The sequence below is a fragment of the Amborella trichopoda genome, chromosome 3 (genome assembly GCF_054954075.1).
Source record: "Amborella trichopoda isolate Santa Cruz 75 chromosome 3, AtrichopodaSantaCruz75HAP2 v2.0, whole genome shotgun sequence".
NCBI lineage: Eukaryota > Viridiplantae > Streptophyta > Magnoliopsida > Amborellales > Amborellaceae > Amborella > Amborella trichopoda.
Genome location: NC_142338.1, coordinates 6,804,232 through 6,876,320, shown reverse-complemented (window position 1 = coordinate 6,876,320; position 72,089 = coordinate 6,804,232). Strand labels below are relative to the sequence as shown.

At 35.1% G+C, this 72,089-nt stretch overlaps 2 protein-coding genes across 10 annotated transcripts; both read left to right on the top strand.

Moving 5' to 3' along the window:
• The first annotated feature begins 5,299 nt into the window (after positions 1-5,299).
• On the top strand, positions 5,300-9,460 carry OXS2 (CCCH-type zinc finger protein with ARM repeat domain-containing protein). 7 transcript variants are annotated; one of them, XR_016052914.1, is made up of 4 exons: positions 5,300-5,457; positions 5,583-5,648; positions 6,518-8,865; positions 9,235-9,460. XR_016052914.1 is itself a non-coding variant. In XM_088863165.1 (4 exons), the coding sequence occupies exons 3-4, from the start codon at positions 6,547-6,549 to the stop codon at positions 9,303-9,305; spliced, it is 2,238 nt and encodes a 745-aa protein (XP_088719291.1). In that variant the 5' UTR covers positions 5,300-5,457; positions 5,583-5,648; positions 6,518-6,546; the 3' UTR covers positions 9,306-9,460. The 7 variants fall into 7 exon arrangements, 5 of the variants coding, with proteins under 5 accessions (XP_088719291.1, XP_088719292.1, XP_088719293.1 ...); XM_088863165.1 differs by having other exon boundaries at positions 6,518-8,713; XM_088863166.1 differs by having other exon boundaries at positions 5,583-6,431; positions 6,518-8,713.
• A 26,329-nt stretch (positions 9,461-35,789) lies between these two features.
• LOC18440004 (carotenoid 9,10(9',10')-cleavage dioxygenase) lies at positions 35,790-68,636 on the top strand. 3 transcript variants are annotated; one of them, XM_088863160.1, is made up of 14 exons: positions 35,790-36,227; positions 56,060-56,130; positions 58,867-58,881; positions 59,270-59,381; positions 61,767-61,866; positions 61,984-62,046; positions 63,604-63,714; positions 64,196-64,380; positions 65,419-65,554; positions 65,813-65,930; positions 66,063-66,164; positions 66,506-66,754; positions 68,218-68,329; positions 68,484-68,636. In XM_088863160.1, the coding sequence occupies exons 1-14, from the start codon at positions 35,997-35,999 to the stop codon at positions 68,511-68,513; spliced, it is 1,635 nt and encodes a 544-aa protein (XP_088719286.1). In that variant the 5' UTR covers positions 35,790-35,996; the 3' UTR covers positions 68,514-68,636. The 3 variants fall into 3 exon arrangements, with proteins under 3 accessions (XP_088719286.1, XP_088719288.1, XP_088719287.1); XM_088863161.1 differs by lacking the exon at positions 35,790-36,227 and adding an exon at positions 43,340-43,415; XM_088863162.1 differs by lacking the exons at positions 64,196-64,380; positions 65,419-65,554.
• Positions 68,637-72,089: the final 3,453 nt, after the last annotated feature.

Sequence of the window (72,089 nt, the reverse complement as noted above, 5' to 3'; positions counted from 1 at the left end):
AAATGAGAAAAAGAGATTAATATAAGATATGAAAATTTTCTCCAAAAAAATATTTGTTGGCACCACAGGGTAATGGAAAATTCTGGTTTTTTTTCAAAGGCCACAAACTCCAGCCAAAAATATCAAACAAATCATCATGGGGTTATTAAAGAAGGTTGAATCGCGATCAAATAGATCCAACCTTTAATAGATTTGGGCAAAGATTGAAGGACAAATGGCGAATTGATTAGAGGTTGCTCTGAAAAAAATGTTTTCTCACTAGAACAAAGGCTTTTCGAGTCAGATCTCTCAATCTCTAGCTTTTTATCCAAGAAATAACAGAATAAATAGCACATATTTCAATGGATTTGAATGAAAACCAAGAGAGAAATCCATTCTTAGGCAGATTGTTTCAGTAGAATTTGTAATAAAAGAAATAATGAAGAGCGAGAAAGATCAATAAGACAAATACGTGGTTCGGCAATGATGTCTACGTCAACAGAGAGCGAATCAATTTCTCATCCATATAAGATTACTCTGGTTTAACATATATTTTATAGAGTTATAATTTTGTCTTTTACGAAACAAATCTTAGTACAACTGCAACCCTCTGAAACTCGATATCTTGTAATCCACAAGATAAAAAACTTATGGGATTATATACAATGAGATCATTTACCTTTGAAACAAGGTGGTCACAATTACTAGCAACCATCTGATGTAAAATTTGATAGTTTGGGCATGTCACAAAGTTCGAGAAAAATTATTTCGAAGTTTGAGCTTGGTCAATGGAATAAATGCAACCATCCAATTTCACATCAAATGGTCAAGATTAATTGTGACCACCTTGTACTAAAGGTAAATAGTCTCATTCTGTACTTTTCAAAAACTTAATATCTTCTTGTTAGAACCATCAATAATTTCAAAATACAACTCTTTTTAACAAAAAAATAATGAATAAATCCCTAAATCATTAGTTTTGAACCAAATCAATCAACGATAAATTGATTTGGATGAAGAGAAGACAATAGGTTTGTAAGTAATAAGATTGATGAATATTTATCAATTATTTTTATCAAAATAAGTATACACCATAATGTGTACACCAGACTGTACCCCCATAACGTGAAGCCGAGTAACTCGGTCAAGTCCGAGTGGACTCGGCAGAGTCCCAAAATGCTGGATAGAAAAGCAGCTCAAACTTTAAAGTAGCAAGAGAAAATGAGAAAAGCAAAAGAGCATAGAATGGAGTCGATGAGGCAGCAAGGCAACTGGAAAAACTAAAAACTAGTATTACTTCATGGATGAAGGAAGGAAAAAGGGAGAAGGAAAAAATTACTTTTAAGACTTTCCCTATACTTTGATTCTGTGGACAAAAAAAGGAAAAGACAAGGATGAATGGAGGTTTGTTGGCGCGCTACACCTTTTGTAAAAGAAGGGCTACGGAAGCCGTTGTTTGCTCTGTCCTACAACTAAGCTACAATTTATCTTATCATCCCATCCCATCCTCAACCTTCCTTTCAATCACTTGAGTGCCCGTTATTTTGAATCGGAGCTCGGTGCATCGTTAGGGCCAGGCAATGAATCGGGTCATGATCCGGACCCAAATCCAGTCGGACCCGATCCAAAAATTAAAATATCTATGTATTTAATTACATTTTAAAACTATTTCTTATATTGAGATCTAAACGCTATTTGGGTCCGGGTCCATTTTTTTAACCCATAGGTGAGATAAACCTAGAATCACTGGAAGCTTGGCTCAGGCAAGGTTGAAAGGGCCTTGGCCTACGCTCAATCCTATGCCCTTGATTGTGTGGCCAAGCCCAATTAAGATGGGACCAAGCCTAGTAGAAATTTAAAATAAAAAACAAATATAGGAAAATAAGTAGGGTGAGAAATTAGGTGCGACTTCAATAGGCAATAAAATGAGATAAAATTGACTTGGGCAGGTTGGCCATGTGCAACACAAACCCAATGCAACACCTAATAGGATGTGTGAATTGGTTCCAATGAAAAGCTCAAAAAGAGCAAGGGGAATGCTTAGAAAAACAATGGTTGGGAGTAGTAAGAAAAATATATGGAGACCTATGACTTCACTGAGGATACGATCCTTGATGGAGTAGAATGACATATTAGAATTTGTATAGCCGACCCCAAATAGTTAGAAAAAAGCTTTGATGATGATAATGACATCGGCAGCCCGACCATAGCTTTTCATTTACATTTGGCCCGAACCAAACCAGGACAATCTAGACGGATTGGCTCTTGTTATCATGCCAATTGCTAAGCTAAACTAGCATCCTTCCTTTTCTCTCTCCTTTTGTACAATATCGTTTGCACATAGTGTGAAACAGGAAAATAGTTTTGTGAGTCAACGGACTCACTGACGCCGCTCAATCACACATAAACCTCCACAAGTAAAGATTCCTATCCAATGGATAGTAATTTTTTTTTTACAAAAGTGTTTTTAATTTTTATTTTTATTTGTACAGTCATGATCATCATATTTTGGATCATGGATATCTACAAATTTGCATCCAAGATTTATATCATAAATGTGTGCTAAAGGGAGCACGAACGAGAATAGTATGAGTAGGGAGACTAATAAAGACGAGGTCATTTGAAAAAGGTAAAAGTTTACACTGAGCCAGAGGCTCTAAACAATTAAATTTGAGTTTACATCAAAAATTTTATTAGAAGATGTTGTTTTGATGCCCAAATATCTTCAAATTCATCATCTCCATATTTGGGTGCATGGACATGAAAAATAAATAAATTTCAAGTTTTTGAAAGTAGTGTATTATGCAACACACTTTTGAACCATCAATTTTCAAGATTTTCATAGATCTCTCGACCTACACTAGTTTTTAAGCTTTAAACTTTATAAATAAAGATAAAAATATATTTGAAGGCTATCAAAAAGATTTCCAGCATTGAAACCACATTTCTCGATACTAATTGAAGGTAGGTTCTAATTTAACACCTTTTGAAAAATGAGGGTGAAAAGTGCAAATCATTGTTAGAAAAACCAGATGATCTAACCCTAACCACTCGTTTAGATCAAAACCGGTTCCGATTTTAGGTGATTTTACAGGTCAACTGATATTTAAAAAAAAAAATCAAAAAAATATATATAAATTTTCAAAGTTTTGAAACTTTGGCTCTCTTACAAAAAACGATTTCCCAAGGTGTATAGAAAAAATTTCCGAACTTTAATGAATGCAACAACTTTTAAGCCTTGAGAAAAATCGGGAGTAGACAAGGGTCACAAATGTAAATATAAAAGGTCGAAGATAAAAGGAAATGAAGAAATGATGAAGATGGGGTCCGGTTGAAACTGTAGAGAGAAGAGGGTTGTGCCAAAATAGTAGTGAGATGTGAGAGAAGCATGCTGTATTTATGGATCGTAGCTGACCTTTTCCCATCGAAAATTACATCATTTTGATAATGGGTTGGGTCGTGGTGGTAATACTATTTGAGTCTCAACTAAAGTCTAGGTTTTTATTTTCACTTAATCGTATTAAAAAACTATTAATAATTAAACAAAAAAAAATAGGGATTCGTCATCCCCCACTGAATTATCCAAATTTTTTTTTACACCCTTTCGATTATACTATTAACTGTTTTTATTATTCCAGAGGATGCGAAAAAAAAACAAAAGAGACGAAAAAAAAAAAAAATCAAGAGCGTGTCTACTTGATCCCTTGGGTGAAAGAACTGCTCAGGGCTCCTTTTTTAATGGAGTATATTACTTGATATTTTCAGATCCGTGCTAGATAAATCGATGCTTATTTCAAACAAAAATTAAATCTTGGACTTAGCTGGGACTAAAATAGTACCAGAAATGTATTCGTTTGGTGCAATATTTTAAAATTTGAAGATTTCATATTTGGATTGTTGATTTGAATGGGATTCAGGCTTCAGGACTGAACTGATTATGGGATTATGTCGGTCTTGGCCCAATTTTTTTTTGAAATTTCACACATATATATATATATATATATATATATTAATTTATTTAACATTTGTCAATTCTATATCCCCATCAGTAAACCTTTATTTTAATTTTGGGTGAGGTTTGTCTCGGGTATATACCTTATACTATACAAGTAAGATGTATTTCTAAAATTTGTTAGAAGTTGTAGTTTCAGGAAACCTTTAGTCGGCTCATGAATGTATGCTCAACCCATAAATTCAAAAAAATAGTGTAAATAAAAAAAATCACTTGAAAATTTTTGGAAATAAACAGTCTAGATAACCTGTTACAAAATACATTATATTTAAGACTAATTTTATTTTCTTTATATCCAAACATCATAAAGACGAGATACGCACTATATTTAAAACTAATTTTATTTTCTTTATATCCAAACATCATAAAGACGAGATGATGAATTAAAATGCTTCCAACTTCGAATTTACTCATTTTTACTAAAATTTTGAGGTGTACCTTACATCTATTATATTTACATAAATTTTTTAAAATTTTATTTTATTTTATTTTAATTATTATTATTATTATTATTATTTTAGTTTACCAATTCATACTGATTCAAACCTGATCCAAATATCCAATTTAAATATCTGACATAGATCTAGGAGTAAATGATCCACCTCACGCTCATTTTGAAACAATGGATTAGTGGGATGGTTTAGGAGGCCGGAGCCTGGATAAGGGGGTCTTAAATTCGTAATGGTTATTTAGATTGGCTTTTACTGCGCCAACATATACCCGCGGGAGCATGCTTTTATTCCTTTGCTTTTTGGAAGATGAGGAGTCAAAGAGGGGCGGCTAGGGTTCTTTTTTTTTATGTCCCACACCTCCTTCTTTTGTGGCATTTTTTACTATTTTACCCCTCGACTTGACTCCACATTTAAACCAATTTAACTCGCGCCCTCAAGTCCGAGATAGAGACCGTACGCTCTCCTCATTCCTGATTCGCGGACTCCAACCCACTTTTAAATCCATTTTATAGAAGATTGTCGCTTATGGCACCCATTATTCTGTTATTGCCACGCAAAAGCAATACTAAAAGGCTTCCTTTCGTTTTAGTACTCGAACACAAAGTTTGGGTGAAAATAGATGAAAACATGGGTGCGAATACTAATTGTTTTAGAAAATACTATTCCGTATATCTTAGCCGGTCACCGTAACGCCGACCTAACCGGTAAAACCGCTCTTTTGACTGGCCACTCCGGTCACCCCTTTTGAATTTCTCATTACCCCTTATTTCACTTCATTTCGGACTCATTTCGCCGCGTTTCATTTCATTTGCTGTCCAAAAGGATCCTTAATTTGCCCGAATTTAAGCGCATTTCCGAGCGTTTCATTTTAATTTGAGGTATTCTCTCTGCGTGTGCGTGGGTGGGTGGGTGAGTCTCTGTCTCACTAACAGGCGAAGAAACGCTGCGACCATTTTTTTTTTTTTTAGGGTTTTTTCTTCTTGGCCATGGATGTGGAGATCTCGTATTTTTCTGGTGATTATTATTTCTCCTTTTCATCGAAGTTCGTGTTTTTAGTGATTTATCTTATTCATTGTTCCGCCTGTTTTTTTTGGGATTTTTTTTTTTCTGTTGATTTCTAATGGTTTAAGCTTCTGCAGATCTGTTCTAGTCATGGTGTTGCATTGAGATCTTCGTTCAACACTGACTTGTTACTCTATAACAAGGTGAAAAATGTTTCAGAGAAACATTGTTCTTCTCATTATTTCTTGTTATTTTGTTCAGAAATTTTACAGATTTTTGTTTTCCTTTACGTTCATGTAGACTTTTTGTTGTTAATGGTGAGACTTTCTTTCTTTTTCTTTTCTCTTTAGGTCAAAGATTGATCTATTAGAGCTTTAATCGTGCACTTAATGTTAAATCGCATGAATTGATTCATTTTTCACAGCTGGTTTGTCCTTGTCCTGATCATATTTCATGGATCAGAGATGGAACTCTTTTATTTTTTGGTTCCATGTCTTAGGACAATTTCCTAACATTTAGTTTTTATTTTTCTATACTATTTACTGTGAGAAATGAGGATTTCAGTGTATGAATTTGATAGTTTTTATTTTGTGAGTTTAGTTTCAGTTTCTTCCTCCTAATTGTAAACGATTGTTATTATTTGGCTATTTTTATCTTCTTGATACTTCTTATTATCCTTTACTTCGGCACCTGTCCATGAATTTCAGACACTTTTTTTTTTTTTTTTCAGTCCTTTGTTCGATTTTTTAGGAGATGTTTTTATGGCTTATTCTATTTTTAGAGTGTCTTCCTTATCCATGCTCAAATATTCAAAATCTTAGCTTTTTCATATTATTTCATCGATATTCCCTGTTTCAATTTTGCCGATATTCCCTAGGCCTTAAATTCTCGAACCTCTTATTTCCTTTACATAAGGCTCACTATCCTTTTTTTATTCCGGCAACACTGCATTTTCCGGGGGGGAGTTCTATTCATTTTCCGGCCAAGTAAATCCTTTGGTGCAAAAAGTCTTTCTTTTACTGGTGGAGACCTTCTTTTCCGGCAATTTACTCTGGTCTCTCTTCTGTTTCAGATTGCAGTTTTGGCTTAGGCTCTTAAAGCATGTGCAGTGGTCCAGAGCACCAAAAACCTAATTCAAATAACTCCTCTTCCATGGAAAAAATCAACAATGACGTGTGTAATGGGAATCCTTCTCTGACTGAAGAAGACTCCTTCTCCCCTCTCCTCGAGCTAGCTGCCAATAATGACATTGAAGGCTTCAAGAAAGCCATGCAGAATGATCCAACTCTGATTGATGGTGTAGGAGTCTGGTATTGTCGCCAAAACGGCTCTAATCAAATGGTTCTAGAGCAACGAACTCCTTTAATGGTGGCTTCCATGTACGGGAGCCTCGAAGTCTTGGCTCATATTCTCTCTGTTTTCTCTGAAACTTGCGGAAATCTACATTCTGGCGAGAATCAGGCCACCAGAAAACAATATTCTGGTGTAAACAGGGCCTGTGGACCTGATAAGAGCACTCCCCTTCACTGTGCGGCATTTGGTGGGTCGGTAAATGCAACCGAAGTGGTTAGACTTTTGTTGCAGGCCGGAGCTGACCTTGATGCACTCGATTCTCATGGCCGCAGGCCTCATGATGTTATTGTTACTTCACCAAAGTTGTCTCATATCCGTCTAGCTTTAGAGGAGCTCTTATCTTCAGGGGAAAAGCCTTCCGGAAAACTCGATGGGAAACCTGATGGTGAAATCAATGTCTCCGTCTCTGTTTCTTCATCTCCTCCTCTCTCTTCTTCACCGGATGGTTCGTCTCCAAGATCAAATGATTCATCTTCTGTGAGCTCCCCAAAGTTTTTGCCAGATTCTGCCCACTTTTCAGGCAATTTCTCTGAGAAGAAGGAATATCCGGTGGATCCGAGCTTGCCTGATATAAAGAATAGTATTTACACCACCGATGAGTTTCGAATGTATTCTTTTAAGGTTCGGCCATGCTCTCGAGCCTACTCTCATGACTGGACAGAGTGCCCATTCGTTCACCCTGGCGAAAATGCGAGAAGGCGGGACCCGAGGAAGTATCACTACAGCTGTGTTCCGTGCCCTGACTTTCGCAAGGGCGCATGTCGCAGGGCAGACCTGTGTGAGTACGCGCATGGGGTGTTTGAGTGCTGGCTGCACCCGGCGCAATACCGCACTCGTCTTTGCAAGGATGGGACGTCTTGCATGCGAAGGGTTTGTTTCTTTGCCCACACCACAGAGGAGCTGCGACCCCTCTATATGTCGACTGGATCTGCAGTTCCTTCACCCAGATCAACTGCTGATGTTCAGGGATTGATGCCTGGCTCCCCATCCTCTGTCAATATTGGATCACCGTTTGGATCCCCGGGTGGCCTCGGGCATACTTCCCTTGCGTGGCCGCAGCCAAGTGTGCCCACTCTTCACCTTCCCGTGAGTAGTGGGCTTCAGTCGAGCAGATTACGCTCGTCGCTCAGTGCTCGTGATATGCCCATGGATGAGTTTGAGCAAGCTCAGCAACAGTTGCTAGGCGAGCTTGCCTGTCTCCCCTTGCAGCAACAGCGTAGCGCCACTGCTGCTCAACAACCTCGCCCTTTACGTTGCAAGACACTCACCCCTTCAAACCTTGACGAGCTCTTTGCTTCTGAGCTCGGTTCCCCGCGCTATGCCGAAGCCTATGCTCCTCTCAGCCCGCAAATCCAGTCCCAAAAAGCGGCGGCCGTGTCGGCCTTCAACCAAAACATGCTCAACCTGCCTCCCATAAACACCAGCGTTTACCAACAAAAGAGCATGGACCAGGCATCGCTCCTTCAGGCCTCATTTGTGCTAGGTTCACCGAGTAGAATGTCACCTCGCGGGGTCGAGGCGTTGATCTCTCCTCTTGGCTCGAGGGTGGCTGCCTTGGCGAAGCAGCAGCAGCAGCAGCAGCAGCAGCAGCAGGGGGGGTTGAGGAGCCAGAGTTCCCGGGACCTGGGCGCAGCTGCGGGCGCTGTGGTGGGCTCACCGGTGGGCTCAGGCTCTGTCTGGGGTACAGCCAAGTGGGGGTCGCCCAGCGGAAAAGTGGATTGGGGGGTTGATGGTTCCGAGTTTGGTGGGAGATTCAGGAGATCTAACTCGTTCGATCTGGCTAACAAGATTAACGATTCGGGACTCGATGAGCCGGATGTTTCCTGGGTTCAGTCTTTGGTTAAGGAGTCGCCTCCTGAGCTCAAGGACAAGACTGGGTCGGCTTCTGTGGCTCAGGGCGACGGATCAGCTCACGGTGCGCCGCCTCCGCTCGAATCCATGGATCACTCAATGCTTGGTGCATGGCTCGAGCAGATGCAGCTTGATCAGCTCGTGGCTTGAGCCGACTCAATATTGGCTCCGAGCCTACTCTTCCTAGGCTTGAGCTGATGAGTCAGGGGTAGAGAAGTAAATAATTGGGCTTTTTTTGGTATTTTTGGGAGAAAGGAGGGCCTCCTTGAAATTCGTTATCGTTCTTTTTAAAAAATCGGGGTTTAGGGTTTTCTTTGTTTTTATATGAATTTTTAATTTCTAGGAGGTCGTTGGAATTTTCATCTAAGCATGAAACGACGATCCATTCGGCCTTTTGGTTTAATCGAATTTCCCTTTCTTTAATGAAACTTTAATTGTTTTTTTGGGTATCATTTAGTGGGTTTTTTAATTCTAATTTAATATATATTTTATTGTTGGGTTGAAAAGAACATCGTAGAAGAAAGCGGGGGTTGGGGCTCTTTTTTTTTTTTTTTTTTTTTACCCTTTTTCTTTTTTCTGGAGCAGGTCCACGTGGAAGAAAATGGTTCCAATTGGACGCAGAAAAGGCATTGTGCATACGTGTCGCCGCGTCATAGGTGGAATTGATGGTCTCTCTTTGTTTTATTTCTTCTTTGTTTTTTCGGTGCTCTAAAATGGTGAGGTCGGTGAGCCGAAAGAGACCTGAAATTTGTCGCTAAATGAAATGAAATGATGTAACATTGAATTAGTAAAAAAGTTTATTATTATTTCATTATCTTTATTTATTTCTTTCTGACTACCCTGCAATCTTTATTCAATTCTTGGTTCAATGTTCCTTGGCGATATCAACTGATATTTTCCCGAAATTTCGGCTGATATATGTGTGGTCACTTTCACTGAGATATTTTTATGATGAACATGTTTATATATTTATTTTTGCTTTACTTTTCAGCAATGGTGGTGGGCCTAAGGTACTAGCAAAGCAGTCTTAATGGATTGGGGGGCATTTATTGTAAATGGAAATGTTGGAGAGGGTAGTGGGGGCTTGATGGACTTGGAATCTTATAATATTTTGCTTAGGAAAAGTAAATGCAGAGAGATAGAGAGGGTGGGAATTTGTGCAGTAATGGTGGATCCCAATAAGGATGGGTCTCTTGTGCGGGAATAGATTCTAGCTAGGGTTTTGAGTGGGTAAGGATTGGAATTTGGAAGCTACTTTTTCATATGGAAAAAAAAGCAAGTTACTGCACCTGCTAGTGCTGGCACTATAAATGAATTTATCTACTATTTCTCTCTCTAAAGGTGAGCCTTATCATTCTAAAACTTCGAATTGAAAAGAGAGGGAATGGCTGCCATGCTTTAGAAAGGCATGTCATGCTTTTTAATCCCGGATATATATTGGGACCTTTGCTTACTGAGAGTGTGCCAAATCTCAGTGCTTGTAGGGTTTCCCTCTTGCTGATGGACACACATGGCAGAGATGAAGCAATAAGCAGAAATGAAGAATCTAGATGCTTTTTGAATTGGCGTAGACATCATGGTCATGCTTGATGTTTGAAAAATCAGTGATCCAAATTGGAACTGGCCAATCGAATTTGGGAATTGGTCAGGCTGATCCAGATATTATAGAATATTGGGAATCGTTTGGGTTCATGAGTTTTGTCAAGGAAGCGGTTAAGTCAGAGAACCAGAGGGGTTCATGAACCGGTTATGTGATAGAACCGGTTAAGTAAGAGAACCGGCCAAAACCAGCCTAAAATAGTTTTTTATTTCGTGTTTTTACTTGAAATTCTGGCTTGTTAGACTAGATTTTCGATCAGCCATATTGGATTGGAAATCCGGAGGAAGTTCACTAGTGCAAGATGGAAAATTTGGGTTAAATAGTGCGTGTACGGTGCTCCAAATGGACCAAATTGACATATGCTCCCTTTGACGTGTGGTAGCCCTAGGCCAAGGGGGCAGTTGGAGGCAAGTACCCAGGTTTTGTTTTGGGACCATAAGCCTTTTGTTTTTACCCTGTACATGGTTCTAGACGTGCGTTTCAAACTTTGGTCTCGCACGAGGCCCTCTCTAAAACCTAGCTTGGAACTTTGGACATCCCAAAATTTGAAATCTTATAAGTCAAATATCTCTTAAACAAATCATTATCGTTAAGCCTTTTTTTAAATTGCTTGGGGTAAGCTATACAAATCCTAGTATGCTATTATGCTATATTAAGGGAGTACCATCCAGTTTTATATATTTTTTCACTACTTTCGATCATGTTTTTTTGGGGATATCTTTTGTTTTTTTTGAACTTTCCATTGGAACTAACTCACACCACTTAACTGTCAGAATTTAAAAACAATATTAGATGCGGAACAAGAATCCCAAAAGTTGGATCCCACTAAGATCGTGTATTTATCCGGTAGAAACAAAATAGGAGAGAGCACGAGCCATAATACGAGAAATAAAACATGAAACATACACATCATAGGAACACAAAGATTTACGTGGTTCACCTCAAGAGGGCTATATCAATGGACATGACAAGCTCAAGAGGGCTACATCAGTACCTATCGTTGACCTCTTATCTTTATTCCATAGTTAAACCACTCTCTAAAAAGAGACCATCTCCATTATATAGTTAAACCACTATCCATGAGGAGAACCTTGAGAGTAACATAGACTTTCTCTCACTAAAAGCAGTTAAACCATTGTCTTGGAAGAGAACATTGAGAGTAATAGAGAAATTATCTCACTAAAAAAAAAAATAACCCAAAATCTTTATGGGAACCGCTTCTTTCTCACTTAAAAGGGAAACCACCTAAAATATTTAAGGAAATCTCTCATTAAAAGGGAAAATCACTCAAAATCTCTACAAAAAACTAACATCTCGATCTACAGGAGGCACATCCATGGTGTTTCTCTCCGTAAGAAGTTCTCTTCTCTCTAAGAGGAGGCCGTGCCAATGTAGAGGAGGCCTTGCCTCTCTCTCTAAAGGAAGCTACATTTCCCATAAAATGACCCAAATAGGGTACACAAATTCTCTGCACTTTCATTCCATTTATATAAAGTTAGGAGCCCACACCAAATATGAAACTTCCTATAGGTGTTACATATATCTAAAAACCAAAAGATATATCCCATAGTCCTAATCTTTTTGGATTTCTATTTCTTTTAAGAAACTTATCAATATCAATCTCAATCCCATATAATATGAAATTTTTTTATGTACGTGACTTTGGATAATCCCCATATCCAACACTAACAGGTAGTGTTATCGGGTTTACACCACACATGGCCAACCTATCTAATTCTATTTTCTCTCATCTTGTCACCTATTGGTATCACACTTCAATCTTTTGGAATGTATTCATTTCGAAATCAATCTCTTTTTGTCTTGTCACTCATCCATCTCAACATTGTCATCTCCGTTACACTCATTATTTATTTGAATATATTCATTTTGAATTATATCCTTCGTTTCAACATGATCATCTCCGCTACACTCATTCTATTGGGATATCCCTAAAACAAATGGCATCTCAAAATTGAACATAGACTATTGAAATTTTGATTAGTAAGAACTTTTTGTTTGTGAACTCAAGATGTCTCTTTTTTTTCTTCTTCTTCTTATTTATTTATTTTTATTTTTTGAAATTGCTCTTCTAAGTATACAATGTGTTGCCATGGGAGTATGCTATTGCTCCCCATAGATAATCTTCCTCGGTGGGCCTTTGGGGGAGTAAATGTACAACGTGCTCTCATGGGAGTACGCTATTGTTTTTGTGGATTTTTATATGTGACATTTTGCACGGAGTACACTATTGTTTTTTTGGATTTTTGAAATCTGATATTTTGCAATGTGTACCCTTAAAAAGACCTACTCTTTATAATAAAGAAAGACCTACTCTTTATAATCAAATTACTCAAATACTTAGGGCTTTTCTTTAGGTCCATTAGGATCTTTATTAGGCACTCGCGACCCCGTTCCGTTTAACACGGTCTCAACCCATCTGACTAAATTTACCCTCTCTATTGGATGAGGGCATTGCACTGGACTAATGTAGCACGATATAATAGTCCAAAAACCTTTTAGATCTTATTATTAAGAGCGTACAGTTGAAAAAATCCTACTTATATTTCTCTTCAAATTCACATTTTTAATCCCAAAATGAGATCAAAGGTCGATATTCAATGATGCAACCCTTTGGAAAATCGATCAAAACCTTGTCCGAAAATAGGAAAATAGTCATTTCCCATGGTAATGAGAAGGGCATAAATAAAAAATCTTCATAAAAGGATTAAATTCATCCTTTCATGAAGATCAAAGGAGAGTGAGGCCCAATACTCAAGAACTGCACCGCAGTTAACAGTTCATAAAACTTCATCCGAAAGACAACTCCGACAACAACAGTAAGCACACAAAGCAGTGCTAGAGCTATGTAGCAGACTCGAAGAGTAGTAGCAGCTTCGTAGTGGCTCCCAGGTGGTGATAGTAAGTCGAAGACTCCTTATGAACCGCAATCTTTTAGAAGAAGAGCCGGGTCCTCCTTACTTGGAAATCCATCACATTGTCCTTTTTTCTTTTACATGTATCACCATCTCTATCGCCCCCTCTTCTTTTAAACGACTGTTTCTGTTGAAATTTGTGTATGCCAAAACAGAGATATTTCATTTTGCTTTGTAGCAAGTGTAGAAGTAATTAACATGGTGTCTACGGATCCATCTTACTTGGAAATTAATAAAAAGTCGTTTGCAAAAAAGTTTCTTGCTTAGGGTTTTCATTGAATCAGTTTACCCCTGTAACATTAAATTCTTTTTTTCTTTCTGAATCGCTTAATACCCGGGGTGAAAACAGCAATATGTATTAGTATAGCCAAAAGATTAAGAATGTGCATTTGAACAGTTAGATCTATGTTCTTTTCTAATTTTGGGTAATTCAGTTTGGGGTGATATAATGAAAGCCACAACCTAGTATCAGACAAACTCTAAGCTAGGGCTACTTTTAGAATATAACCCACTATCTGAGAAAATAACAGAATCATTGTACACTGTACAATTGCATAAAAAAAGTCAGGCCAAAATATTGGAAGTTTAAAAATCAGAGCCTAGTGTTTAGACCCTTAAAAAGTCTTTTTCAATTTTACGAGATACTCATACGGTGATGATAAAATAGGTCCGAACTTTTGGATAAAAAAACTCTCAAGTAGGTCGTTGTCCTGTGGGTATAAAAAGATCTATATTTGTGCCAGTCTAGGAAAACATGAGCTGGGAATGGAACCCGGCCTTGAGTTGGGCTCATTGTTCGTAAAACCGGCCGGTCTGAACAGGAACTGGCCGGTTAGATCGGTACCGGCAAGGTACCAATTCTGGTTAAGGCCGGTTTTGGGGTACTTGTAAATATTCGGAGACCTCCAAAAAAAAATGAGCACCAAAACCGGCCAATTAGAATTTGAACCGGCGGTTTTACTTCAAAATAGGCAAGTTTCTACCAACCGGTCCAGTTTTATGATATAATAGGTGATATATCGGACATAACGGTATTCTATTAAATAACGTCCGTTATTTTTCACATAGGTCGTTATTTTAAGCAGAACTTGTGATTCACGTTTTGCAAGCTTTTTTTATTCGATTTTCTGGCTTTTCTTATTTTTTTTGGTGAATTATTGCACTTACACACCTGAAAAATTCTATAATTAACAGTTTATTGAATCAAAAATCAAAGAAGAATGATTTTTTGGTGGATTGAAATGACGGATTTCTGAAACTATGAAATTTCCACCATTTTGTCAAGATGAGCTTCAATAACCCATGAATATGCATGGAAATGGAGGGCTTTGATTCATTACTGAATCCTGAAACTCTTTTCTATTTCGATTTGCCGAGAAAGATGAATTTTGGAGTTTGATTTTGGCCGAAAATGTTGCTGCTCAAAGAACTGTGTTTGATGAAAAAAAAAATGATTTTGATCGATGTATTGATCAGTTAATTTTGATCATCAAGGCTTCATAAATCGAATACATCAAGTATGTTGATTTATCATTCAATATATTTATTTATATGAATTTGTTTTTGGTGCATTTTTGTTTTGAAATTTGCATGAAGTGAAATATCCGCCATTTTTGAAGAATGATCTCAATTGTGAATTGATCTTCATGATATTTGGGGAATTTTAATTGTGATTGAAGTATCTATTATATCCCCCTATCAATTTATTCAAAAAATAAAAGATTTGGGGCTGATTTTGATTCTAAAGAATCTGTGTTCTTTGGCTCGATTTTAGGGTTCGTAAAGAAAAAATTGTTTCTTAATAAAATTAAATTTTTTTTTATAAAAAATATATTATATGTGATGACTATGAGAAAAAATAGATTCTTTGTTTTTAATTTTATATATTTTTGGTGAGCTTGTTGGATTGTTTTTAATGTTATATATTTATTTTTTTACAAAAATATGTCTTTTTGTGATGAATATGAGAAAAAAATTTCTTTCTTTTTAATGTTATATATTTTTGGTGAGCTTGTTGGATTGTTTTTAATGTTATACTTTTTTTTTACAAAAAGATGTTTTTTTTATGAATATGAGAAAAAATAGTTCTTTCTTTTAAATGTTATATATTTTTGGTGTGCTTGTTGAATTGTTTTTAATGATATATATATATATATATATATATATATATATATATATATATATATATATATATATATATATTACAAAAATATGTTTTTTGTAATAAATATGAGAAAAATATTGCTTTCTTTTTAATGTTATATATTTTTGATGAGCTTCTTGGATTGTTTTTAATGTTATATATTTTTTTTTTACAATTTTTTTTTTTTTTTTGTGATGAATATGCGAAAAAAATATTTCTTTCCTTTTGATGTTATATATTTTTTGTGAGCTTGTTGGATTGCTTGTAATGTTATCTGTTTTTTTTTTGTAAAAGTATGTTTTTTTATTCTACTTTCTTCTTCAGTGTGGAAATGTGGAATGAGTTTGTGTTGACTGAATAGTATCAAAACATTCATGTTTCTTGATTAAGTTTATAACGAATTCTTTGGACTTTTGATAGGAAATCATTGCACGTGGTAAAGGTACTCCATTATGTGTTACATTTTATCTTTCAAATTGTATCCTTTTGTAGGTTGACATGAGGACATTCATCATAAATTTCTAGCCACATCTAGCTTGTACTTTGGAACAGTTACAACCTCGTTATATAACATTTCATTACGCTAGACTTTATACGTACTGATATATTTATTACAACACTATTGACTGTTATTCAGGGAGAATCTATGGAATTACTGTAGAAGTCTTGTGAATTTGCAAGAATTTCTAATGCTCTATTGAAGTCATGAATTGTCTGTACCTTATAATGCAAGTTAATTGTAATTGTTTGTACCTTATGATGCAACTTGATCCAAATGACTAATATATGACCAGTCTAGAAGACGAAAAGAAAAAAGAAAAATGACTTATATATAGTATAATCTAAGTTTTTCTATTTTTTTATTTTTTAAAATATTTTGGGGGTTTTTTACCCCTTTTTTTTTTTAAAAAAAAATCTACTTGACCTGTTAGTCTGGTTAACCGCCCCGGTTAGCCCGGTTCAGGTTCGAACCGCTCTAGGCTCATGACCGGTTAACCATTCCGGTTCGATTTTGCGAATACTGGTTGGGCTGAATAACCCAAGTCAACCCAAGTCCGAGTAACCTAGTCCTATCTGGGTAGGTGGCTAAAAAGTGTTAGAAAAATATAAAAATATCCCTAAAAAATAAAAATATTGTCAAAGTAAAATTAAACAAAAAAGTCTAAATGAGGTTGAAAAAGTAGTGAAAAAAATGTGATCAGGGATATTCTAGAAATAATTCAAAAAAAAGGGAAATTATAAAAATAATTATTCATGACCAAAACATTTTCCAATTTTTGCCAAATGATAGAAAATACAAAATAAGCATGTTTTAAATAAATCTCTTATTTTTTGGATTTTTTATATATTTTTTAATTCTTTTTAAGATCTCGAGCTTGACCACCAAACTACGGATGTAACCGAGCTAACTAGGCTATCAGGTAGGGTAGACCAAGAAACCGGCCTGGTTAAAGAAAACCCACCCGGGTAGTAGAAAAAGCACCCAAGTAGAAGGCCTGCTCAGGCAGGTCAGATTGGTGGTCCAACCCCTAATATTCACACCTTGTAAACCGACTAAAAATGGGCTCCACCATTGGGCAAGCCCGGGTAATCGGGCCATGTCTAGTGCAACTGGACCTGATTTTTCTGACGCAACTTTGATGGAAAGAAATAATAACAGAAAAATAAAAAGAAAAAGATTGAGAGAATATACTCTCTCTCAAGGTCTGCAAAGGAATTTCATCCCAAGATTGAGAGAATATATCCCTTTTTAAGATCTGCAAGGAATCGACCCCAAAATAATCTCGAGACCAAATTTTATTAACATTACATTCTTTACAATGAAGGGAAACCTCCTCTTAAATAGAATAAAAAATAAGATAAACATTAACAAAAAAAAACTCTCTACACTTTTTCTATTTTTATCTCTTCTTCCCTATTTTCTCTCTCCTAAAATTATATACCAAAAATTAGGGTCGTTTCTATCCCATGCCCAAAATTATCCCCAACTTTGATTATTATTGATATGGATAAATTCTCTCTATACTTAACCTTATTTTATTTATATTCTTAAACTAGCTCCCCTAATTTAACCTTATCTATTTATATTTCAAACTAATTAACCCAAATCAATCAATAACTAATTAACCCAAATCCATAAATATCAACTCACTTACAAACTCAATGCCCACAAATATCCCTGTGCACCTCATCTCCTATTCTTGAAGAGATAAACTAAATAATAATAAAAAATTAAAATAACTCTAATATTATTTGTATCATTCTCCCTGGGTTGGGAGAAGCTCGACTTCGAGCTCAAAAGTTGGTGATGAAGTCCCACCAGGAGCCTCGATACTTTTTCTTCAAGATTGATGTCTGCAATTGTGTTCCAAGCAGCGTTTTAAAAAAAGCCGACTCGAACCGGACTCGCCCGGTTCGACTCAGAATTCGCGAAAAGGGACCGGATCGGTTGAAAAATCGAAAATCGTCCGGTTCTAGAGAGAACCGGACGATTCCGCACAGTGACTTGCCGATTCACTGTACGGAATCGGCGAGTCTGTACGGATTTTTTTTTTTTTTTTTTTTTTTTTTTTTTTTTTTTTTTTTTTTTTTTTTTTTTTGTTTTTGTAATCCATGATAGATTTTTTTGTAATACTTGATTGATTTTTTTGTAATCCATGATCGAATTGTTTTTGTTTTTTTGTAATCCATGATCGAATTTTTTGGTTTTTTGTAACCCATAATAGAATTTTTTGTAATCCATGATCGAAATGTTTGTTTTCTTTTCTTGTAATCCATGATCGCTTTTTTTGTTTTTTTTTTTTTTTTTGTAACCCATGATAGAATTTTTTGTAATCCATGATCGAATGTTTTGTAATACATGCTCGAAATGTTTGTTTTTTTTTTGTAATCCATGATCGAAATGTTTGTTTTTTTTTTGTAATCCATGATCGAAATGTTTGTTTTTTTTTTTGTAATCCATGATTGAATTTTTTGTAATCCATGATCGAACTGTTTTTTTCTTTTTTTGTAATCCACGATTGAATTTTTTGTTTTTTTTTGTTTGTTTTTTTTTGTAATCCATGATCGAATTTTATGTAATCCATGATCGAATTTTATGTAATCCATGATCGAATTTTATGTAATCCATGATTGAATTTTTTGAAAATTTGTGATTTTTTTTTTAATCCATGATCAAATTTTTTTTTGTAATCCATGATAGAATTTTTTGAAAATTTGTGATTTTTTTTTTAATCCATGATCAATTTTTTTGAAAATTTGTTAATTTTTTTTTTAATCCATATTATTCAAAGAGAAAATGAGAGAGATGATGATTCTGAGGCCACCCAATCCCAGCCATATTATTCACATATCGAGTCCCAACAGCAACAGTGTAGGGGATGAGCACGAAATACTGTAAATTAAATGCTGAATGGCGGTTCATGCAGGGAAAGAACATATCAATATTCGCATATTCATTCAAAAACATGAAAATTCTTAATGGAGTACCCTCATTTTTTATTGAATTCCTAAAAAACAATATTTATAATGAATTTTAATAATTTTTTCGAATTTTTTTTAAGCTTTATTCTGACCGATTTCCCGATCCGGATCGGTTTTTTTGGAAGTCCGATCCGGGTCACCGATCCGTTTTTTAAACCATTGATTCCAAGAGTAATTATTGAATCTGAGCTTGGGCTAATTATTCCTAACCAGGAATGGGTACAGCTCCAAAAAAACACCAAGTTCAATCGATGAACACGCTTGACCATGAAATTTTGGGAGATTGATTTTAATGTTAAAATTTCGTGGTCGTCCTATAGAACATGGCGGATCTAGCTTGTAAATTTCTTCAATATGCTTGAAATCTACACCCTGGATTTATCGTGGAATTACTGGTGCAAGATGAATGTGGTTTTGAGTACCATCTTCACGAGGAAGATTGTTCTCCAACCGTTGCAACCTCTGATTCGTCTCTTGATTCATCTCACGTACTTCAGTTCGAAAATCCTCTAGGGCTTTAGTAAAATTTTCTACCTAACGATAATCCATAGCAGGAGTAGGATTAGCTTGATTGCTTAGATCTAACTTGTTAGTTTGATTGCTTAGATCTAACTTGCTCTCAGGATCTAACTTTTTGCTCTCAGGATCTGACTTGCTCTAATACCAATTGATGTAAAAAAATAAAACCAGAAAAAATAAAAATAAAAGGTTGAGAGAATATAACCTCTCTCAAGGCCTGCAAGGGAATTCACTCAAAGGTTAAGAGAAGATACACTATATTGAGGTCTGCATGGGAATCCACCTCGAGACCAAAGTTATTAACTCATCTACCTTCTTTACAATGAAGGGAAACTCCCTTTAAATAGAATAAAAAATAAGATAAACATTAACAAAAAAAACTCTCTTTACACTTTCTTATTTTATCTCTTCTTCCCTATTTTCTCTCTCTTAAAATCATGTGCCAAAAATTAGGCTCGTTTCTATCCCACGATTTTTCCCAAAATTCTCTCCAACTTTGATTATTGTTGATAAGAATGAACTCTCTCTATACTTAACCTTATCTTACTAGCTCCCCTAATTTAACCTTATCTATTTATATTTCAAACTAACTAACCCAAATCAATCAATAACTAATTAACCCAAATCCATCAATATCAATTCACACACAAACTCAATGCCCACAAATATCCCTGCGCACATCCTCTCCTATTCTTGAAGAGATAAACTAAAGAATAATAAAAAATTAAAATAACCCTAATATTATTACATTATTTTCCTACATTGATCAGTGTAAAATTCAAGTCCAACGAACATCTACATAGGTATATTTCATATTTCATTTCATTTATTTTCTTCCTTCTTTTTTGTTTTTTTTATAAGGGTAGTTAAGTCGGAAAAATTATTATATCCTCCCCAAGTTGGTGTGGGGACCATACAAAAGAGAAGATTGGACAACCATCCTAAAGACACATTTGTTGGAAACTAGCCTTTGGACAAAAAAATAAAGACAACAGGTTCTTGGCTATTGTCTCCTATGGAATGAATGTGGCTTAACTAGATCCACTCATTTCAACTAGACAAATCCATTTCATTGCACAAATTTAGCAATTGGTCAGTTCTTAAGCCACTTCTCAAAGGTTGAAACAATGTACAAAGGGTATATTTTTGGATGTTAATGTTGATGTTGTTTAGCTTTAACTACAGGTTTTACAAAGATGGTTTCTTTATATGCATTTTAATTGGGTGATTGCTTAAACTTTAACATGCTTTCTACACATTCTAGGGTTTTTTAGTCCCTTGTGGTGGGGCTTGGAGTTAGGCTTAGGAAGGTGTTTCCATCGAGATTTAAGATGCAGGATGTTTTATATGGAGGTGTGGTTTGTATGAGGTTGAAGCTCTAAACAATCAAAGTAAAGCATACCTTCAAATAGGGTTGCGAAATGTGGTTTTAAGCTGGCAATTTTTGCGATAGCTTTAAAATATATTTTCGTCTCTGATTATAAAATTTAAAGCTTTAAAAACAGTGTAGATCGAGCAGATATATAAACATTTGAAAATATTGAAAATTGACGATAAAAAATTGTATTACAAGATACACTACTTTGACGACTCATATCCAAACATCTTGAATTCGAGAAGATTAATTTGAGGATATTTGAGCATCAAAACAACCTCTTCTAACGAAGTTTGTGAGGTGCGCCCTAATTTGATTGATCAGAGCCTTGCAATTATATAAGCCTTTTTCTTTATGTGGTAGTTAGTTTGGTGGGTTTCATCAAGGAATGAAAAATGAGAATGGTGAGCTAATGTTTCATTGTTTTTGTTACTATTTTTGGGAATTTTGTGGTGAGGCCTTGTTCAGGTTTAGGTCTAGGTCTAGGTCTAGGTCGGTTGGTGGTTATGGAAGTTGGGTATCATTTACTTTTGGTCACCTCTGCACAGGTTGGTGGTTTGGGTGGACAGCTACTTTTTTGCCAAAGGTATGTGACATTAAAGACCTTGGAAAGGGATGCTTTGCTACTGGTAAATCGGGTATGAGAAAATTGGAGAAGGATTCACCTGTCGAATGTTTTGAGTTTAGACTTGAGAGAGAGAAAACCTAGTAAACACTGAAAGTTACATGAGATAGAGACCCTTTTAAACCAAGTGTTTGCAAAGTCTGCCTAGTAGTTTCTACCGGGCCGAGTTACAACCCTGTGTTGTTTACCCAACTCGGGATATATTAAAAAAATCATAAAAATATTAAAAAATGAAAAATTTATTTGGAATTTATTTTTTTATTTTTTTTATCATTTTGGCGAAGGTTAGAAAATATTTTGACAATAAATACTTAATTTTACATTTTTTTCATCTTTTTTGAATTATTTTAAAAATACTCCAATCACAAGTTGATTTTTTAAACTCTATTTTTTTAACCTCATTTTTATGTGTTTTACTTTTAAACAAAAATTTCTTTTTTCTTTTTTTTTTTGAGATTTTTTGTATTTTTTTTTTTAGTTTTTGTAACCATTTTTTTTTTTTGCTACAAGACGGGGGAGAGTTACTGAGACTCGGCCGGACTAGTGGTTTCCAACATTGTTTTAAACACTGAAAGGTGCATGTGTGTGAGAGAGTCGTAACAAAGAAGGCAGATGAGAGGAAGAGAGAGAGAGAGTTGAAACAATGAAAGTTGCATGAGAGAGAGAACCTTGTAACACTCAAAAGGTACATGTGAGAGAGAGAAAACCTTGTAACACTGAAAGGGACATGGATGGGGACTTGAGAATGACAGAGATGTGGATTTTTCTTTAGAGAGAGAGAGAGATGCTGATATTTTGATAAGTTTGATCATCGGATCTATCTCCATGGATGCCATTCCAAACCATGCGTGAATATCAAGTCATGAAACCTACTTCTCCATTTTTCTTTCTTTTTTTTTTCCCTTAGATTATGACAGTTCCTTCTGGAATATTTGGGGAAATCTATTCAACTCATTATCTTCCCTCTAAATGTGGTTGAGATCAAAGGAACAATTTTATACATTCAACCACAACCATCCATCCCACCCAATTGCCTACTTTATATGGTGCTCAATTCCAAGGGAGGGAATCGAGTTTATGCCAAGATTATTATTTAGGGAAACCTAAAAAGATGTCATGTTTTTTAGGCTCCTAAAAATCATTTGTACTTCATGAATGAGAGAGAGGCTCTCAGAAATCATCTGTATTGTATGAGAGACAGGCTCCTAAAAATCATTTATGTTTCATGTGAGAGAAAGAAAAAATAGTTCATCTTGCAATAAGTTATATGGGTTTTCAAGATTTTAGAGTGTTTATAGAAATATGTTCGATTTGTATCATTTTTAAATTTTAAATTTTATAATTATAGTTTAACATGAATTTTCAAGCCACATAAGGTTTCCGATTATAGAACTACATCTTTCAATAAAACTTAGAAGTGCGCCTTTGCTTTTATGTATAAGATGGGCGCCTTCTAGATACAATGTTAAGTGGGGGGCCCCAACTTTAATGCGAGGAGTATGTTAAAAATAAAGAAAACCTTCTCTTTTCAAGCGGGGGCCAAACTTCTATGGTAGAAGTATTTTTAGGACCTCAGATTTTGAGGATATAACCTCTTGAACCTAATACCAACATTAAGAAAGAAAAGGAAATTCTGAAAGCATTATCTATGTGGCTAAAAAAGGTCGCCATGAGATTGAACACATAAGATCTAAGTGTTTAAGTACTCAAACCTAATTCTTATTTCTTATTTAAAAAATAATCATTGATGATCCTTGGGTGGCTTCCAAAATTCAGATAGAAAGAAATTATCAAAAAAATAAAAAATTTCCGATTGAAAGATCCTCCTAAGTAGATTATCGCATGAGGTAGCAAACACACAGTATGCTCCTTCCGGAGGATGTCACATATGCTGAAAGGAGAGAGAGAAGTGGCCCAACACGCTATGGTCTTTGTGGTTAAAATCCAACTTGCCCATCGAAAATAAAGGACAGAAAAGGGCTAGAAATAACCTAAACCAAAATTATATATGGTTTTTCACCTTAGTGGATATGTGACACATTATTGCCCAACATGCCAAACTACTTGCCATTAATAACACAGACATCAAAGAAAAGACATTTCAATCATTCAAGAGAGAGGGAAAAGAAGACTAGGAGAGGGTGGTGTCCATAGGAGCTTCCACCTGTGTGTTTAGAGAGAGAGAGAGAGAGAGAGAGAGTTGTTGCTTTTCTAGAGAGAGATTCCATCAATTTTAACAAAAAAACCAATAGGATGGGGTGATTTGGTCTTATTATCATCGATGGGAGGGGACGTTTTCATCTTTTGTTATAGTCAATGTAAGCAAGGATCGTTGGACGACTTAACCCACATTTGTCTTCTTTTTGCTAAAAGATATTCTACTCTTTCGGGAGTACACTTTCCATTTACTCTCTTGAGTAAAACCCCATAATCACCTGAAGAACTCAAGAACTTGACGCTCTCATTGAGCTGCCGCGCATTTAGGACCCCAAATTTTGAGGATATAACCTTTTAATACACAGATTAACCTTAATAATTTTTTTTCTTAATTGCACCATCTAAGTACGCGAAACTAATGGTGTCTCAAGATTGAATAGAAACTGTCTGATTTTTAATAGGTGAGATTTAAGAGTTAAAAAACTCAAATTTCAAATCGTTTCATTTGAGAATAATCATTTAGTGATTCTTAGATGGTTCCTAAATTTCAGATTGTCCCAAGGGGAGTCATCTAATCGAGGTAGTAGAAGTAATCTATGGTCCCGAAGGAGCATAGTATACGTGCTCTTTCCTTTGATCGTGTCTATCCTCTCTCCAGAGTGGGAAGATTGCGAGCAACGAAAGATGCTATCATCATTGCCTTTACTTTATACAACATTAGTTTTAGCTGACACAAGGTTAGCTTTAGGAGTCATTTAGTCAATGTGTCTCCTTGTAAACATTTGATTAGCTCTAGGGGTGAGAATTTATCTGGTTTGGATTTGAAACACGAATTTCAGACTTTATTTGGATCCGGGTATAGATCTAAGATTCGGATATGACAAATCAGATCTGAATCCAAAATTTGGATCTAAATAATAATTTAGATGGTTGCCATGTGTGATGATATTGACATGGATTTAAATGTTCCTATAATCCAGGTGCTGGAGGTGATTAAAATGAGGCTTAACGAGGCGGTTAAGGTGTTGGAGACAAAGGTTTGTGAATAGAGGTTTGAGGATGAGATTCCCGGTGGTGGGTGGTGTACTATGACACCTTCTAGGGTTTTTGCTTCGCTTGGTAGCTAGGCGTGAGCCACAACAAAAGAAGCTGACGGTTGTAGCAGATGAAAGGGACAAGGAAGTTTATCCAGTGGAAGAGTCTACCTCTTCTTCCTCTAATTCTGATGATGGTCCTAACTTCTCTAGAAATGGTTTGTCATCCCGCTTTAATGAAGGTCTATAGTTAGACTGTTAGAACGCTTGGTAGGGTGAAAAGGAAGCGTGATATCCTGTTGTTGGTCAGGTCCCAAAAGCTTGATGTTTTGTTGCTGCAGACCAAATTACCAAGTCCATCCGTTAATACAGTTAGGGAAGTCTGGGGGTGTAGGGCTTGTGGCCTTTGTCGGGGTTGACTCAGTAGGTGCATCCGGGGGATTGTGGTCTTGTGAGACCCCACTTGTTTCAAACTGGTAGACTCTTTTTTGTCAGAAAGGTTTGTTTTGGTGATTTTGGAAGGAATAGTGGATGAGTTTATTTGGATGTGCTGTAATGTTTATGGACCAAATGCCAATGAGCTTAAAGAAGAATTTCTTAATAATATTTGGAATATTGTTGTGGATGTGAACTTACCGTTTTGTATTGGTAGTGATTTTAATATGATTAGATGGCCTGCAGAATATCATCTTTGACTCCCTTGAACCAATCTATGAGATTGTTAATCATTTCATATCTAGACATCATATTATTGATCTGTTGATTAATAGGGTGGTGCAATATACTTGGTCAAGAATTTCAATTGATAAACTAATTCAAAGTAAGATTGATTGATTTCTTATTTCTAATGAATAGGAGCAGCATTTTCCGCTGGCTAGAGTCATGGTGTTTGCATATTAATAATTATCAATTTGGGCTCAAGCCATTTCATTTAGACCTTCTTTGGTTAGAGGAGAAGGAAGTAGTGGACTTCATAAGACAAACATGGCAGAATTCTATTATTTTGGGTGGAATATGGATTTCTTGTGCACAAAAAGCTGATAAGTATCAAGCATAAGATAATTATGTGGAAGAAGGATAATAAATTCCAGATCAAACAAAGGATTAGGGATAATCTTTTGGATTTGGAGGCTGTTGAGTCTCAGATCTAGAATGGTGGCACTGTTACTTTATATCTTCGTGAGGAAAAAATTAGCATCCTAAATTCGTTACATGAAAATCTGAGAGCATAAGAGATCTATTGGCGGTACAGATCAAGAGTGAAATGACTGATAGAAGGAGATTTAAATACAAAGTATTTTCATGCTATTGCAAATTCTAAGAGAAAATAAAATGATATATCTGAGGTCCAATTTGAGGGGGTGGTGGATGGATATAGAAATGCATGAGAGGAGGCTAGTTCTTTGGAAGGCTGGGCGTCTGTGGATTAAAGAGGGCTGCTTTTGCTTTTCCTAGAGATAAGGCTTCAGGATCAGATGGTTTTCCACTAATGTTTTTGGGATGAGATGAAGTTGGATTTGTTGATGATGGTTAATGAATTCTTAAAGAAAAGGATTTTGAATAAATCCATTAATTCCCTAAAAGTAGATCAATATCTGGGATGTCGGATATTAAGCCTATTAGCTTGTTAACAAGTATGTATAAGATAATTACTAAACTTCTTTCAGTGCCCGCTTTCTCTCTCTTCCTTCATCCATTTTCTCTCCCCACTATTAACCACTCCCCCTCTCTCATGGGGTAGAGAGAGAACAGGATGAGGGGGGGTTCATGGGGAAGAGAGAGTGAGGGAAGGTTAATGGGAGAGAAAAAGACCCGATCACAAGGGAAAATACTTGGATTGTGGGGGAGTATACAAAAATGAAAATAGCAGCTTGAAAAAAAGAAAAAGCCAAAAAAAGGAATTAGGGGATGTTGACTTTAGGTATTTCACGGGCAACTATGGAACCATAGAAGTTTAGATAGGGAGTTTTATGTCTTTTTCCCGAACAATAACAAATACAAAGGTAAGCAGTCTATTTCTTTCATGAGCCTATTAGCAAATTCAAACAGGGCATAAAGTTAATCTTTTGGGTTTTCCTAATTGAAATTTACACTGCAAGTCTTCTATTTGTCCTCACTCCTCACAGTTGATGATCCCCAAGTTTTGGTATGTGTAGTGCATATACCCATACACGATTTCTATGTTTAATTTTGAATAATTTTCCTTTTAGTAATTTACTGTAGTATCTTTGTAATTACTGTTATAAAAATATTAGCTCTAATACTTATTTATTCTACGCATGTATCTCTTTTTCCTTTCTTTTTTTCAAATTGCCACCATTTTATGACCTCGGATATTGAGAATTTAAAATCATGTCCCATTATGCCACAAATTTAAAGCCATTTATGACTTAGGATTTTGAATCCAATCATAAATGACTTTGGATATTGAAGATCCGAACTTCCAAACTTGTCCCATATACATGACTTTGGATCTTTAAGATCCAAAGTCATATCACATATACATGACTTTGGATTTTGAAGATCCAAAGTCATGTTTTATATACATGACTTCTGATCTTCAAGATCCGAAGTCATAAGTGATTTTGGATCTTGAAAATCCAAAGAGGTGGCAAAATGAATGATAAAAAAAAATCAAGGCAAAAAGGTTTACATGGGGCCTTATTTTGGATCTCAGCCAAAAATAATTTCGTGGCTTTAGATCCTGAAGATTTAAAGTGGTAGCAAATTAAAAGTTTAAAACTTTTTTAAGAAAAGAGAGAAAAAAAAAAGGATACCTACATCAAAAATAAAATTGAGTATGATATTCAAAAGATTTTCTAAATAACACTAATTTGGGATATATTAGCGTAAATTACTCCTTTCCTTTGAATGGTTATACTTGATTTTTACCATGAGCTGAAATCATACTTCGAAATCATGTTTGGCAGAAGATTGTGCAGGAAACAGAACGAAATCCCATGAACTCAATCAGTCTGCTTATATTGCATAAGAGAAAGTATATAATGTACATTTGATACAAGATGGTAACAATTAATCTTGACCATTGGATGTGAAATTGGTTAGCTGTATTTCTTTCATTGACCAAATTCAAAGTTCAAAACAATTTTTTACAAACTTTATGATATACCCAAGCTATCAAGTTTCACATCGGATAGTTGTAAGTAACTCTGACTTCTCCGTACGAAAGGTACATGCTCACACTGTATATAATCCCATTGCATAAATAAAAGTCCATACCGAACCATAAAGGCACATTAAAGGAATGATATAGTTAAAAAGTTACAACGGTCAGCACAGGGATGTTCATTGGATGCTTTGAAATATCATTATATGATTGTTTTTAGAAAAGAGAAATTTGGATTTGAGCTCTTTTAACACTAAGATCTTGCTGCCCCAATATTGGACTGATGTATGTTCAAATTTTAGGACGTTATTTTTTTCTGGTTGATAAAGCATGCGTTTGAATTTCCTTTTTTTTTTCTTCTAAGAATTGGTCTTGAGGTTATAAAGGATACATCTCCAAAACTTGGGTCCTAAAAATATCCTAGCATGGTTTTTGCCTAGGGGGACAAATAGACAATTTTCTCATTTGGCTTAAATAAAAAAAAAGGCCGAGGAGTAATGCACCCGTACCTCAGCCATCCTTGCTCATTTTTTTTTTTTCTCTCTCTAGTAAGAAAGAGATCCTTTATATGTGATAAAAAACGGAACTCAAGACATCACGTTGTAAGGACCGCACCACACCCATCACTTACCGTTGAGCCTTTTCCTACAGGGTGCGGTTTGTATAGAGCACAGGCTTTAAACAATCAAATTAGAGCCTACCTTCAAATAGTGTCTCGAAATGTGCTTTTAATATTAAAAATATTTGTGATAGCCTCAAGATATATTTTTATATTCATTTATAAAGTTTAACGTTTAAAAAATGGTGTAGATTAACAGATCTATGAAAACTTGAAAATCTTTAAAATTGACGGTCCAAAATTGTGTTACAAAATACACTATTTCCAAAATTTGAAATCCATTTTTTTCTCATGTCCATGCATCTTGATGTCGAGATGGTTAATTTGAAGATATTTGGGCATCAAAACAAACTCTTCTAGTGAAATTTTGGGGTTAGGCTCAAATTTGATGGTTTAGAGCCTCAGCTTAATATGAACTTTTCCCTTTCCTATATTGTTCACCTCCTATAATGGAGATAAGGCCAAATAACTGTAGCAAATCAAACCACGGATATCCCATTATATCTAAAAGGCAAGCTTTTTATTCTTCCCCTACTGCATAAAATTTATATACTTCCCCCTATCCAACCATCCATTCTGAATGGACGGCTGAGATTGGCCCAATCACAATGGCACATCTCTATATTATTTTATTTTTAATATTTTTACAAAATATTTTGATACCAAATTTTGGGCTTCCACTCCTCTTTTAAAATTCGCACCTGTAAAAAAAAAAAAAAATTCTAAAAAATAAAATGACCAAAATACCCCTAAACCTTTCACAAGGTATTTTGGTTATTATATTTTATCGAAAAAATATTAAAAAATAGTTTCTTAGATTCCCTTTAAATCCCCAACCTATAAACGCTTATTTTAATATTACTTTTTAATATGTTCTAAATTACCAAATTGTGAGTGAATAGTTTGCCCCACTAATCTAGGTTTTAAAACATTTTGATCAAAGTAAGAGACATAGGAATTAATTTATTTAGAGCACATTTGGTACACGTGGGAATATTTATGTGAAGGTATTTTTACATGAAGAAACTCCCCAACACGATTAGATGTGGGGTTTTTTCACACCAATTAAAAATACCTTTGTATTCTTCCACGATCGGATGATATATATCAATTTGTGTGATTAGGTATGAAAAATACGTTCGGACCAATTGATATCAATTTGTGTGATTAGGTATGAAAAATACGTTCGGACCAATTGATGTGAAAAAACTGCCGTACCTAACTACATGAAAGAATTCTGTCAAGAAAAAATACTTTCACACGTACCATGCCAATAGATAAAACATGCAGAAAGACCAAATGCGTAAGAAGAGAGGGCAAATTGGTGTGACAACTCAATTTACAAATATTATTAGAGCCACAAATTTTGAGTTTCAACCCATAAACTAACTTCAATAAATAAATTTTCCAAATCACACTCTTTATGCGCTTGGAAAAAATGTCTGAAGATTGAATAGAACCATTCAATTTTAGAAGGTGAGACCCAAGTCTTAGAGAACTGAAAATTCAAAATTTTTTTTTTTTTTTTGAAAGTAATCATTTAGTGTTTCTTAGGTGCTTCGAAAAATTTTAGATTGAAATTTTTTTCTTATGTATGTATTATGCCCAAGGGAGTAAATGTACACTATATTCTCCCATTAGAGCATAATATACATGTTCATAAATTATGAAAAATTAAAATTATTAAATGATCTACTTTAAAATTATTTCACTAAATAGTTACTAAATAATCCACTTCAAAACTACTGAATAATTATTTTACTATATTACTATAAATTTAAGCTTTGGAAAATATCAAAAAAGAGGGTTAAAACCTTTTACCTATCGCTAAAGGGGTAAACCACAAATCAGGGTATGCTTTTAAATTTATTTATCAATAAGGTGTATCCTCAAAAAAATATTTAAATTTTTTCAAATTACCTTCATTTGATATTGGGAAGCCAGAACCATTATAGGTACACTGATAACTTAACCAATTGATATTGGAGGTAAAATTACTAAAATACTCCTAATTATTGTGGCTTCCCAATATGTAAGGGGCCAACAAACTGCTGCATAACCACAATTAATTACAAAATTTGTACTTTTAACAAGCTTAATTCTCCTCTTTTAAATTGTTAACTCTAAAATTCCATTGATGTAATTTGGTAGATTCTATATATTCAAAAGGCATTACATGTTCAATACTTAACTAACTCGCAAACTTCTAGTAAAAAGAAGTTGTTAATCAGTTTTTAAGTAGAAGAGGAGTTCACTAAATACAAAATCAGCACTCAGACATTGATAAAGAATCCACATAATCTACAAAGCATCATCAGAGAAAATCAAAATAGGTCCCAATCCAGCCAAAATATTTGCCTATCGCTGAAAATTAGCTTCTCCATTTCTTTGGCACTTGCTGAATTGCTGAATTTTATCAATTTCTAGGATCGGCAGTTTTGGACCGTCCACCCGGGATTGAGTAACTCGGCCATGGCCTAGTGGGAAGGCAAGTTGGGTGTCCAACTCGCCCAACCCAAAAAACCAGCACAACACATACATGCATGCACGCACACACACATATGTAGAGTACACAATATTAGAAAATATCCCATGTCAATTAGCATAGATGATTTTGATAGTTTTTAAGATGATTTAAAAACTTTCATTATTATTATTATTATTATTTAATTTTTTTCTGAAATATTCAAAGTATAAATCAAGTTTGGTAGTAGTCCATCTTTTATAGATTTTTTTCATCTTCTCTTGTAATCTAATGTGATACATCACCTTTTAAATTTTTTATTTTAAAATATTTTTTTTACAATTGTTTTGGTTTCTTTTTCCAATTTTTTTTCAGCATAAACGACTTTACCGAGTTACTCGCCTCTGCCAAGGTGCTCTCAGCCCTTGGCCGAGGCGATTTCTTAAAGGGTGCAATTTCTTAAACTATTGGCATTATTGATATAAATTGTATGTCATTGTACTCTTTTCATGTCCCTTTGGGTTGTAAGGTGATTGGGTACAAGAAACAAACCATTATTTGACAATGGGCTGGCGATTGGATGTGTCAGGATTAAATCTGTACCGTCTGGGATATAGAGTTCCATAGGTCGGAGCCAACCGTTTGTGTGTGTGCATCTCTCTCATACATGCACACACAAATAAACAAAAAGATTTTTTTTTTTTTTTTGAGGCAAAATAAGAGGATCTACTTTCAAAATCAGATTTCAACTCTCTCCAACGTCACTAGCACCAAATCAGATTTCTACTCTCTCCAACATCACTAGCACCAAAACAAAGCATGTTGGAGAAGTCTAGGGTTTTTCATCGTATCAAAGAGGTAACCAACTCCAATCATCACTACAACAGGAGGTATTTTCAAATAGAAACCTGGGGTGATGACATATGTATGTGATTTCCTCTCATTTGAAAATATACAATGCTAATATCAAATTAAACTATGTTCTAAATGGGCAACAAATTTCCATTATACCGGTAATGAACATGAACTCTCTCAATTTGTGGCCAGCACTAGCCCTAACGCGGCCTAAGGGCCACAATTTGTGACCCAGGCCCTATGTTTTTAGGGCTGAGCCGGCACTAGCCCTAATCCAGTGTAAGGACCACAATTTGTAGCCCACCCCCTACGTTTTGGGCTTGGCCAAAAGAAAATGAAGAAAAATCAAATAAAAAATAGGATAAAAGAGCGTCAGGACAGACCGAACTAGGCTAGCAACAGTCGTAGGGCCACAGGTCCTACTTTTTTAAGGCCAAGACTACCGAGCTACCCGGCCCATTGCCAGCCCTATTTTCTTTGAGGGAAAAATTAACAAGGTGAGCAACCCCAATACATATTCTTAATTAATTTGTATACGGTGCCCACTTTATACTATACAAATAAGGCCCGTCTTTGAATTTTTTCGGAAGATGTAATTCCGGTATCAAAAACCTTGTGAAGGCTTGACAATCCATTTTTTTCGGAAGATATAATTCCGGTATCAGAAACCTCGTGATGGCTTGAAAATCCATATATATTATTAAGGTGTCAGTAGGTAATTTCGTTTCATTATTTTAAAGTCTAGTTTTGCACATAGAAGTCACAAATTGCCATGGAGAGATAGAGATTTGGTGCGGAGCACCAACCAAATTATAATAGTCCTCAGTCAAACGGAGAGAGAGAGAATAAGACATCAAAACTTGGACCAATTTGCTTCAATGTGACAGCAACGAGCCCAACATGAATACCAATGCCGTTCAGGTAATGTAATCCATGACGCCACATTATTTGCCTTTATGAGTGAGATGGGGTGGACTACGTGGTCTATAAATTGGTCCCTCATCTTCTTTCTTGTAGCTCCATCAAACCAGCAAAACAAGGATAGATAATGGAGGAGGGGTAGGCCAAGAGTGCTCATGTTCTGCTTCTTCCCTATCTATCACAAGGCCACATAAACCCACTGCTCCAATTTGCTGATCGCCTTGCTAGCAACGGCTTCCGAGCCACCATCGTGGCCCTGATTCGAAACCAAGTCGATTTTCACAAGGGGACCCCTCTGCCCTTGCCTCCACCCACCTTGAGTTCTTATTCGATGGCCACAACGATGGTTTGCCACCGGATTCCGATTTCGTGACTTAATGAAGCTATTTTTAGTATAACCTGAAAAAAAATAAAAATAAATTAAAAATCATATTGCAACTATTGTTGTAGCAAATTGTACATGGGTAATCAAAAAATTTCATTTTTATAATGAGCGTATCAGCTGGGTAGTAGGCTCGGGTTCGACTTCAAACACTAGTAAGAGAGAGAGATGGAATGCTAAAGAATAACATGAGAAATCCAAGCATCAAACATATATAACATAACAGATCATAGAGATGCAGAGAGAGAGAGTTTGCAGTAGTTGGGATGCTGAGCTATATCAGGCAGGTGAGACCAAATGAAGAAAGAGAGCGAGAAGGGAGAGAAAGATGGGAGTTGTCAACAGGGAGAGGATAGAGAGAGAAAAATGAAACCCAAACGTTTAGAGCGAGGAAGGAAAAACCAAATCGAGGAGAGAGAGAGAAAGATGAGAGAGCATGCAAATCGAGGAGAGAGAAAAATTGGAGCATGCAAATCGAGGAGAGGAGAGAAGAGAGAGAGAGAAAGATGAAAACAATGTCAGGTTATTCATGCGTATATCTGGTACAATGTTAGGCTTCTCATTAAATGTTGTTGTTTTGAAGAAGAAATCACTTCCTTATCTATCTGGCCATCCAATCAATCCCATCTAATCACTGTCCTTGGGTGCATTTGAATGGGATGAGTGAGTGGCCTAATCCTATCCATTTCCATTAGAAAATATCCCCATTTTAGTAAGCATAGATGATTTTGATAGTTTTTAAGATGATTTAAGAAATATTTTTCTTAATTTATTTTTTGAAATATTCAAGGTATAAATTAAGTTTTGTAGTAGTCCATCTTTTATTGATTTTTTTCATCTTCTCTTGTATTCTAATTTGCTATATGACCTTTTTTAATTTTTTTATTTTAAATATTTTTTTTACAATTTATTTGCTTCTTTTTTTTTCCCCCAATTTCTTTTGGGTGTAAATGAATTTGCCGAGTTACTCACCTCGGCCAAGGTGTGGCGATTTCTTAAAGGGTGCAGTTTGTATAGAGCTGAAACTCTAAACAATCAAAATTAGAGCCCACCTTCAAATAGTGTCGAGAAATATGATTTCAATACTGGAAAGTTTTATGATAGCCTTAAATTATATTTTCATCTTTAGTTATAAAAATTTAAAGCTCAAAAAATTGTGTAGATCGAGTAGATTTATGAAAACTTGGAAATCTTAAAAGTTGACAGTCGAAAAATGCGTTAGAATATGCACTATTTCCAAAACTTAAAATCCATTTTCTTCTCATGTCCATGCATCTTGATGTCGAGATGATCAATTTGATAATATTTCTGCATCAAAACAACCTCTTCTAGTGGAAATTTTGAGGTAGGCTCTAATTTGATTGCTTAGAGCCTAGGCTCTACATAAAGTTTTCCCAAAAAAGGTGCGGTTTGTATAGAGTTGAGGCTCTAAATAATCAAATTAGAACCCACCTTCAAATAGTATCGAGAAATATGATTTTCAATACTGGAAAGTTTTGTGATAGCCTTAAATTATATTTTCATCTATAGTTATAAAATTTAAAGCTTAAAAAATTGTGTAGATTGAGCAGATCTATGAAATCTTGAAAATTTTAAAAATTGACGGTCGAAAAATACGTTACAATATGCACTATTTACAAAAAATTAAAATTCATTTTTTTTCTCATGTCCATGCATATTGAATAGAATATCTCATGTGAGATCTAATGCTTTGAGTCGAGTTCCATGGGCCAACTCACCCCTAGATCTCTCCGTCCTTTCCTCTCTCACTCTCTCAAAGTAGTGCAGTTTGGTGCCCTTTTTATCTCTCTTTTTAAAAGTGGCATATCCTCCCCCCTCTCACTCTCACTCTCTCAAAGTAGTGCAGTTTGGTGCCCCTTGTATCTCTCTTTCCCACCTTCTCTCTCTTTCAAGGGGCATGGAAATCCATCTCTGCTCTCTCTGTCTCTCTTAAAAGGTGGAATTTGACCCTCTTGTTCATTTCTTTCCCGCTCTACCCAAAATGCTATTTATCCCAATTTATTTTTTTATTTTCCCCATTTTTTAGGGATTTCTTTTGCCTTTTTTCGTTAATTTTTTGAGTTGACAAGTCTATTCAAACATGGCCGAGTAACTTGGCTCGAGATAGGACCCGTGGCAGGCCCTAAGGAGTTATAAACTATCTTGAGGTCTTTATCTCCACTAGTGTTATTAGAAACCGACAGTTACGAAACATACACAAACCCCTAATTCCTCTCTCTCGTTTAGGGTTGGCAATGGGCGGGGTGGCTTAACTCTAAGGCATGAGCCACAAGTGGTTGCTTGAGGGTCAAAATACGGTCAGTGCTTGCCCAGGCTGATTCTTTTATTTATTTATTTATTTATTTATTTATTCTTTTATTTTTTTCTCACTTGTTGAGGGCAAGAGCTGAGCCTGGATTAGCCCTATAGGGACAAGGGCCGACCAAGGCCCTCCCTGACTCTCTTTCGCCTTTATCTCCACCAATGTTATAAAAAATTGGAGGTAACCAAATGTATGTCAAGGGCATTTCTGAAATCACCTCTAAAAGCATCGGCTCTTCTTTGTCATAGGGAAGGCCACGGTGCAGAAAAAGTTAAGACCTGGGCCAAAAAATGTGGCCCGAGGGCTAACCAAGGTTGGGCGACCACATAACAACGTTAGGGCTAGACAGGGATTAGGCCAGGAATGGCCTGGTTCGGCCTGGCTCACCTTTTTTTTTTAATATATATATATTTTTATTTTATTTGGCCAGGCTAAACCTGCATAAGGCTAGGGCCGGGTTGCCCCGTCACGGCCGGGCCTCTTGACAGCACTACCTTATCGTATCTCTTATCCTTTTCAAATCGGCAGCAAAATCGTTAAACGTGCCGCTGTCCCTTCCACATTCGCATGCAAAAACACAGGCCTCCATTCTCTACGTCAACTTGATGGGACAGAGCAAGAGTGTCTTCTGCAAAGGGAGAGAGAGAGAGTAACTCACTCTTCAGGTTTAAGGAGAGGAAGGGGGAGAGAGAACTTATTTTGTCAATCCAGATTCCAGAGAGAGAACGTCTCTGATGAAACTAGAGAGAGAGTAATAGCAAGTTGAAGGTTGCACTGCGCTTCGTCAATGGTGGAGCAGAAGATGGCCGAGGAGAAGAAGACAGGAGGTGGGGTTGTGAAAGTGGAGCCAAACCCCAAGAATGGAGTGATTTCGAAGATCCTGGATTCGATAGAGAGGGTGGTTGTATGGGCCGTGTATGATTCATCGACGCCTTCCCATTATCTTTCGGGGAATTTCGCACCAGTTCCAGAGGAGACACCTCCTTGCACAGATCTCGTAGTTCGAGGAAATCTACCGGTTTGCTGCTAACTTGATATCTTTAAATGAACTTTACAGTAACTTGACAGGAAATTTAGTTTGTTGAATTGTATTTATTGTGTGGTCATCATCATCCAAATCTTTTCTCAACTATTCTGGTCTATCATCAATTGAATCAACTGTGTACTATTATTACTTGTGGAGGACTTAGCCAAGTAAAAAAGAACAAAAAAGGTCTAAGATTTTTTGGGGGGAGTGATACTTTGTTAATCTGTAAATGTAGCTTCAAATTTGGGGATTTTTCTGTTTAGTTTCTACTTATCATTTTATTTTCATGTTTTTAGGAATGGAAATTGTGACATGAAGCTTTCTTGTTGTATGTTATATTGTAAATTTCCATCGGAAATTTAGTTTTTTTTGTAGATATATTTCGGGAATTAGTTTTGGAAAACTACACAAAGAGACTATTTACTTTTGATTAAAAATGTCACGATCATTTTTTTCTGATTTCAAATCGGGTGGTTGAAATATTGTCATTGACTAGTCTCAAAGTTCCGAAAAAGGATTTCGACCTTTGTGATGCAACCCAAACTATCTAATTTGATATCTAATGGCTAGGAATAATTGTGACATTTCTTTACCAAAGGTAAGTGGTCTCATGGTATACAATCCTATTAATTTTTGGATGGGGTTTCTAGGAGTCAGCCGACTCATATGTATATGTGCGGCCCCCCCGCCTCTAAAATTCAACTTAAAGATGGATTTTGGAAGCGTTTTTGAAGGAAATTATAACAGGTATGTAAATAGCAAGCTGTTGTAAGTTATTAAGGATTGTAAAATTCGATAATAATTTAAACAGAATAATATGATTCCTATGAGGGGAACTATTGAGATATCTAGTACTACCCACTGGGCGTAACTAGTATTACCTATCTTAATATTAAATAAGATTTTAAACTGCATAACAGGCAAGCATATGTCATAGAAAATCACACTAGCATTCTTTATTAATATTCACATCTGCTTACAAAATGAAAACAGGGAAATATTACAAAGGAAAGAAAGAAAGATATTACATGAAGACAGGAAATAAAACAGAAATTTTAGAGAGATAAACAGGGAGATTTAAACAGCGAGATATCAAGGAGATTAAGAACATACTGAGCACATAAACAGTAACTGGAAAATAATTTCCAGTGATGAGGGCAATATGAAGGCAAATCTGTGAGATTACAATCACACATAAGTATAGAGTGAGGTAAGAGAGAACCTGGTTGAGCTATGAGGGCAATGATAGCTGCAGGTAGGAACTGTATGAACTGTTGCAGAGGTTCGGCTGTGAGAAAGGTTCAGAGTTCTGTAACTGGGTTTCTATTATGCAGAGGTCTGCAAGGTTCAGGTAACAGGGTTTTTAAGGTTCAAGGTTCAGAGATAAGTTGTAGAGGTTTACTGAGTTGCAGAGATCTGAGGTTTGAAGATAAAGTTTTTAGGAAAACTCAGAGGTTTTAGCTAGACTCAGAGGTTTCAGGGGAAAGGCTCAGAGGCTTTAGTGGTTTCGGAGAAACTCAGAGGTTTTAGGGGAAAGGCTCAGAGACTTCGGAGAGAAGAAGAGAAGTTAGGCTCTAGTAGGAGAGAAGAGGAGTGAGGCCCTGCTTCAGACGAGGGAGGAGCCTCCCTTTTATAAGGTTTGAGGCCTTTGAAAGGAATCTTAATATGGGCCAGCTGGCAAGCATTAGTAGAAGAGGACAGAAGAGAGAGATGCCTTAGTTGGCAGATGGGGACAAGAAAGAGAGAGCGTCGGCACATCCTGACAAAGGAGAGGGGCCAGGGTGTCGGCAGATGCGTCCAAGGAGAGTGTCGGTAGAATACGACAAAAGAGAGAGAGAAGTGCTAGTGGACAAAACTTACGAGCATAGGGGGATGCTCTTTGTACAAAAAGACAAAAATAAAAAAGTAAAGCATCTATGCACAGTGGCTCTTTTGGCCTTATTACAATTTGAGTACAGTGTTTGCTGTCTGTGGTGGGACCCTTGTTTGTCCCATATGCTGTCGTGCTATTGTCGTTATTGCTTCTGGATGGTGATGTCATGGATGATCAATTCATGGTCTCTGGCTGAATTCGTCTAGATCATCCTCTTCCGGATCCGTTTCTTCTGGATCTGTTTCTTCTGAATCCTTCTGACTGAGTTGGAGGTACCTATTGGTGTGTAGTGGAGAGGACTGAACTGTTTCTTCGGAAGATGTGGGTTTTCTTTCTGCTTCAGCAAAGATCTCTTTCATTTGTTTTTCCAGTTCTTCCTTGGAAGCATGTGGGTTGGTTTGAAGCATATTTCGTAGGTAGGTAGGAAAATCAAAAGAAGTGTTTGGAGTATTTGGGTTTTCCTGATATATAGGTGCTTTGGGTGGTATTCGTTTTGGAGTGGCTTTGGTGAGATCCATTTGAAAGATATCCCACCATTTTACAGAGATGGTTTTTCCCAAACGTGGGATGTATGTATAATCATTGGAAGTATTGGGTGATATGGTATAATCCCATTTCATAATCCAAGGGATTTGGTATAAGGTCATAAAGTAAAGGTGAGTGTCAACTGAATTATTGATATTATTGTATTGTATAAATTGCTCCTGCAACTCCTTAAAAGCAGGAGGTAAAATCATAGCAGTTGATCCCCACAAGAAATACCAGTTTTGAAACCAAGTGGGGAACCTTTCAAAAATTGGTAGCCGGAATTGTAAATACCAGCTATGAGTATTGTTAGGGTTTTGATAATAGAAAAATTTATGCCAAGCTTCTATGTACTCAGCATATTTGAAATACTTATAAGAAAATTCAGGATTTTGTAATTTTTTCCCCTGTGCGGGATTAGAACCCCACTCAGTATAAGAAAGCAATTTCTTTATCTGTACTTTTGAATAGGCTATGATTCGGGTATTCTGTTGAAAGTAGTGGACAACAGAGATGGACCCTGTTTCCATTAGAATGGCTTCATAATATTCTCTGGTCTTAACCCCATTGATAGGATTAAGATGATTCAATAGGTATAATGGTGCAAGCTTGCTTGGGTCCATGTGAACCTGATGTTCATCAATGGTAATGTCCATTAAAAAGGCTCTTTCAATGTATTCGGATCTTGGAGTATTGGTAGGAAGAGTGGATTTGGATTGGGCTGGTGAAAATGTAGGAATTGAAGTTCGAGCTTCTGGGTATGTAATTTGATGAACTGGTGATTGAGATGGTGAACGAATATTAAGGGGTGAAGGTTCCCCTTCATATGGGACTAAAGAATGCATGGGTTGTTTACCCCGGCGAGTATTGCCTCGGGAGCCCATATTTAAGGATGAAAGATCCTTATCAGATAGGTTATCTTGGAATAATTGAAGTGCAAGTGAAAGTGGTGATTCGTCGTTGGCGTCAGTGTTGCCCCCCCTGCAAAAATTCACGGGTCAGAAAATCGGGTAAAGAGTTAGAGGACCCGGGAAGATGTTCAATAGAGAAATCGAAGGCAGAGAGAATAGCCTGCCAGCGGGCAAATATTTGTTTAGAAACCAAATTTTGGACATCTTTTTGCAGAATATCTTTTGCGGCTTTGCAATCCGTACGGATAAGAAAATGTTGATTTAAAACATCACTTTGAAATTTTGTAACACAATGGACTATGGCAAGTAATTCTTTTTTAACCATAGAGTAATTTAATTGTGTGGAATTCCAAGCCTTGGATGTATAGCGTAATAATTGTTCTTTTGAATCAATTTGTTGTTTTAATATTCCACCAAGTCCTTTATCTGATGCATCACATTCAATGATTTTGAAAGCAGTGGGATGAGGAAGAGAAAGGCATTCAAGGGTTTTGACCTTACTCTTTATTACCTTTATTGCTTGAGTATGGATGTCAGACCAAGGAGGAGGATTCTTCTTGAGTCTATCATATAATGGTTTAGAATCCAAAGCAAGATTAGGATAGAAATCACTTACATAATTGAGGCATCCTAAAAACCTTTGTAGTTCAGTTTTATCAAGAATCTTATCAGGAAATTTATCAGCAAAAGCTATGGATCTATCTATTGGGATAATAGTACCATGGTGTATCATATGTCCTAAAAACCTGATATTGGTTTTGAAAAGTGTAATCTTTTTAGCAGAAATAACTAAGCCTGCTTGGCTTACAGCACGGATAAATGTATTTATATGTTTAATGTGTTGATCGATAGATTCAGAGAATATTAAGACATCATCAATATAGACTATCATGAAATGGTAATAAGAGTTGAATACATCGTTCATGATTTTTTGGAATTCTGATGGTGCATTTTTTAAACCGAAAGGCATTACATTCCATTCGTATTGTCCAAAGGGTACATTGAACGCAGTCTTGTATTTATCTTGTTCCTGGATCTGGATTTGCCAGTATCCTGATTTCATATCAAATTTTGAAAATATACAAGTTTGAGCAACTCTGTCTAATAAATCTTTTTTATTAGGAATTGGATATCTTATCCATTTTAAAACTTTGTTTAATGGTTTATAATTTATAACCAGCCTAGGAACTCCTCTTTCTTTTTCGGCATTTTTATTGACATAAAAAGCTGCACAACTCCAAGGTGAAGAACTTGGTCGTATGAGTTTTCGAGATAGAAGTTCTGCTATTTCTTTTCGACACAGTTCTAATAGATCAATATTCATTTGTATTGGCCTAGCTTTTGTAGGGATTTGGTTTTCACTAAAGTTTGATTCATATGGTAAGCTTATACTGTGTTTTTTCCTGTCCCAAAAAGCATTAGGATGGTCACTACATATTGATGTTTCTATTTGTTTTTGTAGTGCTTGGATCTTTTGTTGTATTGAAGGCGTTTGTATTTGGTCTTCAATTACTTTATATTTAACTTCCTGTTTTAGTGTACAAAGAAATTTTTCTTTGTCTTGTAATTGACTTTTGACATTATTCAATTCTTTCAATTTAGGTTTTTGTATGAAGTTGAAATGTATTGGAATATTTTGAATTGTTGATGAAATTCCTTTTTCATCAATGGTTATAGGATAAAGTAATGTTAGGAAGGGAACTCCTAAGATTACGGATTGGCTTAATCCCTTAACCATAATAAATGGTGTATCAATACATTGGTAATTATTACATACAGAAGCATTAGATAATTTATATTTGATAAATAATCTACTGCCATCTGCTGTATTTAATATCCGAGTAGTTTTATCAAAGTATGTTGAAGGTACAAGTCCTTCATTTATACAATTGAGATCAGCTCCTGAATCTATAAGGGCTGTTGTTTCAAAACTATAGTTTTTTGCAACAATGATTTTGACTTGGACAAACCATTTTTGTACAACTATTTTATTTATCAAGTTAACTGAAGGAGTTGGTATTATTAATTCTTTTGAGGATTCAATAGTTTCTATTGGGTCTATAGTTTCTATTGGATTATCTGTGATCAAGTCATTGAATTCTATTTCATCTGTCTCGGAATCTTGTTGAGACATTTGTTGTAATTCTAGTATTTGAATTCTTCCTTTTAATTGTACTATTTCAGTTTTTATTTCTTTAATCTCTTTTTTGAGATCAGATATTGTAGGTTCTTTTTGAGAAGTATGTTGGTCACTTACTCTTTTGATTATAGCAGAGAAATTATATTCATCTGGATTTTTGATAATAGGTGATTTTGATTTATTTTTGGTAATATTAACAAATTGAGTAATGATAGCTCTTTTTTCATCAGGATCAGTTATTTTATCTAGAATGTCCAGAATAAAATTATCTTCCTGAGTGAGTGTATGAACATTATGTTGAGGTAATGGACAACTACAGTCTTCTGATGATTCTGTATTAGTTTCAGTGGAAGAACTATCTGTTTCTATAAAATCAAGATCATTACTGTCTAGATCTTCTATATAAGATTCACTAGAAGTAGAGGAGGAAGAATCATAAGATATTATAGTTTTTAATTTTGATTTGGTTGTCTCATCTAAATTTAATGACTCTATTTTTTTCTTTAACTTACATTGGTGTTTATAATGTCCTATTTTACCACACTTATAACATACCGGTAGTTTTTTCCTTTTCTTGGTATTTGGGGAAAATTTATTAAGTAATTTTCTTTTTGACTTTTTATAATATTCTTTGTCCTTATTTTTCTTCTTGGTTTTATATTTTTCTTTTTTGTATTTTTTCTTTTTCTTTTTAATATAATCAGGCATATTTTTTCTATCTAAGTAATAGCCAAATTGCTCACAGAAGTCTCCAAGTTCTTTTTTCTTTGTGAGCTTTTGTTTATCTATTTGTCTTTTGAGTTTCATATCGGTGCATAGGGCTAAGCCTTCTGCACATATTTCTGCGGAGAGTTCTCCTAGTGTATATGATGAATATACTATTATTCCATTATGTTTCTTGCGAAGTCTTTCTTTGACTTTTTCTGCAAATAGATAAGGAAGACCAGCTATGAATTTTTCCTTCCAATGGTCTAGCTGGCAATCTCCTCGTATTAGAAGTCTTGAGAAAAATACATCTTTATACCATTTATAATGGGACAAAGTAGGACAGCGTAAATTAGAAAGCAGATCCTCTGATCTTGCTGCTAGTAATGAGGTACTGCCTACAAAATGTAAAGTGATTGTATATATCAGGGTATTAACAGCATCACTTTCTGTATATATAACCTCTTGATTCTGTTCATTTCTTCCAGTCCATTGTCTAGTATTGTTTAAAATTCTTTGTTTGGTATCATCATCCACATAAAAATCCCACCATCCTCTTAACCATCCTGTAAATCCATTTACTATTGCTTTGGCAACTTCTTGATCATGGTTGCCTGCCATTTTATTTGCAGAGGCATACATGGTCATATGTCTCATAACATCTAATATTTTTAATTCTGATAGACCATGTATTTGCCAATTGACTATTGATCTTCCAGAATAAGATACTGCCTGTTGTATTGAATCTTCTTCCATTTGAATATCAATAGGAGTAGGTCTCTTATGATATGGTAAGGCTGTTATGGGTTTCCAATATTTTCCATAAGCTATTTTATTGATGGTCTCCATTAGAGGTGTAGTATCCATAAATGCTTTTTCTTGATTTTGGATTGTATCCTCTATTATGGGTTCTTCTTCTGTAAGCATCATTGTTTCATGCTCAGGTAGGATGGCTTTGCCTTTGTCAGATGACTCAGGTATTTGGGAAGTAATGGTTGGTGCAGGAATATTGATTTGAGATGAAGGTACTCCTTTTAAATCTAGTTGAGATAATTTGGATATTAATTGATCCATAAGGGATTTATTATTTTCTCCAATGTGGAATTTATTTTTATTTAACTCAGGAGGTGGTTTAAATAATACTGATTTAGGAATGGGAGATATCGTAGGTGTTTCTTTAGATACTATCCTCTCTATCCTTTCAGTTTGCTTTCCAAGGGATTGTAAATATAAGTTTGTATAATTATTCTGTTCTACAATATGAGGTATATATTCTTGTTTTTTATTTATTTCTTTAGGTATGGCTTTGTATGGTGTAGCCACTATATCATAAAAGGATGAGGAGTGTATCGGCTCATTCTTTTTTGGAATACCTGCTTTAAGTATAATACTTTTTTCAAGTGGATGTGTACTAGCTGTTGTAGTACCATCAGTACTTATGTATGTCTTCTCTTCTATTGTTTGAATTTTTTCAAATGAAGGAATAGGAATATTTTTCTCTAAGCACATATCTCTTAGCCAGTGAAAGAATCCTATATTTAATCTTTCTTTATGTAAAAATTTATTATATTTTTTATGTAGTAATTCCAATAGTCTAGGTGGTTGGAATCTTTTTAAATACCATTCTCGGATATTTTTATTTTCTTCTGATAAATAGTCTTTTTTAATAAAAGCTTTATTTATTTTTCTTTGTTTCCTTTCTAGCTTGGCTGCTAGATAGGCTGCTATATATTCTTCTGAACATTGAGTATCATCATTATTTTCCTCCAGTTGTAATGTACAAACTTGGAAGTCTTGTAATTCTTCTATACTGGGTTCAGTATTAGAGGTTGTAGGATGAGATGATGCATATGTTGGAATTACAATATTATCTCTGGTTCTATGTGTTCCTTGAAATTGTATGTTTGAATTGGATGAAGACATTTGATTATTGGATGAAGACATTTGATTAGGAGGAGGTAATAGAATTATATTTGGGTTGTGAGAAATGGATTTTCTACTTGGTATTTTGTTTTTACTATTTCTCTTCCTATTGATGTCAATATCATCTTGGACTTGTAAATTTGTAGTTTGAAATTGTATTTCTACATTTCCATCTGTATGTTCGATAATATGGTTGGGAATATGATGTTGAGGAATTTCTTGTGGTTGATTGGCATTTTGTAATGCCCATGATTGAGGTAGAATTATATCTGACCATTTTATGGTCTTTGGAACTATCATATTAGATTTTTCTATATTTGTTTGGAACAAAATTGTTTGATCTTTTTGATCAAGTTTTAAGGTATTGGGACTTAGTGTATTCATGACCTTATAATATATCCTATAGACTATAGCTAGATTTTGTGAACCATGGACCATATTGAATCCATGTGTTTTGAGATTTATTGTCAATATATCTAGGATATTTGGGTCGGTTAAAGAAACAGAAAAATTAGGAAAACAATTAAAATAAATTGGACCACTACAAAGGCTGGATTCAACCATGCCTAGTAGAGAGTCTGTGAATATATTGTGTCTTGTATCTCTTAGGCGTACAAGCACAGAAGTGTTCAACCCTGGTCGGGTCAAAGGTTTTACGGCTATTTGAATGAGGCCAATGTGTAAATATTTGTAATTATTTTCTTTATGTTTTTCTATTACTTTTTTCGAGAGTAGGTGAAAGTCTTCTTGATGTTGTGTTACTGATAGACTTTCTTCTACAGTCTTGATGGCATAACCCATCTTAAGTTTAAATGATCCTTTATTATAGACATCATGTATTGGTACCTTAGGGATATTCCAATTTTGAATATTTTCCTCAATATCATTTATTATAATTTGTTCTTTATTCTTAACTCTAAGTTTTGAAGATGAAGGTATATCCTATAGACTATAGCTAGATTTTGTGAACCATGGACCATATTGAATCCATGTGTTTTGAGATTTATTGTCAATATATCTAGGATATTTGGGTCGGTTAAAGAAACAGAAAAATTAGGAAAACAATTAAAATAAATTGGACCACTACAAAGGCTGGATTCAACCATGCCTAGTAGAGAGTCTGTGAATATATTGTGTCTTGTATCTCTTAGGCATACAAGCACAGAAGTGTTCAACCCTGGTCCGGTCAAAGGTTTTACGGCTATTTGAATGAGGCCAATGTGTAAATATTTGTAATTCTTTTCTTTATGTTTTTCTATTACTTTTTTCGAGAGTAGGTGAAAGTCTTCTTGATGTTGTGTTACTGATAGACTTTTTTCTACAGTCTTGATGGCATAACCCATCTTAAGTTTAAATGATCCTTTATTATAGACATCATGTATTGGTACCTTAGGGATATTCCAATTTTGAATATTTTCCTCAATATCATTCATTATAATTTGTTCTTTATTCTTAACTCTAAGTTTTGAAGATGAAGGTACAGTTTTACCAGTAAGATTCTTTATGAGATTTGCCATCCGTAGGTTGCGGATAATGACAATCTGGACAGTCAGTGGCCTTAGCTTTTTTCCCTAAGCGGCTCTCCTGGCCTTGGCGGTACTTTTCGCATCGACGTTCACTTGTCTCTTGTCTTAACTCTCGGACCAACTTTCTTGGTGGTCAATCTCACTTGGTTTCTTATAGTAAAATGTATCTTTATCTTAACCTATGGAGTGAAAAGAACAGTTTTACAAATTCTTCAGTTGTAACTGTTTGCACAGTTCCACTGTGGAATAGTTCTACTGTATTCCTGCACCAACCATTACTTCCCAAATACCTGAGTCATCTGACAAAGGCAAAGCCATCCTACCTGAGCATGAAACAATGATGCTTACAGAAGAAGAACCCATAATAGAGGATACAATCCAAAATCAAGAAAAAGCATTTATGGATACTACACCTCTAATGGATACCATCAATAAAATAGCTTATGGAAAATATTGGAAACCCATAACAGCCTTACCATATCATAAGAGACCTACTCCTGTTGATATTCAAATGGAAGAAGATTCAATACAACAGGCAGTATCTTATTCTGGAAGATCAATAGTCAATTGGTAAATAGATGGTCTATCAGAATTAAAAATATTAGATGTTATGAGACGTATGACCATGTATGCCTCTGCAAATAAAATGGCAGGCAACCATGATCAAGAAGTTGCCAAAGCAATAGTAAATGGATTTACAGGATGGTTAAGAGGATGGTGGGATTTTTATGTGGATGATGATACCAAACAAAGAATTTTAAACAATACTAGACAATGGACTGGAAGAAATGAACAGAATCAAGAGGTTATATATACAGAAAGTGATGCTGTTAATACCCTGATATATACAATCACTTTACATTTTGTAGGCAGTACCTCATTACTAGCAGCAAGATCAGAGGATCTGCTTTCTAATTTACGCTGTCCTACTTTGTCCCATTATAAATGGTATAAAGATGTATTTTTCTCAAGACTTCTAATACGAGGAGATTGCCAGCTAGACCATTGGAAGGAAAAATTCATAGCTGGTCTTCTTTATCTATTTGCAGAAAAAGTCAAAGAAAGACTTCGCAAGAAACATAATGGAATAATAGTATATTCATCATATACACTAGGAGAACTCTCCGCAGAAATATGTGCAGAAGGCTTAGCCCTATGCACCGATATGAAACTCAAAAGACAAATAGATAAACAAAAGCTCACAAAGAAAAAAGAACTTGGAGACTTCTGTGAGCAATTTGGCTATTACTTAGATAGAAAAAATATGCCTGATTATATTAAAAAGAAAAAGAAAAAATACAAAAAAGAAAAATATAAAACCAAGAAGAAAAATAAGGACAAAGAATATTATAAAAAGTCAAAAAGAAAATTACTTAATAAATTTTCCCCAAATACCAAGAAAAGGAAAAAACTACCGGTATGTTATAAGTGTGGTAAAATAGGACATTATAAACACCAATGTAAGTTAAAGAAAAAAATAGAGTCATTAAATTTAGATGAGACAACCAAATCAAAATTAAAAACTATAATATCTTATGATTCTTCCTCCTCTACTTCTAGTGAATCTTATATAGAAGATCTAGACAGTAATGATCTTGATTTTATAGAAACAGATACTTCTTCCACTGAAACTAATACAGAATCATCAGAAGACTGTAGTTGTCCATTACCTCAACATAATGTTCATACACTCACTCAGGAAGATAATTTTATTCTGGACATTATAGATAAAATAACTGATCCTGATGAAAAAAGAGCTATCATTACTCAATTTGTTAATATTACCAAAAATAAATCAAAATCACCTATTATCAAAAATCCAGATGAATATAATTTCTCTGCTATAATCAAAAGAGTAAGTGACCAACATACTTCTCAAAAAGAACCTACAATATCTGATCTCAAAAAAGAGATTAAAGAAATAAAAACTGAAATAGTACAATTAAAAGGAAGAATTCAAATACTAGAATTACAACAAATGTCTCAACAAGATTCCGAGACAGATGAAATAGAATTCAATGACTTGATCACAGATAATCCAATAGAAACTATAGACCCAATAGAAACTATTGAATCCTCAAAAGAATTAATAATACCAACTCCTTCAGTTAACTTGATAAATAAAATAGTTGTACAAAAATGGTTTGTCCAAGTCAAAATCATTGTTGCAAAAAACTATAGTTTTGAAACAACAGCCCTTATAGATTCAGGAGCTGATCTCAATTGTATAAATGAAGGACTTGTACCTTCAACATACTTTGATAAAACTACTCGGATATTAAATACAGCAGATGGCAGTAGATTATTTATCAAATATAAATTATCTAATGCTTCTGTATGTAATAATTACCAATGTATTGATACACCATTTATTATGGTTAAGGGATTAAGCCAATCCGTAATCTTAGGAGTTCCCTTCCTAACATTACTTTATCCTATAACCATTGATGAAAAAGGAATTTCATCAACAATTCAAAATATTCCAATACATTTCAACTTCATACAAAAACCTAAATTGAAAGAATTGAATAATGTCAAAAGTCAATTACAAGACAAAGAAAAATTTCTTTGTACACTAAAACAGGAAGTTAAATATAAAGTAATTGAAGACCAAATACAAACGCCTTCAATACAACAAAAGATCCAAGCACTACAAAAACAAATAGAAACATCAATATGTAGTGACCATCCTAATGCTTTTTGGGACAGGAAAAAACACAGTATAAGCTTACCATATGAATCAAACTTTAGTGAAAACCAAATCCCTACAAAAGCTAGGCCAATACAAATGAATATTGATCTATTAGAACTGTGTCGAAAAGAAATAGCAGAACTTCTATCTCGAAAACTCATACGACCAAGTTCTTCACCTTGGAGTTGTGCAGCTTTTTATGTCAATAAAAATGCCGAAAAAGAAAGAGGAGTTCCTAGGCTGGTTATAAATTATAAACCATTAAACAAAGTTTTAAAATGGATAAGATATCCAATTCCTAATAAAAAAGATTTATTAGACAGAGTTGCTCAAGCTTGTATATTTTCAAAATTTGATATGAAATCAGGATACTGGCAAATCCAGATCCAGGAACAAGATAAATACAAGACTGCGTTCAATGTACCCTTTGGACAATACGAATGGAATGTAATGCCTTTCGGTTTAAAAAATGCACCATCAGAATTCCAAAAAATCATGAACGATGTATTCAACTCTTATTACCATTTCATGATAGTCTATATTGATGATGTCTTAATATTCTCTGAATCTATCGATCAACACATTAAACATATAAATACATTTATCCGTGCTGTAAGCCAAGCAGGCTTAGTTATTTCTGCTAAAAAGATTACACTTTTCAAAACCAATATCAGGTTTTTAGGACATATGATACACCATGGTACTATTATCCCAATAGATAGATCCATAGCTTTTGCTGATAAATTTCCTGATAAGATTCTTGATAAAACTGAACTACAAAGGTTTTTAGGATGCCTCAATTATGTAAGTGATTTCTATCCTAATCTTGCTTTGGATTCTAAACCATTATATGATAGACTCAAGAAGAATCCTCCTCCTTGGTCTGACATCCATACTCAAGCAATAAAGGTAATAAAGAGTAAGGTCAAAACCCTTGAATGCCTTTCTCTTCCTCATCCCACTGCTTTCAAAATCATTGAATGTGATGCATCAGATAAAGGACTTGGTGGAATATTAAAACAACAAATTGATTCAAAAGAACAATTATTACGCTATACATCCAAGGCTTGGAATTCCACACAATTAAATTACTCTATGGTTAAAAAAGAATTACTTGCCATAGTCCATTGTGTTACAAAATTTCAAAGTGATGTTTTAAATCAACATTTTCTTATCCGTACGGATTGCAAAGCCGCAAAAGATATTCTGCAAAAAGATGTCCAAAATTTGGTTTCTAAACAAATATTTGCCCGCTGGCAGGCTATTCTCTCTGCCTTCGATTTCTCTATTGAACATCTTCCCGGGTCCTCTAACTCTTTACCCGATTTTCTGACCCGTGAATTTTTGCAGGGGGGGCAACACTGACGCCAACGACGAATCACCACTTTCACTTGCACTTCAATTATTCCAAGATAACCTATCTGATAAGGATCTTTCATCCTTAAATATGGGCTCCCGAGGCAATACTCGCCGGGGTAAACAACCCATGCATTCTTTAGTCCCATATGAAGGGGAACCTTCACCCCTTAATATTCGTTCACCATCTCAATCACCAGTTCATCAAATTACATACCCAGAAGCTCGAACTTCAATTCCTACATTTTCACCAGCCCAATCCAAATCCACTCTTCCTACCAATACTCCAAGATCCGAATACATTGAAAGAGCCTTTTTAATGGACATTACCATTGATGAACATCAGGTTCACATGGACCCAAGCAAGCTTGCACCATTATACCTATTGAATCATCTTAATCCTATCAATGGGGTTAAGACCAGAGAATATTATGAAGCCATTCTAATGGAAACAGGGTCCATCTCTGTTGTCCACTACTTTCAACAGAATACCCGAATCATAGCCTATTCAAAAGTACAGATAAAGAAATTGCTTTCTTATACTGAGTGGGGTTCTAATCCCGCACAGGGGAAAAAATTACAAAATCCTGAATTTTCTTATAAGTATTTCAAATATGCTGAGTACATAGAAGCTTGGCATAAATTTTTCTATTATCAAAACCCTAACAATACTCATAGCTGGTATTTACAATTCCGGCTACCAATTTTTGAAAGGTTCCCCACTTGGTTTCAAAACTGGTATTTCTTGTGGGGATCAACTGCTATGATTTTACCTCCTGCTTTTAAGGAGTTGCAGGAGCAATTTATACAATACAATAATATCAATAATTCAGTTGACACTCACCTTTACTTTATGGCCTTATACCAAATCCCTTGGATTATGAAATGGGATTATACCATATCACCCAATACTTCCAATGATTATACATACATCCCACGTTTGGGAAAAACCATCTCTGTAAAATGGTGGGATATCTTTCAAATGGATCTCACCAAAGCCACTCCAAAACGAATACCACCCAAAGCACCTATATACCAGGAAAACCCAAATACTCCAAACACTTCTTTTGATTTTCCTACCTACCTACGAAATATGCTTCAAACCAACCCACATGCTTCCAAGGAAGAACTGGAAAAACAAATGAAAGAGATCTTTGCTGAAGCAGGAAGAAAACCCACATCTTCCGAAGAAACAGTTCAGTCCTCTTCACTACACACCAATAGGTACCTCCAACTCAGTCAGAAGGATTCAGAAGAAACAGATCCAGAAGAAACGGATCCGGAAGAGGATGATCTAGACGAATTCAGCCAGAGACCATGAATTGATCATCCATGACATCACCATCCAGAAGCAATAACGACAATAGCACGACAGCATATGGGACAAACAAGGGTCCCACCACAGACAACAAACACTGTACTCAAATTGTAATAAGGCCAAAAGAGCCACTGTGCATAGATGCTTTACTTTTTTATTTTTGTCTTTTTGTACAAAGAGCATCCCCCTATGCTCGTAAGTTTTGTCCACTAGCACTTCTCTCTCTCTTTTGTCGTATTCTACCGACACTCTCCTTGGACGCATCTGCCGACACCCTGGCCCCTCTCCTTTGTCAGGATGTGCCGACGCTCTCTCTTTCTTGTCCCCATCTGCCAACTAAGGCATCTCTCTCTTCTGTCCTCTTCTACTAATGCTTGCCAGCTGGCCCATATTAAGATTCCTTTCAAAGGCCTCAAACCTTATAAAAGGGAGGCTCCTCCCTCGTCTGAAGCAGGGCCTCACTCCTCTTCTCTCCTACTAGAGCCTAACTTCTCTTCTTCTCTCCGAAGTCTCTGAGCCTTTCCCCTGAAACCTCTGAGTTTCTCCGAAACCACTAAAGCCTCTGAGCCTTTCCCCTGAAACCTCTGAGTCTAGCTAAAACCTCTGAGTTTTCCTAAAAACTTTATCTTCAAACCTCAGATCTCTGCAACTTACCTCAGTAAACCTCTACAACTTATCTCTGAACCTTGAACCTTAAAAACCCTGTTACCTGAACCTTGCAGACCTCTGCATAATAGAAACCCAGTTACAGAACTCTGAACCTTTCTCACAGCCGAACCTCTGCAACAGTTCATACAGTTCCTACCTGCAGCTATCATTGCCCTCATAGCTCAACCAGGTTCTCTCTTACCTCACTCTATACTTATGTGTGATTGTAATCTCACAGATTTGCCTTCATATTGCCCTCATCACTGGAAATTATTTTCCAGTTACTGTTTATGTGCTCAGTATGTTCTTAATCTCCTTGATATCTCGCTGTTTAAATCTCCCTGTTTATCTCTCTAAAATTTCTGTTTTATTTCCTGTCTTCATGTAATATCTTTCTTTCTTTCCTTTGTAATATTTCCCTGTTTTCATTTTGTAAGCAGATGTGAATATTAATAAAGAATGCTAGTGTGATTTTCTATGACATATGCTTGCCTGTTATGCAGTTTAAAATCTTATTTAATATTAAGATAGGTAATACTAGTTACGCCCAGTGGGTAGTACTAGATATCTCAATAGTTCCCCTCATAGGAATCATATTATTCTGTTTAAATTATTATCGAATTTTCAATCCTTAATAACTTACAACAGCTTGCTATTTACATACCTGTTATAATTTCCTTCAAAAACGCTTCCAAATAACCTTGAAAACCTGAAATATAAAAACCCAATAAATACAACTCCGCATCAAATGACAGTACTGTAGATCTTATATATATATATATATATATATATATAGGGAAAAGATGTTGTGCGCCCAGGTGCGTACTGCTACAGTAAATGTCCATGGTTCAGATTGAATCAGGACCGATTTAATGATCACGGATGTTCGATAGTGTTTGAATTTTAATTTTCTTTCTACAAATCCAAATCACTTGAAATTTTAGGCATATGTTTACAAAAAATAGCCAAATCTACAAAAAAATATCAAAACAAATTTTCACATGAAATAAATTGACTAAAATACCACGGAAAAGTTTTGGGGGGTATTTTGGTCATTTTTTTCGAATTATTATTTTTATAATATTTTTATTAGATGCGCCTTGATCAGAAGAACACACTCCTAAAATTTCAAGTGATTTGGATTTGTAGAAGAAAATTAAAATTCAAAAACTATCGGACATCCGTGAGCCTTAGATCGGCCACAGAATGACTCAGATTCAATCTGGGCCATTTGCGTATGGGTGTACAGCAGTGACTCCCATATATATATATATCGGAAGATACTACAAAACGGCTATAGGCAGATATTAACAGTGATTTTTCCTACCCTCATCACCGATCAAAGTTCATCTCACGGTCACGATTGTCCAGTAGTGTTTCATTTTTCATTTTTTTCCTACAAATAGGAATGATCTGAAATTTGGAGAGTGTGTTCATAAAAAATAGGCAAATCTACAAAAAATATAAAAAAAATATTTTACATGAATAAATTGATCAAAATACCCCCAAAAAGTTTTAGGGGTATTTTGGTCAATTTATTTTTCACGAATTATTATTTTTTTTATATTTTATTAGGTGCGCCTCACTAAGATGTACATACGCTTCAAATTTCAGATCATTCTGATTTGTAGAAAAAAAATGAAAAATGAAACACTACCAGACAATCGTGACTGTACGACTAATTTTGGACGGTGATGAAGGTAGGCAAAATCATTGTTCATTTTCGCCTATAGGCGTTGGGAAGACTTTTCCATATATATATATATATATATAAGACACTTTTTGAACTTTGAAATATGATTTTTTTTGGGGATAGTTTTGGCACCGTCCATACTTGCCCGTGCATTTTACACAACGACCATCTTAAAGATGGACTACGAAAAGTCAGCGGGGTTTTGCACCCACTGACTCATGGAGCAAGTTTCCTTAATTTTAAATTTTTTTATGGGAAAATATCTTCATATCCCCTATTTTTAGGTTTCATTTGATAATAGATCCAAAGTTTTAAAAGATATCTTGGGACATAAAAATTGTAGATTTTATTTCTTCTCACTCTTAAGCTAATTTAAATTTGTTTTTTTAGGCCAAACAAATCTAAAAAGACATGTCTTTTCTAAAAGCCATCATCCCAAATTTGTCTCTTTCTCTCTCTCCCCACCCCTTCTCTCCTGCTTTCTCTTCACATTTCCATTTCTCTCCCCACATTTTTACGAGCTTCACAAAACCCACAAACCCAATCTCCTTCGGGTACCTCCTTCCATGGAGGCTTGAGACACGTGCGATGAAAACCCCCTAAACATTCATCACACTCGATCATCACAGCTCTCCCTGACTTAAAACAAACCCTACATTCCTCGACCTCTGGATCCTCACCATCAACGCTTGCATTCTCTCTCCTCTTTACATAGACATCATCACCAATTGAGATCAGGACCATCATAGACAATCTTCTTATAAAACACTCTTTTCTTTTTAAGCCTCAGGTTTCTCTTTTTGTCAACTCCATGGCCATTGGATTTCAATAAATTTTGTTCATTTTTCTTGTTTATCCCTACATTTTGGCTGGACCTTGTGTTTCTCAACTCCCATTTTTAGAAGGTTTGGGCGTGTCAAATGAATTAGCGTAATTCACTGTGCATTGTATGACAGAATGTCCTGGATTGAACGCGAGCTTTCTCGTAGATCTTCGAGGGGCAGGGTTTGCTGATGTGGAAGGACATGCTAGAATGGATGATGGAGAAATTAGGGTTTCTTGGTCTTTGGATGTTACGGTTCGCCAGTTTTTGGCATTTGTAGGGGTTTCGGCCATGGCCATGGCCTCCTCTAGAGAGAGAGAAGGGCTTCATGGAGGTGAGAGATTATCGGGAGGAGAGAGAGAGAGGTGTTTGGAGAAACATGGGAGGAGAGAGAGGTGTTTGGAGAAACATGGGAGGAGAGAGAGAGTAAGAGATGTAGGAAGAGAGAGAAAGAAAGAAGTTTGGGGTATATAAGTGAATTTGGGGTATATAAGTGAAGAGAGAAAGGATTGGGTTTAAAAAGAGCATGTCTTTCTCACATTTTTTTAGGTTAAAAAATAGGTTTAAAGTGACTAGGGGGTTAGAAGATATCTTTTGTAACTTTGGGTTTATAAAAATAGTGGATATGATTTTCTTCTCTTTTTTCTTGGGGTCTTGTATTGTAGCTTACTTTCTAAACACATACACTATACTCCACAGGAACATATATTAAATTTACTCCCTCGGGCAGGAGATTAACTTGGGACGATTTTTTTTATTCAGAATGTTGGGGGACACCTGACTATATTCCAAAGCAAAAAAAAATGAATTTTGAGTCTTCTAATACTTAGATCTTACCATCAAAAAGTTAGACGGTTTGCATTTAATTTTGAGGCCTTTTTTTTCAAGCCTATAAAGAATGCAATTTTGAAATATTTTTCTATTGAGTATAACACATAAGTTTAAAAGATAACATCCCCAAACCTTAGGATCCTAAAATTATGCCTAAATTGGGTTTTGACCAAGGGAGTAAATAGACTTAGCATGAAATCTTTTTGCCCACCCATAGATCCGTGTCTAATTGCTGGATCAGCAATCCAGATTAATCTGGATCAGACCAGATTGTGATCAAGAAAATATTAAAAGATATCGGATGAAATCAATGGTCAAGAAAATATTAAAAGATAAAAATAAAATAATAATTATAATAGGGGTTTATGGGGGTGGAGATTAAGGGGAACTAAAAAAATACTAAATAAACTAAAAAAAATAAAAAATGAAAGGGGTTTTTGGCATGGCCGAGTTTGGGACTGATGCCTTCTTAGAACCGATTCGGTCCGGGCCGATTTGTGATATATGTGCATGAGCGAGAAATCCCTCAACAACATCATGAGGTACATCTAGATGGATTTCTTTAAAAATTCTAATTTTGGAGGATATTAGTGTAAATTTCCCTTTCCTCTTTTTAATTGCATGTTATTTTCCTCTCTCTTTCATTCACATACATTTCAACATTTTAGGTTGTATAATTTACCATATCTCTTGCTATCACGGACATGTAGACTTCCTATGAACTTTGAATGAACTTCTCAAATGAGCTTAATGCTTTGTGGTCTTCCTGACAAATTAACTTTTCTTAATGTTTTGTAGTTTAAGACCTTTTATCTTGCAATTATTAAGTTATTTTTTTTGTGTTATGTTGCTTTAACAGGAATGCTTGAATGGGGAGTTTGTTAGAGTTGGTCCTAATCCCAAATTTCCTCCTGTGGCTGGCTATCACTGGTACTCTTCATTCCTTAGCTATAGGATTTCTTGTTTGAACTCTAAAAACAAAGAGAGAGAGAGAGAGAGAGAGAGAGAGAGAGATTATTTTATTGCATTTGTACATGTATCATTATGTGTTCATTCAAAAACTTAAAAATATCTTTATATATGGGCATATAAATGTAGGGATATATATATATATATATATATATATATATATATATATATATATATATATATATATATATATATGCGAATACTTATGTATATAGGAATGGGATCAAGGCTGGGGTAGTCAAGATGGCGGGTACTACAACATAACGTCTTGAGTTTCATTCCTACTATATGTAGGGGACACTTTCCCTACTAAACTGCCTAAAAAAAATAAATAACCTATGCGTATATTTTTATGAATATCTACTACATATCATTGTTAGCATATTTTTGTGAATATCTACTACATATCATTGTTAGCGAATCTTCGATTAAAAACATGATTTTTTCAAAAAAAGAATCTGATTCTCTTATACCTATAAAAAATTCCAAGTTTTTCAATAGATCTTCAGTAACTGGTTTTTTAATAGAAGGACTATAAATTTTATTTTGTTCCTTTTTTTTTAATTTTTTATTTTGAAAAACTTCTCTTTATTTAACAAAATTTTTTCAAAGTTTTCACCAACAGAAACGTCTTTCAGAAAAAACCTTATTCCAATGAATTAGTTACAATTGTATTCTAGGAAAAAGAAATTCTCCCTAGAAGAAAAAAATTTGTGTCTGAAGAGTAAGCTAATGAAATCGTCCTTTTCTCTAAACCAAAAGCATCATTACAAAGAGGAAGAGAAAATGATATATAATCATAATTGCATATTCAGGTATAAGGTCTAAATATTTGGATTTGCTTATACAGATTGATACAAGAAGCCTTAAGTTACATTATGTCTGTATATATGAGTTTGACTATTTTTTTGGAATGTTTGTTATGTAATTTAGTGTACACAACACAAATATTTGTATGGTCCACTGTTTTACATGTTTAGTTTTTGGGAGCTTTTCTTACCTGCAATTCTATACTGACGTTCTTTTTAAATAAAAATAAAAATAAATAACACTCCATCTTGGGTTGTGTTTTTGTTATTTGGTAATGTAAATTGATGCTTACTATTGTTGTTGACTGTTCATTGTATGATGCTAGTAAAATCATTGTACGTTTTGTGCTATAATAGTAGAGAATCATACCATGTGTTTTGTTGAATCAAAAGTCAGTTAAAAAATTTGTCAAATCGGATAAATACTTCGAAGTCATAACATAAAATTATTGTTCAATAACTTTATTTTATCCTCACAATAATTGCATACCGCAATTTTTTGTTATGTCATATATATATATATATATATATATATATATATATATATATATATATATGTCCAATTTTTTACTCCATTTTTTAGCCAAATCTGAAAAATTCACAATTTTTTGACTTACGTAATTTTGGTAATGCTTATTTTTTCCCTGAACTTTTGCCTGTAATTTTTTAAACTATAATGAATTTATTACCAGTTCATTGATTTGCCTATTTGCTGACTTGCTAACTATGCTACACACACAGGCAAACATATATATGTTGACATGTAAGCCTGTACACGTACACAGGCATAAAGATACAATTGTGTGTACATCTTGGTTTTGGAATTTTTATTCTTTTTGTGTTTGAAAATGAAAGGACACATGAATGAAGATACCTAGTATGGATAAACTGAAGCATGCCGGGGGAAAGTAGCATCCACATCCCCTCCCTATGGTTCATATTAGAGTGGAATAAAATGAATGGTTACAATTATATAAAATGTTCTAATTCTATCTTTTTCTACAAAATGGATGTAGTGTTCTAATTCTGTCTTTTTCTACAAAATGGACGAACTTGAAATTTTTGGAATCCACACTAGTCATGTCAAACATCATGCCTGAAAAATGAAAAAAAAAATTTTAAAAAATAAATTGATTAAAATACCCTTACAATATTTAGGAGCATTTTTTGAATATTTTTTAATAATTTTTATTGCTCCAAGATGTGGAGCACAAACCTACACACTTTTAATGTGAATCCAATGTGTAGAAAAAAAAATTTAAAAATTAAAATACAAATTATAATGGTAGCAATCCGTTTTATTCCCTTTGTATCTGAAACACGGAAGGGTGCTTGTGTACCTTTAGAGCATCAGCATGTGGATGCTATCCCATAGAATAAATTGAAGCGGTCATTTTCATGCATTCTTCTTTTTCCCTTATGCCTTTAGGCTTAATAACCAGTATTAGTCATTTATTACCAAATTTTTTTTGAAAACTAAATGATATTGTTAGGAAAGGGGCTGGGGTCACGGTGGTAGCATCCCTACACCTAGTCACTACATTGTGGTGTGGTATCCATTCCTACTATTAACACTGCCCGACTAACACCTTAAAAAATGTAACTCCTAATCTATTGAAAAAACGGGTAGGGGCCTGTTGTCCCCACTGAATTACCCAAAAAAAAAAATGATATTGTTTTCTTTTTTGTGTAAGTGCTAATATTTTTGGTTTATACAGTCTTACCTTGAAATTTATAGTGCATTCAGTCTCCTAGAATTTATTCATTGATCCTAATTGGTTTAAAAAGATCTCCGTGAGAGATTGTTTTCGTATTATATTTTTCTTTTTGAAAGAAACACACCATCTTGTATAGCTTACAAGGGACTACCTTTTCTTCTTATGTGCAGGTTTGATGGAGATGGGTGCGTCATTTCCTTGCCACAACTCCCTTTAGATTTATGGTCATGGTGCTGCATAACTAATTGATTATGATCTCAAGTTCTCTATTACTTTGCTGGTGTTATGAACACCATGTACTTTGGACTGTGTAATGTTTCCAAGCTGAAATTCATGCACACACACTCAGAGCATTTAAGCTTTTGTGTACACACTCAGAGCATTTAAGCTGCTTTTGTGTACACACTCAGAGCATTTAAGCTTTTGTGTGTCTGCATGTATAGTTAGTGAATGTAATGTAACAAAGGATAAAAAATTGACATTACACTTATTGTGGATGTGAACACTTTGTCTGTTCACTGATTCTCAGTTTAGAAATTAATGAATTCCTTTGTCTTCTTTGAGGAGCTGCAGAATGATACATGGCATTCATATCAAAGATGGAAAAGCAACTTATGTTTCACGCTTTGTCCAGACATCGCGTCTCAAGCAAGAGGAGTATTTTGGACGTCCCAAATTTATGAAGGTAAGAATGCCATTTCAAAGAGTTCTGATCTACTTCATTAAGTTTAATGCAACTCAATTGTTCTACTTCTGATCGAAGCATTTCAATATGCTTCCCATTGTAGTTTAGTTTATTGGTGATAATGAATGAGCACGGTTTTGGTAACCACTATCATATTCAATGATTCAATTCTTGAATGTATAGGCATTGTATTCCAGTTGCATTGCCTTCTTCCCAGAGATATATTATCTTACTGATATATCTGAACACTCTATTAAGCGACTTATGCTGCCTTTTGTAGTTCACATGCCAATGTCAGCATATTTGTACTATTGTACAAGTAGGTTTTCTGTAGAGTATGACTTGCAGAATTTAAGCTCTAGAATCTTATGCTTAATCCTTGCAGTCTAAAAAAATCACATCCCCCTTCCAAGAACTAAAACAAATATTGATAGCAGTCAAATGCCTATGTTAGATAAGAAGCCATGACTTGCCAACTGAAGGAATTCCAAGGCCAAAACAAGAATGTATCCACATTCAATATTTGAATAATCAAATACATCTGAAATGAGATGAATTTTGTAGTTTAGCAATACTCTTTCGAATTTCAGTATATTTGTACAAGTACTTTTAGTTCAAGGTATGACATGCAAAATTTAAGCCCTAGAATCTTGTGCTTAATTCTGGAATTGAAAAAAATCACATCACCTTCGAAGAGCTAAGACAAATATAGATAGCAGTAAAATGACTATGTCAGAGGAGGACCAATGACTTGCAAATTGAAGGAATTCCAGGGCCAAAAGCAGCAGAATGTATCCACATTCCATATTTGAATAATGAAGTTTATCTGAAATGTGATAAACTAAGGGAAAATTCCTGAAGAAAAGATGACTAGTTGTAAGAATAAGTTAGGATTGGTAACTACATATATCATGGGGACTTTTGTATGTTGGAACTTATTGTATGGTGGAATTTAATTATTATCCTTGTCTAAGGTTGTGGATTGATTTGCTCACATTTTATAGATAGCCAAAGTAGTTGTTCTGAGTCAATCTTGGAACATTTGTATTTCTTGCATCGATGGGGACCGCGTTATTGGTGTTTTGTTAAGTTTCTTATAGAAGTACAGAGACAATAAACTATACACAAGTACATGAGTTGCAATGCTATGAAATGAGGCTGAAGATTCCATGACCAAAAAGCGTCATTCATTATTCGGATTTCTTAGTTTGATTTCTTAAAGGACTGATTTAAAAGGAACTGTCCTTAAGAAGATTCCAAATTTTTTGAAAGAAATTCTAAGCAGCTCCTTATGTGCACCATCCAATGATTGCTTGGTGTCAAATCTTGAAATCCTAATAGCATTTTGTTATGATTAAATCATTTTATTATGACCTATGCCCATCCCACATAAGGAGTTCAAGATTGTTGGATTAAATTTTTGTTGGATTCTTTTGAGATTCATTCAAATTTGAGTTTGAGCATCCCTATTGGTGAAAGACCCCATGTCATCTCTCCCCTTATTGTGAGGTGGATCCTCATTATAGGTAAGCTAGAATGCTCCACATTTAGTGGCATAATTTCCTTTAGCTATGTATGGTCTTTGATTGTCTAAAAGATAAATGTTATCCTGAAGAAAAGCTTGATCAGATTTAGTGTGCCAACCCCTTTAAAACCTTGCATGCTTGTCCCTCATTCTAATTCCTCCAATGAACTACTGCAAAATAAGAGTATAAGAATATCAATTTGTAGAATGGTTTTGTTCATTGCAGGGACTTTGGGATAGGAGATAAAACCTTACGCTTACCTTGCTTTAAAAAGCGACTCTTTATACAGTTTTTATTTATCTGTATCGCTACTGTAATAGCCTCATGCAGTAACATGGTAACAAAATAGACAAAAACTCTAGTTGTGTGATGTAAAGTCTAAAAATAGAAAGGAAAAAGGGACATAGGAGAAAGTAAATCTTTTGTTTTCGTTAATAGGACCTCATGGTGGTCTCTCCTTATTTGAGGCAAGTCAAATTGGGTGATTCCCAATTCAATTCACCAAGTTTTTGTAACCCCGTCACCAGTCAATAAAAAATGTTAAATTTCCTGTTGCAGCAGATAGGTACTTGATCAGTTCTATGAAAATTTCAGCATTCCTTTTCATTTTTATTGAACTCGTACATGTCTCATAACGTAAGTTTTCCTTATTAGAGATGCCCTTGTATTGTGTTTCTTTATTTTATTGTTTTTTCTTTTGTGGAGGGATGTTACTATTTAGACTCGACTTATCATGCACATTGAAATTTACTGTGTTATATTAAGAAAAGAGCTTAGTTTGCGGTAAATGAAATGTTCTCTACAAGCTAATATATAACTAGTTTAAAAAGTAACCTAAGCATGGGTTTGTGATGTGCAGCTTGGGGACTTCAAGGGTTTATTTGGACTTTTTACAGTCTATATGAATATATTTCGTTCAAAACTGAAAATTATTGATCTTTCATATGGACGTGGGACAGGTAATTCTACATTGTACCCTATTTCAATTCCAGTATTGAGCTTTGTTGTTTCATGATTGTTGTCTCGCTAGATTTGAATTTTAATATTTAGAATATGTGTTTATTATCCAATGCCAGGAAATACGGCTCTCATTTACCATCAAGGAAGACTTATGGCCCTCAATGAAGGAGACAAACCCTGTAAGTAGCTACATGATTTATATTTGCATAAACTTGAATATCCCCTCTTATGAAAGAGTAACTGACTCTGCATTTTGGACGGCGATCGGACACTTTGTAGATTTTCTTGAAGAATGAGCAATGTTCAAATTGTTAGGACTGGCAGTTTGAAAAAGTTTGTGGCTTAGCTTAATAATTTAAAAGCAACTATTTAATGAACACCAAAACAAGTAATGCTTATTGAAACGGGGTATTGTACTTGGTTTTAAATGTCAAAAAATTTCATTTGAATTCAAGTTTTGCTCTAGCCTACACTTGTGCCTGGGCATGGCTTGTATTTGGCTGCCAAACCATATCGAACGAGTAGAATTGTCCAAGTGGCACTGGAAAATAAATAACTAATGCTAATGAAACCAAAATTCATAACTAAACTATTTTGTGAGCTGGATATTGTATGTTTGTCTTAATGTGAGCTCCCTTAATATGCTAAAGATCTTCTGGACATAATTGACCCAGCTCTCTGTTTGCAAATATGTATTCGGCAAGATAGTTTTTGTTATTTAACAAGGGCAGTGACAAAGATTCAATCATAAAGGTATGACACTCAACTGAAGTCGGACCTGGGGCACCAATTCTCGATTGCAATTGAATAGAAACCCTCTGGTTCTGTGATGAAATTTCATCATGCCTCTAGCTAATGACAAAACTAAACCTGCTGAAAATAATGGGAAGCAGAGGCTAGGGATACTTGATGTCCAAAAATTTGTGAGCACCTCTAGAGATTTAGATGGCCCACCATATTTATCTTCCTTTTAGCAAAACAATTTAAGGGATTAGTAATATAACTTTAGGTTGGTATTTAAATATATATATATTTTCTTATGTGGAATTGTGAAATATTATTTTCAAGGATTTGCCTTTGAAGTCCATACTCTATACATCATGAGGCAGTAAACAATTGAAAATGATTTTTTTCTCTTGCATTGATTATGGAGTGAAACATATATGACTTGTGAAGAAAAATTTCAAAATAACTTCTCCGTCATGAATAAAAATTTCAGTTTCATATGGCCTCGGTAATTTAGACAAGGGAATTCTTCTGTTTTACCATCCATTTCTGTATATATTTTCATATATATATATATATATTTGTATGTCCAGGACTTCTGGTTGAAATTTGTTAGTCAACTTTTTGTTGACCCTTTGCCATTTAGTGCTAGGTTAAATGTTCTTTGCTTATGGTTCTGCAAGTCAAATTTTAAAATTTGTGTCTGGTAGTTGTTGGTTTGGGTGAGGGAATTCAAGGGTTGAAGTTTGTCCAAGAAAAGTCCAGGAAATCTAGCCTTTCTTTTTCTATCTGTGCACAATGGACCTATACATTTGAGAAAGCACAAATAGTTCTTGCAAACGCTTTGAGCCAATTTGTTCATTTTTGAAACCTTGGTGTCTTTTTTTTAGCTGGGAAGGATGCTAATGATCTTGGAAGAACTTGACATACGTCAAAACATTTTCGTTCTCTCTCTGTTATCTCTTGAGTCACACAATTTAGAATATTTGTTACTTGTTGCCATTGCACAGATGTAATTAAGGTTCTTGCCGATGGAGATCTACAAACACTTGGGTTATTGGACTATGACAAGAGACTGCAGCACTCATTCACAGCTCACCCCAAAGTTGATCCCGTCACAGGTAAAAAGTAGTCGATAACAATCCCAAGAACTTGCTCAACAGTTATACAATCTACCAAGAAATTAAAAGCCAATTGTTATGCATGTTAATATTTAAATGAGATTTAAGAAGAATTCTAAATGAAATACTCATAGAAACAATTCTGAAAGGACTGGAATAATTTCTGTTTATTGAAAATGTCATGCTTGAAAAGAAGTGTAATATATAGAAATAATGGGAAAAATGCCCTAGTCACCCTGGATGCAACGGATTTTTCTAATAAAAATTATTATCAGTGTCATCAATACTAGGAACTATACAAACCACTAAAAAGAACAAAAGCAGAAAGTGTAATATGAATGATTGATAATGGGGGAAACTTCCCCTAGATATAATAGATTTTAATAAAATATAATACAATAACTATACTTAATTACATGACCCAAACTACAAATATGATGGAAAATGACATGGTAATGTTTTTTATTAATCTTGGATGTAGGGGAGATGTTTACGTTTGGGTATTCCCAAACACCACCCTATTGTACGTATCGGGTCATTACCAAGGAAGGTCTGATGCTTGATCCAGTCCCCATAACAATACCCGAACCAATCATGATGCACGACTTTGCCATCACCGAGAACTATGCTATCTTCATGGATTTGCCTATGTACTTCCGACCAAAGGTATTGACCACATGAGACTAAATGAAACTAACACTCTACTGCAATGGGCTATGGAATACCATAGCCCATTGGGGCCATCAAAGGAAATGGTGGATACTGATGGAAAGAGGGGTGAACCCTAGGAAGAGGACATAAAACCAATGAAGGTACCACTCTCTCTATCGTATCTTTCATTTTAAGGTGATATTCATCAGTCAATGGACCATGAGTGCACTTCACCTAGCATGACATGAGATGGAAACATTTTGCTTCAAAAAGATTATGAACCTACCACTATTTTTAAAGTGAAATACAAACTAAGAAATAACTTGAATTGAAAATATAAATCGATGGTTGGGAAGTAATGAGGTGGTCCAGTGCTACCTTCAAAACCGTATGTAGTTTTCTCAATGAGTAGAATACCATTCACTTGTTATAATTCCTTTTTGATTTCTGTAACATGACATTTTTCTAATTGTTAATGTTTTGATAATCAAAATTTAGGTAATCTACTTTTCTTCTTTCTTTTCTTGACTTGAGATGAGAGAGCTTAACCACGTGGCTGCATCATTCTCTAAAGAGTGAGACATACATTATGTCTTCCCTTCTGCTAAAGTGTCGAATTCTTTAATCCCTTTTGCTTATGTGTGGAATTTATCAATCCAGGACTCTAGATAATTGTTTTTTAGCCATCTACATCAGTCATTGCCTATAGAATTGTCCACGTGCCATGAAATTTAAGTTTCTTGCTTCAGCTTCATGCCTTTAACAATAATTTGATATGTTTGTTTCGTAGATATACATGATATTGTGGTCTTACTTGTCTATATTGTTGGGGATTATTTGCACTTGAAATGTAGTATATGTATCTATCATCATTAAGAGACCCCTTTGAAGCTCATATCCAGCAAAATTGTCTACTCCTACTTATCTGTGGGGGTGCGATTAAAATAGGAGCACATAATTCTTGAGGATTAGCCCTGATATACTGCATTAGGTAAAGGCTTATGTTATGACTTCTCAAAGTAAAGATTAGAGTTATTCCTTTTCGCTTGTCAGGAAATGGTGAAAGGAAAATATCTTTACGCATTTGATAAGACAAAGAAGGCCCACTTTGGTATACTTCCTCGGTATGCAAAGGATGAGTGTGAAATCAGATGGTTTGAGCTTCCAAATTGCTACATATTCCATAATGGTGAGAAATATTCTATTTATTTCTTCCAACAGGACTTTGGACCCCTGCCTATTGATCTTAGCCATCCCAATACTCGTATAAAATCATAGATCGCCTTGGGTCATAATCTGATCCTGAATATGTGTTATGTTTGTGTCCTATGTTTCTCTTTTTGTGGTCTCAGCCATAGGTGTTCTAGACTTTGAGGCAATCTAGTTATTTTAAATTCTCCTATTTAGTTATTAACTCTTCAACGCGCATCTTGATTGTCTTAACCAGCCAATGCATGGGAGGATGGCAGTGAAGTTGTGCTGATCACATGTCGCATTGAGAACCCAGATCTGGAACTAGCATCTGGATCTGTAAAAGGAAAGGTGGACAGCTTCATGATCGAACTGTACACAAATCTAAACCCACCAATCAACCTCTTCTTTCCTTTTTTGGCCTTTACAAACTCAATTATGGTTTTGTATTAATCCTTGCTGGTGTTTTTGCTCAAAGAATGCTTCTTATCCTTCCCTTTTTCCAGTTATGAGATGAGATTCAATATGAAAACTGGAGAAGCTACACAGAAAAAACTGTCTGCATCTACTGTGGACTTTCCACGGATCAATGAAAACTACACTGGCAGGTGTGTCCTCAATATGTTTTCCTCTAGTAAAATATTATGATTGGGTTCTTTTAGTTCTTCTTGCTAAATGTGTCTCAAAAAAGGAGTAAAGCTAAACAAGTTACACAAAAGCTCCAGTATACACTCTCAAGGAAGGAGTAAAGCTAACTAAGTTACACAAAAGCTCCATTGTAACCATTGGAGCAAAAATATACACTCTCAAGACCAGATCATTTGTTATTTAATATAAGGAGGATTCTAATGAAATATTGTGATTCTTTGGATGATATTTGAATGTATTACATTTTTTCCGAAGGTCTATATGTTTCAAGTACTAACATGGTGCTAATGGCCAACCACAGAAAACAAAGATATGTTTATGGGACTGTATTTGATAACCTGAAGGTGGTAGGCATCATAAAGTTTGATCTTCATGCTGAACCTGATAGTGGGAAGACAAAGCTTGAGATCGGAGGGAACGTCCAGGGTATCTTTGATTTGGGACCTGGACGATATGGTTCAGAGGCGATATTCGTGCCAAGGGAACCTGGCAGCACCTTAGAGGAGGATGATGGCTACTTAATCTTATTTGTGCATGATGAAAGCACAGGGTACTCTCTCTCTCTCTCTCTCTCTCTCTCTCTCTCTCTCTCTCTCTCTCTCTCTCTCTCTCTCTCTCTCGTGTACATGCCCATGCTGCTGCACACACAATTGATAGTCCAAGCCTCTCTCTCACCTACATGCCAATGCATATGCACATAGAATTTATAGCTACAAGTTTTAGCTTAATGGCTTCTGTCCATTTGTTAAGGTGAAAAGAAAAGTACTGAAAAAAGCATGAATATTTATTATGATGATACTTTTCCTAAATGAATGAACTAAAGGGTGATGTTTGCACCAAGAATCAAAAATTTCCTTTATTTTATGTGTTTATCTTTCTTTTTTGTGATATATTAATGGTGGGAATGGAGGGTGGGACATTATGTTGAGGCACCCGCCCCTTTGGCTTGACATTTTTTACTCTAGACCATTATATTCAATGAGTAGGTTGTTATGGAGGAATGACCATGTAGAAAACAAATCTATCCTAATATTATAGGATGTATGTAGAATGGGCTTTTGGCAAAGGTGGTCAAGGTGGCGAATGCCATAATGTTACAACTTGAGTTCCATTCTTACCATCTCTCAATTTAATATTCAGAGAAAAAAAAGAATAAGATATTGTAGGATATATCCTGGTAGCCGTTTGATCATGGGGATATGGAAATGAGCTACCGGATCAACTGTAAAACTGCCTACAGTGACCTGGATAGCATATGATCCAATGGCTCATCTCCTTGACAACACGTTCCAATGGTTTTTGGGGTAAACTACAGGGCAATAAGGTAGATTTGTTCTCTATAGTGGTCATTGATCTTCATTATGTTGGAATAACCCTAGAATTTAGAGTACTTATTTGTGAAAAAGGATTACATCAACTCACATAAAAAAGAAAAGAAAGTTCACTATCTACTAATTGGGTAGTGACCCCCGTCTTTCTCAATTCTAGCAAAATGAGAGAATTCTCATGTAAGTCATGGTTGTAGTTCCAAAATGATTTTAATGCTCTCAAGGGATCAAAATGTATGTTTGCTTCCTCAGGTCAAAATCCGGGTAGGAGATTGTAGGACCATAAACTTTGGGGATCTGACCTGGTCAATCTAGCAACCAACCTTGAGAAAAAAGTAAATTGCGTTCACAGCCTGGAAATTTCACGTCGTCTTGGGATTGAACAAAAACCATCCATTTTTTGAACAATTAATCAATTAGGTGTATAAGAATGTGAAGGTCTTTTTTAAAAAATAAAAATAAAAAATAAAAAAATTAAATTAATAATTCTATATTGGATTGCCAAATTACATATCTAAGAAGTACTTCCAGGTGGGGCTTTTGCTCGAGAAAATGTTCAATTTGCTCCTTAGAGCACAACATGCATGATTTTTTTCCTTTCTAATTTTTTTCACCCATTAATCCGTATCTCTTTGAAATTTTTTTCAGTATAAAATTGTAATGGTGGGGTATATTGATATTGCAGAAAATCAGAAGTCGATGTGATTGATGCAAAAACAATGTCTCCGGAGCCTGTCGCTGTCATTGAACTCCCCAAGAGAGTTCCATATGGCTTCCATGCCTTCTTCGTCTCAGAGGTTTGTGACATTCTCTCTCTCTGAGCATGGAAGTTGATCTCACAGCCTATATTTTAGACTAGGCCTTTTACTCTCTCTGTTGCTTCCTTTCCTTATTTCAATATCTACTTTCATATCAACTTTATTAATACATGATCGTTTGATTTCTGAACAGGAGCAACTTCAACAGCAAGCACAACTGTGATGGATAATAATATTGAACTTCTTATTAGGGGTAAAACCTTACAAAAAAATGTTATGATCAAATCATGATTATGACAGGACTTTGCTTTCCATCTTCTAGTAATGTTAACAGTAAATTATAAAACGTCTCTCTATGTATGTGTGCATGTCTATGCCGTTCATTGGTACGATTTGGACTTGGGACGTTCGATTGAAATAGTCAGCAACGTAATCAATCAAGCCCAAGCCTGATTCCTGTAGATCTCTCTCACTAAATAGCATGACAAAATTTGAGTAGAGAGAGAAAACATAGTGGATGGGGTTATAGGGCTGTGATGGGTCGGATCGGGTCTGGATATCTGAATTCGGATTCGAAAAGTATAAGTGGGATCCAGATCCAGACCTGATCGGATCTAGAATATTTAGGTCTAGATCCAAATCTGAAAAGTATACATGGGATCCGGATCTAGTTTTGGATCTAGAATATTTGGGTCTAGATCCAAATCTGAAAAGTATACATGGGATCTGAATCTAGATCCGGACCCGATCGGATCCAAAAAAGTATTTTATATATTATTTTACGGGTGTGGTTTCTATGAGGTTGCAACCTTAAACAATCCAATTAAGTCATACCTCCAAATTTTATCAAAACATGTAATTTTGGTGTAAAATGTTTTTAGGATGTTCTTAAAATCTATCTTCAGATCTAATTATAAAAGTTTAAACTCCAAAAATGGTTAAAATCAACTAGATCTATAAACATATGAAAATTTTGAAAATGGATGGTCTAGATAATATGTTGCAAGATGCACTATTTATGAGATTCAAAATCTTTTTTTTTTTATATTAATATATCTCTTCTTTTTTTTTTGGGACAATATTACTTTTAACTTGATTAATCAATCAAGGATTACAACCATTCAAAAAGGGAAAGCATCTAAAATAATCGGATTATGCATAGTCGCCTCTCGTTTTGTCAAGCCATCGGTAATGTCATTAGCCTCCCTATACACATGTTGAAAAGAGACTTGGAAACCCTTGTACATATCTATAATATTTAGCCATTTTTTCATTAAACTCCATGGTGGCTTGGATATCTTATTGCACCAATTTATCACATTCAATGACCCCCTTTCAATAATACATGGTATTCTGATATTCGTCTTACTCAAAATCTGAATTCCACGCTCTAAAGCAGCCAATTCCACCTCATTAGCCGTTATCTCTCCACATGAGCTAGCAAAACAAAAAATCACCTCTCCATTTGCCTCATGCAATATTCTTCCAACACCAATTGGGCTTGAATTTCCTAATGAGCTTCCATCGAAGTTTAGCTTGACACTCCCTAATACAGGTAAACACCACCTACCTTTTGGTCTTACTTTCGCCATATTTTGAAACATCAAGTTATGCAAATTAATCTCAACATCCACTTTGGACACACCAAACCCTTTGTCATCGAGAACCAGCTCCAAATCGACTGCAATACCTTTCTTTTAATCATTTCCACATCTAAAGTTGTGTTATCAAAAGTTCTCCTATTACGCTCTATCCAAATCTCGCATAGGACAACAACTATTACCATCTCTCAGACCATCTTGTCCACCTTTGGTAAAAAATCTAACTACATGCTGTCCAAAATGTTCATATGACTGCTCGGCACCACCATCATATGTCCAATCTTTTGAAAAACCTATGCCCAAATATGAGAAGAGAAAGAACAACGAAGGAAAAGATATCCCCATTCTCATCATTTTACTTGCACTGAATAAAAACATTCATGATAATCCTCCCCTTTTTTATTACCTTATCCATAGTAAGCGACTTACCTTGAAACAAAATCCACAAGAAGATTTGAATTTTGAAAGGGACTTTCCAGTACCATATTCTCTTAAGTAATGGCCTACTCCACCAGATCCTATCATGAAACAACAAATGATACGTTGGTTTTACTGAGAAAATTCTGTCCTTCTTAGCCTCCCATAGCAACACATCTTCCCTCTCATTGTGGGGTGTAGCTTCAACAGTATCCCCTAGCAATCTATCAAAGAGTCTGGAACACTGTTGTACTTGCAATTTATGGACCATACTTTAGCCTCCCAATCAAAGGTCTGTGACACCAAAATATCTTGCTGATTTGTCACCCCAAACACCAGAGGATATGTTGTTTTCAAACAACAATCTCTTACCTAGTTACTATGCCAAAAAGATATATTTCTCTCATCATCCAATATCCACTTACAACCACCAATCATAAAAAACTTATTTTGAAGAATGTCTTTCTATATCAGTGAGTTAAGATTATCCCTTCCCCCACTACCTATCCAAAGATTATGTTTGGCTATTCATATATCTTTCCAAAACATCTCATCATCGCTAGTCTCTACTACCATTTTGACAACAATGTCTGGTTTACATATTTTAGTTTTTTAATTCCCAAACCTCCTTCTCTGTTCGGTATACATATTATCTAGGATTACTAGTACTGTACATATTGTCTAGGATTACTACGAGAGTATTTACTTTTAGTGCAAGGTCACAATTATTTTTAGCTTTTAGATGTTAAATCCTACGTATTAAAGTGTCTCAACGTTCATGAAATTTTTTTAAGGATTTATGTCTAATCAATAATGGATCCACTCGATTTCACATTTAATGGCCAAGGATTTATGTTTAATCAATAATAGCTCCACTCGATTTCACATTTAATAGCCAATAATAATCGTGACTTAAATAATTTCATTATATATACTTTCGTATCTATATCCCTGCCTTAATCATTAATAATAGAAAGTACACGACAAACCTTCACCCCCAACATGACTCCCTACTTCCCCATGCCTCCATCTTGTACTTTACCCATGGAACTTGGAAGTATCAAGTTCTAACTGGTCTTTTGGTAAAATAGAGTCGCCCAATTCTTTTTCTTGGTTATTTTTCCTTTTCTTAAGTGAAAGACTGGTTTGGAAGTGGTGCAGTTACGAGAAAACTGATTTGGACATTGAAAGTCCTAAATCGGGAAAAAACACCTTGATTCAAAACCGTCGGAAACATTTCAAGAAAAATAAAGGATCATCATCATCAAAGCTTTAATTTAATCATTTGAAGTCGGCTACATAAACTTTTAGTAAGACCAAAAATCAGCATATATTTTCTCACTACTTTTATCTATGTCCTTCAAAAAAATTAAAAATTAGAAGATTTGGACATTGAAAAAACACACCTTGATTCGAAACCGTCGGAAACATTTCAAGAAAAATAAAGGATCATCATCATCATCATCAAAGCTTTTATCTTAATTATTTGGAGTCGGCTGCATAAACTTTTAGTAAGATAAAAAATCAATATATCTTTTTTTACTACTTTTATCTATGTCCTTCAAAAAAAAATTAAAAATTAAAAGATTTGGACATTGAAAGTCCTAAATCGGGAAAAAACACCTTGATTCAAAACCGTCGGAAACATTTCAAGAAAAATAAAAGATCATTATTATCAAAGCTTTATCTTAATTATTTGGAGTCGGCTACATAAACTTTTAGTAAGATCAAAAGTCAACATATCTTTTTTCACTACTTTTTATCTATGTCCTTCAAAAAAA

Bases quoted from the DNA above. Each gene is read 5' to 3' on its own strand.
- LOC18440004 (XM_088863160.1), top strand. From the start codon at position 35,997: ATGGTGGAGCAGAAGATGGCCGAGGAGAAGAAGACAGGAGGTGGGGTT. The intron at 59,382-61,766 runs GTAAGAATGCCA...TGTGATGTGCAG, and splicing joins GACGTCCCAAATTTATGAAG to CTTGGGGACTTCAAGGGTTT. The intron at 66,165-66,505 runs GTGTGTCCTCAA...GGCCAACCACAG, and splicing joins AATGAAAACTACACTGGCAG to AAAACAAAGATATGTTTATG.
- OXS2 (XM_088863164.1), top strand. From the start codon at position 6,547: ATGTGCAGTGGTCCAGAGCACCAAAAACCTAATTCAAATAACTCCTCT.